At 36.0% G+C, this 72,089-nt stretch overlaps 1 non-coding gene and 1 pseudogene across 1 annotated transcript; both read left to right on the top strand.

Annotated features, from left to right (window-relative positions):
- The first annotated feature begins 14,584 nt into the window (after positions 1 to 14,584).
- LOC141677972 (caffeic acid 3-O-methyltransferase-like) lies at positions 14,585 to 45,923 on the top strand (annotated as a pseudogene).
- On the top strand, positions 33,470 to 33,576 carry LOC141681560 (small nucleolar RNA R71). Its single transcript, XR_012558989.1, has one exon. It is a non-coding gene; the product is annotated as a small nucleolar RNA R71 (small nucleolar RNA).
- Positions 45,924 to 72,089: the final 26,166 nt, after the last annotated feature.

Consider the following 72,089-nt stretch of genomic DNA (forward strand, 5'->3'; position numbering starts at 1 on the left):
AAGAAGCAGCCGCCTCTGAAATATTCCATTTCTCATCTGCAACTTCAAGATCAATTTCTAGATTGCAAAGTTAAATCCAATCAACTAGAAATCTTTATCTTGTTCTTGTGTAACAATCTAGCGGATCAAAATCCCTAGAACTTAATCTCAAATTGCGTTTAGCATTTGAATCTTTTTATTACAAAAATAGAAAAAGTTCATGTCGAATTTATTCTAGATTTGTGATAATTAATTTGAGATTAATTCCTTGTAATCGATACAGTTGTTGTAACACCCTTCAAGTTTAATAATATTTTTATTTAACTTGAATTTTGTTTCACATTTTTTATTCCGCATTTAATTCGATTATTCGGTACTGTTTGTATTCAACCCCCCCTTCTACAAACACATTGGGACCTAACAGTTTCTTTGACATGAGTCTTGGTACTTTGGTTTTCCATGAGATTTTCTTCAGCCTTGGAAGATTGAATTAAATCTACATTCTTCTTTTCATTATCCTTATGTGCAATTTCTTGCTTGATAATCAGTTCTTCTTCACTAAAGTTTACCTCACAAGTCTTAAATACTGGTGACCCCACATTTTTCAGCATTACTGGAACATTTTCACTCTTTGTTGCTTTTCCTCTATCACCAGTGTTTTTCTTCTTGTTGTTTAAGGTATAATAATCAAGACCAATGGAAATATTTGCACATGGTTTGTTTTTCTCATGGTACTGACCAACCAATTCAGATGCATTCTTGAAGGACTTCAACTTTACTTCACTTTTTTTCCAGTTTTTCTTTTAGCAGACCCTCAATCTCATTTTCACACTTGAACTTGTTTTTCAGATAGCCATTTTCTTGTTTCAGGGCTTCAATCTCCACTATCAACAATTCAGCTTCTTGTTTTTCACTTTCAAGCTTTTCATTTGACTTTGTTAATCTGCTAACTTCTTAATTAGCAGCAACCATGCTTGCATGAATGTGAAACATTTATGTGCTCATTTTTCCAACAGTTTCCTTATATTGATTCTCATTTAAATCAGTGGAGGTAAGGGTTGGTACCTGTGATTTAGATGAGGATGATTCTCCTTGCTCCAAGCCCATGAGTGCATAGTTTCCAAGTTCTTCATCTTCATCATTTTCAGAATCATCCTAATTTTTACCTTCTACAATATAAGCTTTGCTTTGCTATTTCTTCAAAAGAGTTTCATACTGTGCTTCAAGTTCAAGATAAGCCTTATCTTTCTTTGCCTTCTTGGGTTTCCTGAATTATGTAGCAAAGTGACCTAGTTTATCACAACTAAAGCACCTTATATTAGATCTGTCAACAGATCTTGTTTTGTAACCACTTTTGCTATCATAATTGTGCTTCCCTTTCTCTTTCCAGATGCTGTCTTTGTTAAAAGACTGTCCTTTACTTTTAAAGTATATTGGCTTCCTTATTCTAATGTTAGAGAATTTTCTATCCAGATAGGCCATTGACTGATCTAGCTCATCCAGTCCTTCAAGAGTGTAGAACTCATCCTTTTCCAATTCTAGTATGACTTGCTCATGTGAATCAATTTTTCTCTGCTCACTTGTTGAGGCAACTGATGTATGAGATCCGGGTTCATCATTGGATGTTTGGCCTTCATTTACTATTAAAGTACTTGAACCATCTATAACATGTCCTTGTCCAGATCTCAATGATTGCCTTTGAATCATCTCTAGTTCATAGGTTTTGAGAATTCCATATAGAACTTCCAGAGTTATCCTGCTCAAGTCTCTCCCTTCCCTGATTGCTGAGATTTTCTGTTCCAAATGATCAGGAAGAGTAAGCAAGAACTTTAGATTCACCTCTTCAGCTTCATAGTACTTTTCATGAAGCTGCAAGTCATTTATCAGCTTATTAAATCTTTCAAACACTTCAGTAATGCTTTCCTTAGGCTTAGCCATAAAACTCTCATACTGTGAAATCAGTATTCTTCTTTGATTAGATCTAACTTCCTCAGTTCCTTCGGAGAGTATTTCAATATTCTCACATATTTGCTTAGCAGTGTCACAGTTGACAATGTTATTGTACATCACATTGTCAAGTGACTCAATCAATATCAATTGTAAGCTGCTGTCCAGGGAGACTTTCTCCTTTTTAGGGTCAGAATACTCAGCTGGATTTTTAGGAGCATAATGAGCTGGTATGACCATGTCTCTATCTGTAGATTCCTCAACTCTTATCATAGGAATGAAGGGTCCATTCTTGAGAATCTAAACATAGAGTGGATTGGCCATCTTGATAAACAGCATCATTTCCTTTTTCCAAAGAGTGTAGTTAGCTTTGTCAAAGGTAGGGATTTTGATGCTACTGATTTTCTGTGTATTCATTCTTCCAAGTTCTTGAATCTGTTTTCTTTCAAATTTTGCTCTAATACCACTTACTAGGTATTGAATCACACACAGAGGAGGGGGTGAATGTGTTTTTCTGATTTTAGACTTTTCTTGAAAGATAATGGTTGAACAAAGTAAATTAAATCTTGTATAGAAAAGTGTTCATGCAAAAATTAAACTTGCACAAAATAAAGAACACAGATCTTCAAAACTCACTTAATTTTTGTACTAAAAATTAAGATGTCTGCTACAAAATTTCTAAGCTCTTCGAAGTTAAAGAGATCAGCTTCTTCTCGAGAGTGTTACAAGAATTTTGATCTAAATTGTTACTTCTAACTAGAGGACTAGTGATAACTTTATAGCTCAGTTAACTGCTGGTTTACATAGTGGACAATAAATATGCTATTAGCTTTTTTAAACTGTCACTTATCATTTTTATTTATAGAAAAACAAATCTTCCATTTCTGGCTTAGCATATCTTTAGTATCCCGTGTTTACTTTAATCTTCCTCTGTCAGCTAATCTTTGCCATTGATCTTGTACACACTTCAAGCTGCTTTTTGTAGACTTATCAATCCAGCTGTTGGATTGTTTGTTGATTATTTATCTTGGATATTAAACTGGTCTGCAATTCTGTACTTTGAGACTGTACTTCGAGATCTCCAGTTTGATTCATTTGAACACTTGATATCTCGATAAGTACAAAGGCTTATCGAGATCTCTAGTACTCCATAATGAGTTTGGCTTGTAGAGGTGTTCAGCTCATCGAGATCTCTAGTTTTCATAACTTCACTTGACTTGTAGATATCTCTGAGTTCTCGAATGGATATAGACTTGTCGATAACTCTGAGTTCTCTAGTGAAAGAATGACTTGTCGATATCTTTTTGAGTTCTCGAGTAGCTTTCCTGACTTCTCTACTCCCGGTGGATATTGTTTATCTGTTGAGTAGATATTGCTCATTCGTCGAGTAGATGTATAGCTTATCCATCGAGTAGATATTGCTCATCCGTCGACTAGATGGTATTCATCCATCGAGTGGATATATAGCTCATCCGTCGAGTAGATATTGCTTATCCGTTGGTACTCTCTGGAGTTTGAATGACTTCTCGATAAGTCATTCTGGAGTTCTCGAATGATTGCTCTATAACATTAAATCTGTAACTTGTAGAGATCTTGACTTAGAACATTTTTCTCCAAACAGATTTATTCAACTCCAAGCTTCTTCAAAATTCTTCTGAGGCATGATTTTCTTGATCTTCTTCCAGATAGAATCCTTAGGCTTGATACTATTTTAGGAAAAAGACTCCAGTCTGCTCCTTTGCATTTTTACAGACTTTAAGTGTTACAAGTACAGAATACAAATTTAGATAACAATACAACTAAGTTAGGGTTGGCCCCAAGCATAACTGATTACTGAAAATAACTATTCATTAATCTTCCACTCAGATCATAGATGCTAATGACATTATTAGCTCCAGTAATCTTTGATAACATCTATTATATATTACAATATTTATATTGATATCTCGAAGATATGTATGTTAATGTTGTCGTGACTCCCCAATCTAAACTCCGGATTAGGAGGGCGTCACATGAATGATAGGATGTATATAGTTCTTATATTAAATAATAATAATAATAATAATAATTAATATCCAAACTACATGAACATTCTCTCTTTATTAATATTCCAACCCTTTTAATGTGGCTAATTATGAAGTATTATAGGAGATCCCTCAAGTGAATTTCTCCTATACCACTTATATTTATGGGCCTATTAGGCCTTATCCCATTTCAAGTATTTATGGACCAAGTCCCTTCCTTTTAAGAGCTTCTCTTTTAAGAGACTAAAACGAAAGTTGGAGCTTCATAGATAAATTAAACGCCTTCAGCTTGAACTTCAACAAGCTTCAATTTCCAACCAAGTTAACGATGAGGACTATGAAGACGACGATAATGATTTTGAATATAAGTTGTCCTCCGAGTCAACCTACTTCAAGCATCGTAATCAATGACAATACTCTGGGCTCTAAAAACACCTCCCAATATACAGAACTAACAGGATTCATACCACTAGAAGAGTTTATTAAGATGCAGGAGGATTTGGCTCTACTCAGATATTACGTGCACACACGAACATGAAAGAAAATTTCCCATAAGAGCACGTTAACACGTGCTCTAGAATGAGAACACATAGATAAAGATCTCAAGACTCCATTGTTGGACCACTTCGACGGATCCTCGGACCCTTTTGGTTTCCTCAACACTTTCGATGTCCAAATAAGTTTTTATGTCTATTATGAGATAACTAATGCCAATTTTTCTCCACATGCCTATAAGGGACGGGGCCACAATGATATAATAATCTACCACCACAAGCCATTGACTCGTGGACTACTCTGAAAAGAAAATTTCAAACGTGTTTCTCTAGCAATCTCAAAGGAGGAAAATCATTACCTCGCTAATAATAATACATCAGCGCTTCAGTGAATCTCTCCGCGATTTCTTGTTTCGTTTTTGAGAAGGTATGGCTAAGGTCACGAATTTATATAAACCCCTAGTTTTTAATTACCTAGCGGAAGGGATTGACATGTATAGACATGGAGTATTACTCGAGGAATTATTGGAAGAAATCAAAAGTCGCTACAAACGGCATTCCAGATGGTAGAATATCGAATGACCCTGCAAGAGGCAGTGGGGAGCATACAGTCGCCAATACACGCGTCTCAATGTTATGAAAGGAGTTCTCAGTCTCAAGAAGTTCCAAATGATCCAAATTCATAATTTGATCATCATTAACATCTTCATATACACACTTACCAAGATCTTTAACTGATTGGGTACGAGAGGATCAAAAAGGGAATAAACATGGCTCCCAAATAAAACTAGAATCAAGCACAAAATAAATTAAAGTTAGGATTAAAAAGTAGAGAGATAATTTACAAAAAAAATATTCTTCAATAATTAACAAGTCAGTAATGCGCCTCTCCAGAAAAGTGCTCATATGTTCCCATTAAGAGAAAATGAACAGACGGGGTTTTACTCCCAAAAATTCAAATGAGAAGTTAAAAGGGTCAAACCGTTTTATCTGATCACAACCTATTATGTTTCCCAAAAAAATCAACCAACGCTTCCTCACACCATCTTCTACTTGATCTGGAAATTCCAAGTCGGAATTGTGTTTTGAATAATTTGAAAAGAGTTGTATATTATTTATTATCCTAGTTGGTAGTTGTAATCTTGTCTCATACTTTATCCTGTATCGATCCTTGTAACTGTTCGGGATTTATTTTATTAATATTAGTGTACTTTAGTTATTATAAAGGTGACGTGGGTCCTCATTCCTAACTCCGAGTTTGAGGGTGTCACAAGTTGGTTAAGATGATCAGATACAGACCCCATAAAAAATAATACCAACATATATAACAATACTAACAATAAAATAGTGTGAAGAAAATATTTTTTCTAGATTTAATTTTATTGGTTATTTTTTTAACTATTATCGTGATTATCCTCTAACCAATTTTCAGGAACACCAATCAACTCAAATCTAAAGATGTTGACACAAAGATGAGGACCAAATATTGGACCTAACGAACGTCTTCGTCGGAACAATCAGCATTTCCTAAATCTGCCTCGCGCTCAACTTATTTTTTTTGACCTTATCGAGATGGAGTCTTATGTCATAGGATAGTACATATTGTCCCTTCGAAGTGGGAATTTTCTTTCTTGTGTTAATCACGTGCTTTCACTTTTGACCTGAACTTCTCTTGATGGTGGTCGTTTAGATCAATCGACTTCATGCTCTTCAGCAAAAGGAAATAATTATTTCAACTGCAGCACTGGTGTTTCTTGGGCCTCGCGAGGTCGTCAAATTGTTGGAATTTATGCTGTGTCAATTCCACCTAACTCCAAAACAATTTCTTCAATCTTCACAATTCATTTGGATGAAATAAAAATTAGAGAATCTCCTACTAGCGCCAAATGATAAGTTGTATATAGTTCTAATATAATAATGGAAATAACAATGATAACTGATACCCAAATCTATATGAAGGTTCACTCTTTATTAATATTCCAACCCTTTTAGTGTGGGTGGTTAAAAAGTATTCATAGGGGAGCCCTCAAGTTGGTCTCCTCTACCTATTACATTTATGGGCCTATTTGGCCTTTAGGGATGGACACGGGGGGCAGTTCGGGGGCAGGGAGTGTTATCTCCGTCCCCGATCCCCAAATTTGATACTGATCCCCTAACTCGCCCTAAACTCTGAACGGGGATTATTTTCCTCCCTGATCTCCGCTACGAACAGGGAATGAGAATCCCACGGAAATTCGGGAAATTTGCTTTTTAATTAAAAATATAATAATGTAATATTATATTTTACATTTATTAATAATAAATAATACATTAATTCGTAATATATAAATATACCAGTGTTACAGAAATCGACCGAAATTCTGATAAATCGGCTGAAATATCGGTCAAAACCATTTTCTCGATATAATTAAGGGAAATCGCTGAGTAAAACATTTTTACATTATCATATCAAAAATCGGGTCAAAATCGGGTTACTGATTCGTCTTCACCAATTTCATAGAATAAAATGATAAGAATATAGATTAAATATGAGGCTTAATCAGTTATAAGAAATGTGATTTATAAAAGATGATGAAACTTGTTAGTTATTGTTGATGATGGAATAAGAGAAAGATAACTGAGAGAGGAGATAAATGAGGACATGAGGTAGAGGAGGGTCCAACTCTATTATAGCATATTTTATTAAAGTTCACTTATTCTTAATATGCAAATGTCAACGTCTATCATTGAAATAATAATTTATAATTACACAAAATTTGATTAAATTTTTAATTTTGAACCTATTTTTGTATATTAATAATCTAACTTAATATATACTTTATATAAATGAAATTGAAATATATCCGATTTTGTTCCGATTAGCATCTTGATAAATCCCCGATTTTCGATAAATCGCAAATTGGTATGTTAACCGATTTTATCCGAGTTCCGATTTCTACAACCATGATATATATTGATATTACCTCCTATATTTTTAACATCAAATAATATTAAAAATTATTTTATATTATAAATAAATGACAAATTTTAAATTATAAAAATATATTATATTGTATTTTAGTGCAAAAGATTGATCAATAAATTATATAATATTTTAAATTCTAATAGTATCATAAAAGCTATCTATTTTTAATAATTAATTTAGGATAATACATATAAATATTTTATTATTTATATAAACACACAATTACAGTTGGGGATCGGATGGGGAGACACTAATCTCTGACCCCGACTCAATCCCTGAAATATTTATAAAATTTTCCCTGATTGGTGCTCTATCTTTAAAAATATTTCGAATAAATTTCAAATTCCCGACCCGAACAGAACGAGGTTGGGCGAGGAGGATGCCGTCTCTGTTGGCCTTCTCGTGTCACAAGTATTTATGGACAGGCTCTCTTACTTTTAATGGGTTTCTCTTCTCCTTAATATAGGTCTAAGCAGGGAGAATTATAACAATAAAGTTTCATGGAGTCACACACTTTCATGAAGATAATTATACACTACTTAGAGATAAGATAATTGAGTTGATTTTAGAGGAAAGCAGTAGGTAAAGGTTCACTTGAAGCGCATTGCATAAGGTTACTCTTTATATCGATGTTGTTGGTATTGAATTTGGAAGCAGAATTGTTGAATGTCACATAATAACTTCATATATGCTCAATCAGATATTCAAATTTATTAAATAAACTACATTAAAATGTGGTAATCATATTTGTATATAATTAACATAGTGAACACTTAATTCGACATATATTAATAGTAGGACGCTTAACAATAATAATAGTCCGGGGATTAAAAAGTAGAAAATGCAGATAAAATGAACCTGACTAAGAGAAAAATACCATATTGCCATTGAATCTAATAACAAAATTCATGGTCAAAATATCAGAATACTTATAATTATTTATTTTCCAAAATGTTGTTAGATCAATCAGATAATTTAGTGGATATCAGTGAATTGATTATCATTTCACCGGAATTCATTCTTACTTTGCCCATGTTTTCCGTTCCTTTTTTCTAGACTACCCATGTTTCTGTTTAACTTCCTAAAACACCCTACTTTTTCATTCTCTCTCTTACATGTAACATTTCTCCACCCCAAACCAGCAACTCACGTGACTTTTTTTCTACTTTTATTTTTTATTTTTTATTCAATAAACTAGTATTCATTCTCTTTATACCTTTCATTGATTTTAGTCAAACTTTAAATTATTTAATTTATATAAAAAATATTATTATGAATTGTAAAATGATTTTAAAAAATTACATTTAAATTTCTAAATTTTGAATTATTATTATTACAGCAACTTGTAGTGAATTGTCAAATCTAACTTTTTCATGAGTTGTTAACTCCAACTTCAGTGAGTTGTTTTAAAACTTTGCAGTGTGTTGTCACTTTCAACTTCTTAATAAATTATTTTCAGCTTTTTAGTGTATTGTCACTTCAATTATTATTATTTTTATGAATTTATTCTATAAATAACTTCGAGCAGGCTGGCAAAATAAAACAAACTCATCATGTTAGTTTTTCAATTTTTTATTGTTATGAGTTTTATGTGTGTTTCTCGCTAACAAATATTTTTTTACAGATGGACAATTCTCTTCTTCTCAATGAAATGGCAAGATCAAATGCAATATATAATTTAAGTGGTGTTGATGATGATCAAGATTATCATAATGAGTCGGAAATGGATAAATCTGAAGACTATGAAATAGACAATGACGAGTAAGATGATTCAGATCATAATGTCGGCAACGATAATGAACATATTTCAACTGCCCTATGGTTTACAACCGAAGAAATTAATGTCTCATCATGTAACTATTCGAACGTTAATCCACTTGATAATGATTTATTTGAAGGTCAAAATTTTGTAGATAAGCAAACTGCGATAAGTGCTGTAAAAGCAAATCATATAATTTATTTTAGGAATTACCATGTTACAAAAAGTGATACAACACGGTATAAGGCAAAATGTATTGTGGAAGATTGTCCATGGAGAATTAGGGTATGAGGCAAAATGTGTTGTGGAATCATTGAAACCATGAAAAGGGAGGAAAATGGCTATGCCGGTGAGTGGGGCATACATCGATTTTATTTGTTTCATGTACGTAGTAACTTCTGTTCAACTTTTACAGGTGCACATTTAAAGATGTTGTGTTGGGTGGCTAGTAACACATCTCAGTTATGAAAATTTGAGGTAGCAATGACACAAATTAAAGAGCTTAATTATGATGCAGAAAGATGGTTGCGAAAGATTCCATTAGAATTGTGGACTATGTCTCATGACAGAGGTTTTCGTTATAGCCAAACAACGACAAACATGATTGAGAGTTTTAACGAACTTCTACGTTCTGCTCGATTTCTACCAGTTACAGCAATGGTGAAGTACATAAATGATCAATATGTAAAGTTAGTTGCGCAGAGAAGAACTCAAACTTTAGATGATCTTCAAAATGGTCATATTGATTGTAAAAAATCAAGGAAGCTGTTTGAAATTGTTGAGCAAAAAAACATCTACGCATAGAGTTATTCCCTATAATGAACAAAGGGGTGTCTTCAAAATCATTACTACGCAATACGAATTCAAGAATGGATCTTGGAAAGGTGGTAACAAAAATAATGTGGACATAATGTGAACCCGTGTAGAGGCTTTTATTCCTGCGAAAAATGGAGCCGATATCATTTTCCATGTTCACATATTGTAGTAGGTTGTTTGACTTGCAACTTGGATTGGAAGCACTACATTGAATCATATCATAATATTTCAGTGTTTTGTGAAATGTGAAAGTATGAATTTAACCCAATCCTTAATCAAGCATAATGTACATTTTCACTAACAAATAATTGGGAGATGTACGGGGTCCTTATTTCTGATGAAGCCACTAAGATTGGATTCTGCGACCCCAAAAAATCCCAAGAAATCGTTACTAAAGGCCAAAAAAGTGTTGCTAAAGGCCAAAAAAAGGCTATTGCGACTCTTTTTCGGGGTTACAATTTTAGGCGTTGCAATAGAGTTTTTTGCAACCCCGGGGACACCTTATTGCAACCTTTGGTTATCCGTTACAGAAACATGCTATTGCAACACCAATGGGGTTGCAATAGGACTTGAAAAGTGTTACAACAAGGTTTGGGCTATTAGTACAATATTTGTGGGCCCCATATATGGTGGGGCCCCACCAGTGGGCCCACTGGTGGGCCCACATATGGGGATATTGATGCAACCTTTTTACAATACTTTTTATTTTTTGAAACGTTTTTTAGTGTTTTTTGCAACATTTTACACTGATTATTAGCAACACTATAAAGACCTATTGCAACACTTTTACAAAAAAAATGATGGGAACTATTTGTAAATTAGCATGCCCATAAATAAGACCATTGTCTTAAAACCAACACAATCCACAAACCATAACAACAATCCACCAACCATAACATCAGTTACCCCATACTACCACTACCTTCACCATCACCATATTACCATCCTTATACCACCAATTGTCTACCAACCATAAAACAAAAGTGAAAGTTTTAACAAGTTAAAGTTACAGTTCAAAATCTAAACATAGTAGTACTGAGAAAAATAAAGTAGAACGACAATGCTACTAGAACGCTTCTGACTAGGTAGAACCACCTCTAGTAATAGGAGTGACCATGGTAACAGGAGTGCCATCATCATGGTCACTTGAAATTGTGGCACATAGCTCTGCCATATTGACATTGAGGCTAGGGTTTGCTTCACCTAGTTTTCTCAGCACCCAAATAAAGTTCTCCTGCATCATGTTCATCTTTGCGTCAACTTCTTCTTTTTGCTGCTTCATCTTTTCTTCAATTTCTGCAGTAACTTCTTCCCTAATCTTTTCTGTCAAGTCATTGATTTGCGACTTCGTCGGGCTAGAACCTTTGACAGGCTTGACAAATCTCCCTACAATCCAAGAAGGATCATGTCCTTTTACATCCAACAAAAGCTCATTCACACCATCAGTAAGTCCTGATATATCATTTTTCAAGACATTTTCAATTTTTTCCTACCAAATAAAGCCAGAAACAAGTCAATCCAAATATTTGTAATCCATAATTAAGACTAGCAGGTGATGAACAAAATTAAGAATACTTACAATTATGAAGTTAGTTACTCTTCCATCAGTTTTATACTCGCGACCGGGTTTTCTTTTTCGAGTCTTAATAAAAACTGTTGCGTCTGAATCCTTGGCCTAGATGCAAATTTAAATCCACTAAAGTTACTCAAACCAATTTTGACTTTTTAAAGAAAGAAATGAAATAAAAAACATTTATCTAAAAAACCTTTATCTAAATTTCTTTAGATAAAGAAATATAGAAATGAAAATTGTAGACTAAAATTTCAACACTGTATTTCAACACCTGTATTTAGATAAAGAGTATGACCAGCCATGAAGAAATAGGGGGAGAAGTTGTGAAGAGGGAATTATATACTAGAAGGAAAATATGGCAAAATACACATCCCTTATTCCATAATATTCATCTACATACAGGTGCATTTGGATAGACTAACGCATAGTGATTCAAGTAAAGAAATTTAATATTAAATTTAGTGGAAATCTAGTGTCTTGTATGTGATTATAATACATTGATTTTTATATCGATATTCAATAATGTGCATCAATAACGTGCAATACTTCAAGACATTTACCAAGTTATATTTCACGGATTACAGGTTATTAAAGGCCCCCAGGTCGTATAAAGATAAAATGTGATTGTGTGATTATTACAAGAGTATTTACTAAAAACGTAGGCTCAGATCTCACTGTAATATTCGAGAATTATTTCACATACACGCAAACTACTACAAATGCAGACATTTATACAGAAAGAGGGGAAGGAGAGACAGAGAGAGGGAGAGAGGGGGGAGGAAGGAGAGACAGAGTGAGGGAGAGAGAGGGGGAGAGAAAGGAGAGAGAAAGACTGATGGAGAGAGAGAGAGAGAGAGAGAGAGATGAGCATGCATACTTCAATACACATAACATACACAGAAACATACTTGAATACACACACTTCTGCTTCAATAAACACAATTCGAAACCCTAATTTGAAATAAAAATAAAAGCTCAATTTATGAATAATACCTGAAGAAATAAGAATGCAGTAGTTCAAATCGATCGAAACCCCCAAACTTCAACTCCAATTGTAGAATCCCCAAACTGGAACCCTAGTAATCAAACCCCGAAAAAGCCCAAATCCACGCCGTAATCGAACTCCAATTGAAGCCAGAGATGAACGAAGTGTAAGATTTATGAAATTTATGAGAGAGTGCGAGATTTGTGAGAGAGTGTAATTTGTGAGAGATGAAGTGAAGTGTGTTTATTTTGCTGAGTGAAGTATGTTTCTATTTTGTGAAATTTGTCTGAAAACCGGCAATAACCAATTTCAACTCCCCGTTTGTCCAAAAATTAAACTCCCGCCCATAATTTTAATCCCAGCCCACCTCATTTCACCATCAGCCCAGCCCCATTTCACTATTCATAAAAACACAGCCCAGCCCAATTTGCTTTTTCTCAAATTTAAATTATTAATTACTCTTTATTTTAATAAATATTATTTCAAATATTTAATTACGAGATTATTAAATATATATATATATATATATTAAAATGATATATAATATACATATATATAATAATTTGTTAAGTTTTATAAATCACGTAGCTAATATTATTAACTTCTAAAAATAAATGAAATATATATTTCAATTATTATATCATTTCTATGTAATAATTATTAATTAGTTAAATTAAAAAAATCATCTTTAATCATCTATGTCATTTTGATAACACATTTGACTGTACCGCAACATCAAAAAATAGGGGTTGCGATAAACATGGGTTTAGAATGCTATTATTACATTTTTGTTTGCAACCCCGGTGTGAACGGTTGCAGAATCCAATTTATGGCGTAGTGAGAGGAAAAAAAAAATAAGCATGGACAGAGGGGGCAAAATTCACGAATTCGTACTGAAATGAAATGGATAACACTCAAAAAGTGATTGTTTGTGGAAGATGCGGATAAGGACATACAAGACATAGTTCACGATGTCCTCACTTTCGTCGTTAGTATTCGATGCCTATTAATTATTTGTATTTTAATTTGTTTTGCGATGTATTTTATATTCTAAGTAATTTCCTTTATTTTAATGTTTGTGTGATGTATTTTTTTTAATGTTTAGTTAACATAATTTTTAAATATCTTATGCATATATTTATTTAAATATATTATGTTTAAATTTTACTTTTATTATAATTAAATTTTAAATTATTTAATTTATAAATTAAAAAAATAGTTAAATACTAGTTTATTGAATAGAAAATAAAAAATAAAAGTAGAAAAAAAGTCACGTTGCATTATGATTTGAGGCCGGAAAATGTCAAATATAAGAGAGAGAACTAAAAAGGTAGATATTTTAGGAAGTTAAAAAATGTTGAAAAAAGAACCAAAAACATGGGTAAAGTAAGAATGGATTCCATTTCACCAACTACAAATTAGGTGACAGATGATATGTCAATCTCCTGCCTGACCTGTCTGCATCCTCGTTTACCATATACTACAGACTTCCTCTTTTTTTTGAGGAATTATTAGTAGCTATATGTTTAAATTCTAAACAAATTGCAAAAACTGTGAAAGTATATATTTATTGAAGTAGTTTGGATGCATGGTAAAGATAGATGATGGAGTAAATTGTTGTTGGTAAGGAATGTAGATGCAGCCCATTTGTGTTGACCAGAATCTTATATACATAAATATACAATATATATTTTCAATGCAAATACATTAACAGTGCATAACAAGTTAAGTTAGTTAAGAGTGCATAAGTGTAAAAATATCATGGAATTAACATTTTTTAATATACTTAATTTTTTGGAAAGAGTCTTATAATGTGGGAGGAAATAAAAACAGGAAGTAAAGTATTTTAAAAAATTATTAGGTGCTAACGTGAGGGGGGTTGGCTAAAGGGTGTGTAACCCGAGTAGGTGAACCAAAAAAGCACTGAAAAATACACACCTCACTTCCCCCCGCTATCCCCAAGCACTAGCCTGCCTTTCTTTCTCTCACATCATTATTATTATTATTATTATTATTCACTACAAACATACAATTCTCCAAATATGAATTCCATCCCACCAACATTCCAAGTAAATGACGATGAAGAGGAGGAAGCTTGTATTGAAATTCGAAGGCACAATCGATTTACAGTTAAAGTATGACTGTTCACAAATGGGACAGTCTCTATTACAAATGAGACAGACTGAATCTAAATGAGACAGACCCTATTGACAGCAGAATGTAATTTGCAGAAACTGAAACGTGCAATGCTGGAAATAAAATAATGCAAGAACACCAAGAGTTTTTCACTTGGTTCGGCCCCTATACCTAGTCTATGGCCTACATCCAAGTCCCCATGCCAACTAGCATAGAGAATGTATTATATCCACTTAAAATAAAGTACTTACAAACTTTCCTTGATTACAATCTTGGCCCAAATGAAAGAACTTTTTCCCTAGCACACAGCTACCTAGCACACAGCTACTTGGCCTTGATCTTGTAATCAAACTTCCCACAACCCGGGACAAGTGATACAATACACCTTTCTTCCAAATACAAAGATTATGATATGAAAGATTACAACTCGACTATAACTCTCAATTAACTGGATAAACAATGTATGTAATCAAGAGAGTGTTTTTCTCAGAAAAGAATAAGATTGAAAGTGCAGAGAGTTGTGTTTCTGGAAAACATCAAGTCGGTTATATATAGAAACCATGTAACAGATAGATTGTATTTCAAACTCTTTTGAAGATAATAAAAGATAAGATTAGGTTTGAAATATTTGAATGATTATAAACCAGTAATCCGTTAGTTTGTTTCTTGAAAGAGATAAACCTGATAAAGATTGGACATTTGAAATAGATTATGTTTATCCAAAATAGAGTTTGTTTTGAAAAGATAAGACAAAGGTTATCCAGTTAACTAAGTTAACATTAAACAAAACTCTAACTAACAATCTGATTTGCTGTGGACTTCTTCAATGCATCATCAGAAATCTCGGATTAACATTCTCCCCCTTTTATGATGATGCCAAGGGTAAAGAAGTGTTATGCTCCCCCTATCAAAAACACTTTAATCACCTGTTGCAATATGTTAGATAAAAACAGTGTATATATACAACAATCAGTTGATAATCATGTGAATATGCAAATGAGCAAATGAAACATATGACTTATCAAATGAGACAGATAAATAAATGGGACAGCAAATAAGATTAAAAACCAAGCACCCAACAGTACTTAAAGTTATAAAACCTTAAATTTTTAATCTAGCACATAAACCAGTGCTAGCCAAACCAAGATAAGAAACAAGTCTTAACCAACAAAAACCAAAAGCCAAATAGAAATAGAAGCAATCGTCTTAAACAATCATAACACATAGATTTTCTCCCCCTCAACATCATAAAAGGCGGGTAAAGAAACTAGTCAGAATCATCAACTTCGACAGGAGCAGAATCTCGAGTCTTTCTCTTTCCCTTGTTGTGGTAGGCTGGCGGAACACCATACTCAGAGAAGAGCTTGTCCAACTGGCCTTCATCTGGAGCTTTCCCATCCCTCTTGCGAAGTCATTCTAAGATATATGAATGATATTCAGCACGAGTCATCCCAAAAGCGTCAGGTGGAGGGACTGCAGGCAGGGGCAAAGGGGAAGTAATCTCGGCCAGAGTCATATCACCAAGCCAGTCCTTTTTCTGGTGCCATAGCATGCTTCGAGTAGAGACCTGCTGAGATATGTACATGGTTTATGTACCAAGTTGATAGAAAAGCTTGACAAATTCTTCCTCCCATGCCTTGGCAGTGGTAACCATTCCCTCATGTAGCGCACCAAACTCAAAATCTATAGCCCTACTCACCTTCTTATCATGGACATGTAAAATCTCCAACTTTGCATTTATTGACTCAAGAGAAGCAGTGACAGATTTATTAAACATCTCATAAGAAGCACTCATCATACTGACTTGCGAAGTCAGGGATGCCAAAGACTCAATAGAAGCAAACTGGGTTTTAAGAGACTCCAAAAGTTTGTTATTTTCAGAAACTTTTGACAACAACGATTTCAATAAAACAGAGTCCTCTTGATCAGGATCAGATATATAGTGAGGAGACTCAGGAAACGAACCAAACGACTTATGACCCTCACCAAAAATAAGAACACCAGACTCAAAAATCTCAATATTATTAGCAGACAAGACAGACATAACAAACATGTTAGACACTGGCTCAGTGTCATCATCATTAGAAACAATAGAAAAATGTCTAAAGATCTTTGTCAACAAAGCAGGAAAGGACAAGTTCATAGACTCATGAGACGCACAATGACTCATGTATTTGATAATCAACGAAGCAATATCACAGGGGGTTTTAGTCATGAAAACCGAAATTAAAACAACATCCTGATAAGTGACACGGTCACGATCACTTTTACGAGGCAAAAGATTTGTATGAAACAATTTAAAAAGCAATAAAGCAAATGGAGTAAGATCATGTACCATGGGCTTAAGAGAGGTACCGACAAAGTTTTTACCAAGAATCACTTTCAGCTGTTCTTCATACTGTAGTCCTGGAAACTCCATGAAAGCTGCATGCGTGGTATACGGACAGATACCGGAGCACGAAATCCCACAAACTCGAGACAACAAATTAGCATTGAACACAATCGGAACACCTTGAACCTCGGAATAAACTATATTCTCCTTCATCATTGTGAAATTAGAATAAAATTCCCGGACCAGAGAAGGGTAAATAACATCCGGTAAAGACAAAAGAGATTTACAATACAGAGCAGAAAACAAATCAACAACCCCAACTTGTTGAAGCAAAACAAGGTCACAAAGTTGTTCTTTAAGAATGGGTTTTAACACGGTTTTAGGCTGAGAAGATTTCTCGGGTGACATTGGAGTAGAGGTATCGGGATTAGTTCTTTGGCGTTTCGAACTAGAGGAGGATGGGTTAGGGTTTTTAGGATGTTTAGATTTAGAACGGGTGTTAGGGGTCGACATTGTTGAGGAGGAAGAGAAACGTTTGGAAAGAGGAAAAGAAAAAGAAGTTGAGATTAAATAGAACAAGAGAAGAATATGAAGAGTTAGAAGTGAGATAGAAGTAGAAAAGTGGAGTGTATCTCGAAAAACGAAGAGACGGCACAGAGATTGAGAAGAAATAGACAGAGTAGTCAAATCAAGTTGAAAGACTTGAAGGAAAATGCATGCAACTCGGTTCAGTTCCAAAGTTCAAGAGTCCCATCAAATAAATACATATAAATTATATATTTAGACTGAAATACGTAAACTAATAATACCAAACACGGAAATTAATTCACAAAAATCCATCAATAAATTCTATAGACCAATTAGCATTTAAATTAAGCAAATAATTAAACACTCAATCATGCAATTTCAGTCACAAAGGTGAATTATGCAAATAATTGACATAAATAAACTAAATAATATGCATGCACAGATGTAAAAATATGATAACTTAAGGAGAGATAGTGCACATACCAAGTTCACGTATCATAAGACAAAAATAGTCTTCACCTAAAGGTTTGGTGAAAATATCTGCTCTTTTCTTATCAGTTGAGATATAAATTAACTCAATATTACCTTTTGAGACATTATCTCGCAGAAAATGGTGACGAACATCAATATGCTTAGTACGAGAATGCATAACAGGATATTTAGAAATATTAATAGCAGAGGTATTATCACAATAAATTGGAATATTTGTATAAAAAATACCAAAATCCTGCAATGTTTGTTGCATCCAGAGAATTTGAGCACAGCAACTACTAGCTGCAATGTATTCTCCTTCAGCAGTAGAAAGAGCTACAGATGTTTGCTTTTTACTGTGCCATGCAACCAAACAATCACCTAAATATTCACACGCACCACTTGTACTTTTTCTATCAACCTGTGACCCTGCATAGTCAGCATCTGAAAAACCAATTAATTTAAAAGAAGTAGAACTAGGATAAAATATTCCAAGATCTCTAGTTCCCTTAAGATACTTGAAAATCCATTTAACTGCATTCAGATGAGATTCTTTAGGTTGAGATTGAAAACGAGCACATAGACAAATGCTATACATAATATCAGGACGAGAAGCAGTTAAATATAATAACGAGCCAATCATACCTCGATATTTAGTAATGTCTACAGGTGTACCTTGTTCATCCTTAGTGAGCTTGACAGTTGTACTCATCGGTGTAGCTTTAGCAGAAATATTTTCTAACGCAAATCTCTTAAGCAAATCATTAACATACTTACTTTGATGTGTGAAAATACCTGCAGCAGATTGGTTAATTTGCAAGCCTAGAAAATATTGCAATTCACCCATTAAACTCATATCAAATTCTTTATGCATGCAGTTAGAAAACCACTTACACAAAGATTCATCAGTTGATCCAAACACAATATCATCTACATAAACTTGTACTAATAGAAAATGATTACATTTATGAAAAATAAAGAGAGTTGGATCGAGTGTACCACGAGTGAAACCATTCTTTAGCAAAAACTGACTGAGACGCTCATACCAACATCGAGGGGACTGTCTCAATCATTAGAAAGACTTTTTGAGCTTGTAGACATAATGTGGATATTTTTCATGAATGAAACCCGGGGGCTGCTTTAAGTAAACTTCTTCCTTGAGATAGCCATTCAAAAATGCGCTTTTAACATCCATTTGGTAAAGCTTGAATCCTTTGTGAGCTGCAAATGCCATTAGAATCCGAATAGCTTCGAGACGAGCTACAGGGGCATATGTCTCGTCGAAATCAATTCCTTCTTGTTGGTTGTATCCCTGAGCCACTAAACGAGCTTTATTCCGAATAATGTTACCATCTTCATCCTTCTTATTCTTGAAAACCCAACGAGTACCAATGACTTTGGCATTAGAAGGAGGAGAGACAAGTTCCCATACTTGATATCGTTCGAACTGGTTCAATTCTTCTTGCATGGCTACTGACCAACATTCATTTGCAACAGCTTCTTGAGCATTTTTCGGTTCAAATTCAGCAACAAAGGCACAGAATGCACATAAGTTATGAAGTCTGCTTCGCGTAGAGATTCCTTGATCCAAATCTGTAAGAAGGTTATCTGGTGGATGATTCTTAACTGTTCTGGAAGACTTTGGCAGTTGGATAGTACTCATTTCCTCTTCATTAGAATTATCTGCTTGATAAGGAATACGAGTTGTCTCTTTTGATTGAGACTGAGACTTGGAATGAGACTGTCTCATTTCTTCTTGAGTAGAGTTTCCTTGCTGAGAAGTGAAAGAATTATTTGACCATTGATCAGAAGTCTGAGGAGAGTCTTGAGAATTTCCCGAAGAGTTAGATGAATCAAGAGTTCTCGGACAGTCTGATTTTTCCTGAGAGACTTGACCCTTTTGAGAATGAGACTGTCTCATTTGAGAAAGAGACGGCTGATCAGCAACATCTTGTTCAATTTGAGATATCTTCAAGGCAGATTCATTGAATGCAATGTTGATAGATTCTTCAACTTTGTGCTTGATAGAATTATAAACTCTATAAGCCTTGCTTGTAGTAGAATATCCCAAGAAAATTCCTTCCGAAGACTTAGCATCAAATTTTTCTCCAGTGTTCTGTGTATCTAAGATAAAACATTTTGAACCAAATACTCGAAAATAACTGATGTTAGGCATTTTATTCTTAAGCAATTCATAAGGAGTTTTAAGCAAAATAGGACGAATAAGCACTCTATTTAACACATAATACGAAGTGTTTACCGCTTCTGCCCAGAATTTACGTGGTAGATTACTTTCATGAAGAAGAGTACGAGCAGTTTCCTGTAGAGTTCTGTTCTTGCATTCAACAACTCCGTTTTGTTGAGGAGTACGTGGGGCAGGGAATTCATGAGTAATGCCTCTAGATTTGCAGAAAGTTACAAAATTTTTCTCGAATTCTCCTCCATGATCACTACGAATAGTCTTGAGCTTTAAAGAATACTTAGTCTCAAGGTTAGTAATAAGATCTTTGAATTCACTAAAAGCTTCATCTTTAGTACGCAAGAATAACACCCAAGTAAAACGAGAGTAATCATCTACTATAACGAAAGCATAATTTTTACCTCCCAAACTTACATATCTTTCTGGACCAAAGAGATCTAGATGTAACAACTATAAAGGAACAGAAGTTGATACTTTATTCTTTATGGTAAAGGAAGTTTTCACCTGTTTTCCAAGCTGGCAAGCTGAACATGGTTCTGTCTTCTTGTATTTCAGCTTTGGTAAGCCTCGAACTAACTCATATGAAGATATCTTTCGAAGTAGATCCATATGAACATGACCAAGACGCCTATGCCACAGATTCTGTTGTTCTTGAACAGTAGCTAAGCAGATTTCTTCTTGCTGCTCATCGAAATCTAACACAAAGATGTTTCCCTTTCTTTTGGCTACTAAAGCAAACTCGTTAGCTTTATTACCAATATAACAAACATCTTTATCAAACTTAACACTATGACCAACATCAGTTAACTGACTGACACTAATAAGATTATACTTTAGACCATCAACTAAATGAACATTATTAATAGAAAACTTGTCGTTACCTATGGTACCTTTACCTACAATACGTACAGTATTGGAATCTCCAAGAGTAACTAAGCCTCCCTCTTTAGCGATTAATGAGAGAAACTTTGATTTATCTCCAGTCATGTGACGAGAGCAGCCGTTATCAATAATCCACTTGTTTCGAGGAACATGGACTTTAAAGCATACCTGCAAAAGATCCTTTATCTCTTAGGTACCCACATGACTTTGGGTCCTTGAATGTTAGTATCATAAATCTTATACAAATGCATGTCAGATTTCTTAATCCATATTTGAACAATATTAACAGATTTCTGTACAGATTTAGATCTAGTTGCTGATTTAGGATCGTGGCCCTTAATACCACATAACCGAGATGCAGAATTAGTGTGACCAGATGCCACAGTCTTGACATTTTTCATAAGGCATCTTGTATTTCATTTGAGTTCTTTTGTAGCCACTTTGAAAGACTTTCTTCTTGGCTGATCCGTACCCCAAACTCTCTTTGTCAAGAGAAGATTTCTGTTTGGCAAGTAAAGCATTCAAGATTCCTTCTCCATGGAAACATTTGGCTAGATCAGTTTCCAGCTGGGCAACCTTTTGCTCGAGTTCAGGAACTTTAGAATTAGAAGATGCATTTGATTCGGTAGAAAAAGTTTCCTTCTTTAATGCATCAAGACATGCATCTTTCATCTCGATCTCATTCTTGAGGTAGTTGAATTCTTCTTTCAGCTTAGAGACCTTCTCAGATAATAGCTTGTTTTCTTCTACTAAGGATTCATCTTTGATGGAATTATCAACCTCATTAAGAACCTCACTCAATGCTTGTTTAAGATAAGCATTCTTTTCTCATAACTTTCTATTTTGAGCCTACAAGGTTAGTACATCCTGAGATATATATGAATTTTTATTAATTTGAACAGTATGTACTTCATCATTGTCACTAGAGTCAGATTCAAGTCCAGCAAAACATAGTTGAGCTAATTCATCATCTGAGTCAATTTCTACTTCGGAATCATCATCACTCCATGTGAGTAAAGCTTTCTTTTTGGCTTTGAGCTTGTAGCAGTCTTTCTTGAAGTGACCTTTCTTTCCACACTCAAAGCATGCATCCTTGTTTTGATTATTTTTGCTTTCCTTGCTTGAACTAGGTCTGAATTCTTTCTTTAGAAATGAAGACTTCATGGGTCGTTTAGATGCATTCTTTTTTTACCAGAAATTTGTGGAACTTCTTAGTGATAAGTACAATCTCCTCATCAGAATCTTTAGAAGAATCACCTGCATCTGCATTAAGAGCTAGAGTCTTTTTCCTGGGGGCTTCATCTTCTTCATCATATCTACGTAGCTGGTTCTCGAATTCCTCTAATTCACTGAATAGAGTGAGAGTTTCCATAGTTGATATGGATGGAGAATCCTGAAGGATGGTGACCTTTGAGGAGAACTTCTTAGGCATAGCTCTGAGGATTTTTCTGTTGATTTCAGCTTGAGGAATGATCTTGTCGAGTAGTGAGATAGAATTCATCAAGGTCAAAAACCTTCCTTGAGCATTTTTGACACTTTCATCTCGTTCCAACCTGAAAGATTCATAATCACTTATTAGCATACTAAGTTTCACTTCACGTACCTTAGACATTCCTTCGTGGCTAACTTGGATAGTATCCCAGATTTGTTTAGCCGTAGTACATGCAGAAACTTTGCGTAGTTCTGTTGCAGCCATTCCACTTAGAAGGGCATTCATGGCTTTAGCATTGTAGTTCAAAGCATTGACTTCTTCAGGAGACAGATCCTTTAGAGGCTTTGGCTTTCCCTCTTTCATAGGAATAGTTATGCCATTCTCAACAGCATCCCATTCATAAGCATCCCGCTGAAGAAAGATCTTCATTCGAAATTTCCAGTCATTATAATTTTCAGCTCCAATTAAGAGAGGAGGGATATTGATTGACACGCGTTCTGATTGCGCCATGGATCGCTAGCAAAACAGTCACTAAAAGACAGGTTAAATGCACCTGCTCTGATACCAAATGAAATTCGAAGGCACAATCGATATACAGTTAAAGTACGACTGTTCACAAATGAGATAGTCTCTATTGCAAATGAGATAGACTGAATCTAAAAGAGACAGACCCTATTGACAGCAGAATGTAATTTGCAGAAACTGAAACGTGCAATGCTGGAAATAAAATAATGCAAGAACACCAAGAGTTTTTCACTTGGTTCGGCCCCTATACCTAGTCTATGGCCTACATCCAAGTCCCCATGCCAACTAGCATAGAGAATGTATTATATCCACTTAAAATAAAGTACTTACAAACTTTCCTTGATTACAATCTTGGCCCAAATGAAAGAACCCTTTCCCTAACACACGGCTACCTAGCACACAGTTACTTGCCCTTGATCTTGTAATCAAACTTCCCACAACCCGGGACAAGTGATACAATACACCTTTCTTCCAAATACAAAGATTATGATATGAAAGATTACAACTCGACTATAACTCTCAATTAACTGGATAAACAATGTATGTAATCAAGAGAGTGTTTTTCTCAGAAAAGAATAAGATTGAAAGTGCAGAGAGTTGTGTTTCTGGAAAACATCAAGTCGGTTATATATAGAAACCATGTAACGGATAGATTGTATTTCAAACTCTTTTGAAGATAATAAAAGATAAGATTAGGTTTGAAATATTTGAATAATTATAAACTAGTAATCCGTTAGTTTGTTTCTTGAAAGAGATAAATCTGATAAAGATTGGATATTTGAAATAGATTAGGTTTATCCAAAATAGAGTTTGTTTTGAAAAGATAAGACAAAGGTTATCCAGTTAACTAAGTTAACATTAAACAAAACTCTAACTAACAATCTGATTTTGAATCAGAAATCTCGGATTAACATGCATGTTTTCCATGCAACTAGCAAGCGCTTCTGTTTTGCCCATGGTTCTCAAATCAGCCATAGAGCTTAATCTTCTTGAGTCCATAGCTAATGCTGGTCCCGGTGCTTATGTCTCGCCTTCTCAGCTTGCGTCTGCCCTTCCTTCCACCCAACCCGACACGCCTGTCATGCTTGACCGCATCCTCCGACTCCTTGCCACCTACTCTGTGCTCAACTGCAAACTTCGTCATTTACCTGACGGCCGGGTTGAGCGCGCCTTTATGGATTGGCTCCTGTCTGCAACTTCTTCACTAAAAACTCTGATGGTGTGTCTATGGCCCCGCTTTTGCTCATGAACCAAGACAAAATCCTTATGGAGAGCTGGTATTTATGGCCCCTTTTTTTTATTACCATGTGTATTGTTATTCACATTTTTATTCCATTTTTGTATAGACATCTAATAATTGCATGCAAGTGATTAATTATGTATACTATAGATATCACTTGAAATATGTTGTTCTTGATGGTGGAATCCCTTTTAACAAGGCATATGGAATGACAGCTGTTAGGGCGAAAACACGCACTAATATTCACGCAAGTATACGCGTTCGCAAGTAATATAGAATACTTTCTAGTTCGTTCCCTCAGAGACTCAGACTAAATTATTGTCTAATTAAACTCACTCACCAATGTATGATTACTTCTCAATGTTAAGATAATAACACTTAAAATTATTGATCAAATATTAACTATAATTAACTACTTAATTAACCACTTAACTAACACTTCAAATTATCAATAATAAAATACTCATGAGATCACAACTTCATTATTACTTCCTTCTATAGCCATTGTTATTACCTTTAGCATGTCACAGTGATGACATTAATCGAATAATACGAAACTGATAAAAGCCAACTTTCATTGTACTAATACCATTCTACCAAACATCCACAATTAAGATAGAAGTTGAATAGTCATCAATTATGTTGAGTTCCTATATGTCTACAGAAATTGACAACACAACGATTTAAGCACAAGTTATTCCTTTTGATTACATAGGGCAAATAAAACTGTTAGAGTTACCCACTAATCATGCACAACGTACATGAACCTATGCTAGCATGGCAAGTTCTAAATCTCAAGATCCACCGTCGCTTCACAAGAGATTAACACCCTATCTTATATGTTCGCGACGCACATAAGACGAATACGCGCAACCAATACTAGATATCATGCAATCATCACACACTAAAGTATTAAACAATTAACTAAAGAATTCCATAATAAATCCGTTGTAACCCCATGATCACGATTAGCCCATAATAGAACTCATCGCCATCATGGGTTCATATGAAATCATGATAAACAAACACAAGAAAATAATAACTAAACTAATTATATTAAAACAGAGTACGTCACAAGAGTAAATAAATCAAAGTAAGAAAACTAGCATCCAACGTTACAACGAAACAAGAATCACAAGAATATATGCTTCCTCTTCGTTGCGGTGTGCTAAATCGGTCTTCTTCCTTATCTCCTTCGCTTCTTGCGTAAAACACAATCTAAAACATAATCTCCTTCATTATCTCTATGAAAACATCTCAAATCTACCTATATAATAGTCCCATAAAACTCAGATTACATAGAAGTTGGAAGCCACACAGAAGTAGAAGTCTAAAATAATTCAGCTTTTTCCCCGACCTTGCGCGGCCGCTCAGCATTTCTGCGTGGGCGCGCAGGCTGCTGCGCGGCCGCTCAGCATTGCTGCGCGGGCGCGCAGGACCCTACTAGAAAAATTCCAAGCTTGCTCCGTTTCTTCGCCGTAATCTGCCCATTCCTTTCCTCTCGCAATGGTGAACACATGCCAAGGCTTATTCTTGATGATTCCTCCCCCGAAATGCAACTAATACCCTGAAATGCATAAACACTAGAAAAACGTATTAAATACACAAAATACTTGATTTCAAGACACCAATTTAAGCCATTTTAAGACGTTCTAAGTGGTATAAAATGCCACTTATCACACCCCCAAACTTAAATCGATGCTTGTCCTCAAGCGTCACAGACTCAAAACAAATAAAAATATGCATGAATGCAATCTATATGAAAATGCAACGATCCCCCTTACTACAATTAACCAACCAAATTGTCACATCTCAACGAATGCAGTTAGACATCTAAAGATCAATAAACTCATGCAACCGGACAAACAGCCAGAAACGTGGTGTGTGCAAATGCTTAACAGATATGCTTCGGAACTAGACCAATTACTATGACTAGACTATCCTCAAAGCAATCCTACGATTATACAAAGAATAAAAATTCTAGGCACAAAGTGATATACAACACTACAAGAACTCTGGAGCTTACTACGGAATTGTGCTTTTTATTTACAACTCAAATGCTTATTTGACCGTGCAATGAGTGAGGTCCACAAAAGACTTATACAATGGTATCCATGTAACGAGCGTTAGGTTAGCGGATCCCAGACTCTAAAAGCCTTAGGTCACTAGGCACAAAGTCCCCTAAGAACTTAATAACTCGAATACCAAAGAGCCCACTCTTGATCAATTATGCAGAAATTTTTTTTTTTTTCATAACTTCTGAGCAAGTGCGTTTCGCTCCATCTTACTCAACCCTAGACTACTCGCAACATAAGCGAGCCGGCTACTAGCCATTTGACGCCTAGCCACAACTAGCAACAACTTCCATATTTTTTTTCTCCAAAACAATTTTCTTTTTCATGTTTTTATCACTAAGAACCTATAATCGAATTCTAAGCATAATAAATAGATTGACCTTGAAAACAACCAAATCATAACAACAATCTAGCCCTTACGCATTCTTTAAGACTCAGTGGACTTACAATTGTTTCTAGCATGCATATCAACCTACACAACTTAATATCACTTTAATGCTATCACTACACTCGCATCAATATCACAATTCAGTCGATAAATCATTGCAAAAGGGATCATAGTAAATGCATGAGTTCATGACATTCATAAAAAAAAACTATATGGCATAAATTATGCAACTATATGAACTAACTATCATGAATATGCAACTAAATGACACACACACAATATTCTTTTAACTACCACCCCCAAACTAAAAATCTTCACTGTCCTCAGTGAAAGTAGTAGAAAGGAACACAGGGTATACCTACTCGGAGTCATCATCATCATCACCCTCAGCGGGTGGAGTATCAGGCGGCGGGTATGCAGAGTCCTCACCAAAAACTGGCCACTGGATATCAGCTCCAAGGCCTCAAAAAGCAGTCCCTAACGCAAGGGTGAGCTCCTGAGCAAACCTGCTCTGCGTCTCATATATGGCATCCATCCGTCGTGAAAGCCTCCTATACTGGGCATCACCCATCCCAGCACCCTCCTGAACTCTCGACGAACCAGCCTCACCACGCCCTGGCCTAGCCATAGTAGCACCTCGTGCTGGACGCCCTCCTGGAAGACGATAACCCAGCCCATGCTCCTCAGGCTCACCACCGGTCCACTCCTGCATCCCATTCAGAGTGCCAGAATCTATCGGAGCTGCTGGCAACTGCAACTGCTCATGAGCCGGCCAGTTCACTCCCACTGCTCGGCATAGCTTCGTAACCGTGGATGCATAAGGGATGCTCATATGCTTTGCTCCCCTCAAAAACTTCAGAATTCCATGGTAGATAAACTCACCAAGGTCCACATAGTATTCCTCATTCAGAATTTCCCACAACAGCTGTGCTCTCTCAACTGTGACCTCGTGTGCATGTGAAGAAGGCAAAATATTAGCACATATAAATGCATTCCATGCACGGGCATACCTGTTCATGGCGATCGCCGGAAAGTGACGATACTCATTATTGGCTGGACTGTGGTTCCAAACTGTGCCCGGTCGACAGAGAGTCGCACAAATCAAATCCAAGTCAAAATCCTCAGCAGTCTTTTCATTCCAGTTCTCCTCCTCGGGCTTCCTCTCTCGCTGTCCAATCACACGGCGAATCGCCGCAGGATGATAATCAACCGTCAGCCCACGGACTACAGAAAACCCATTCTTCTCAGCCTTCGCATTCGCGTAAAACTCGCGAACAACGCTCATCGGTACTGCTTCGGGTGACTCACAAAAAGCTATCCACCCCTTCTCTGCAATCATGGGCAACAACTCACCATCCCTCCCTGATGGTAAAAACCCCCTCTCCTTCAGAATCGACTTCCCCAACAGCCTAGTGTACTCCTCCTCCGCAGCTCTGTCAGTTAACCGAGGCCTTGCAGCAGTGCCCCTTGATGAATCAGCAGTAGGAACTGTGCTGCTGCTGTCAATAGTGCGTGCTCTCTTGGGTGCCATTGATTCGTGAATAGAAGTGTGTAAGAACTGATTTTTGATGTTTGTGAGAGGGTTTAAGTGTAGGAAGTTTTGTGGGAGATATGTAGGATAGGTGTATGTATATATAGGGTGTGGATTAGATTAGGGTTTGGGAATTAAGGGATAAAATCATGGGGTAGTGGGAACAATTCGTGGGTTTATGGGCTAAAACTATTTTTGTGTTTCTATTTGTTTTTTTTTTTCTGAACTGTAAAAATTTTCTGGAACTCGACCCCTGCGCGGCCGCTCAGCATTTCTGCGCGGGCGCGCAGCAAGCTGCGCGGCCGCTCAGCATAGCTGCGCGGGCGCGCAGAGGGTCTCTGGAAAAAAAAATTTTAGCCCCTATTTTCTGATTTTTTTATGTTTTTGGATAGGTTATTAACTTATAAGGGTTCCTGTAACAACAATTCATGGGTTGCCTCCCACGCAGCGCTTCTTTTTCGTCATTAGCTTGACGTTCCGTACCTTTCTCAAGTAGTCAACAAAATGGCACTAACCACCTCTCGGTGTGCCATGTCCCCATAGTAGTGCTTCAACCGCTGACCGTTAACCTTGAATGCTTGGTCCGAATCATTCTCAAAAATTTCCACCGCTCCATGTGGAAACACAGTTTTGACAATAAAAGGTCCAGACCACCTTGATTTCAACTTCCCAGGAAAAAGTCAGAGCCGAGAGTTGAATAAAAGAACTTGTTGTCCTGGCACAAATAACTTAGGATGTAGCTTCCTATCGTGCCACCTCTTGACCTTTTCCTTATACATTTTATTATTCTCGTACGCTTGAAGTCGAAATTCATCAAGTTCATTAAGCTGAAGCATTCTTTTCTTACCAGCTGCATCTAAATCCAGGTTCAATTTCTTCAATGCCCAGTAGGCCTTATGCTCAAGCTCCGCTGGTAGATGACATCCCTTACCGTACACCAACTGAAACGGTGACATCCCTAGTGGAGTTTTGTATGCTGTTCTGTAAGCCCAAACAGCTTCATCGAGCTTTAAAGACCAATCCTTCCTTGACGGACAAACAACCTTCTCTAGAATGCGCTTTATCTCTCTGTTAGACACTTCCGCTTGACCATTTGTTTGCGGATGATAGGCAGTAGCTACTCGATGATTCACATTATAACGCTGCATCATAGAAGTGAACTTACGGTTGCAAAAATGTGATCCTTCATCACTTATGATTACCCGAGGCGTTCCAAACCTTGTGAAAATTTGCTTATGAAGAAAATTTAGTACTACCTTTGCATCATTTGTCGGTAAAGCTTTAACTTCGACCCATTTTGAGACATAATCGACTGCCAGCAAGATGTACTGATTATTGCAAGACGAGATAAAAGGCCCCATGAAATCGATTCCCCACACATCAAAGACCTCGACTTCAAGCATCACATTTAATGGCATCTCATCCTTCCTTGACAAATTTCCCACTCTTTGGCAACGATCACACCTTAAAACAAACTGATGAGCATCCTTGAACAAAGTAGGCCAGAAAAAACCTGCTTGCAGAATACGAGCTACCGTCTTCTCTCCTCCATAGTGTCCACCATAAACCGTGGAATGGCAGTCTCGTAATATCCCCTCCGTCTCACAGAACGGGATACATCTCCTGATGATCTGGTCAGCTCCCTGTCTAAACAAATATGGTTCATCCCACATATACCACTTCACCTCATGCAGAAACTTCTTCTTTTGCGCGGATGTCAAATTAAGAGGCATTATATTGCTGACAAGATAGTTTACAATATCTGCAAACCATGGTTCTTCCTCCTGAATTGCAAACAACTGCTCATCCGGAAAAGATTCATTGATTAACGTCCTATCTTGTGAAGTAGAATTGGGATTCTCCAACCTAGAGAGATGGTCAGCTACTTGATTCTCGGTACCTTTTCTATCTTTGATCTCTAACTCAAATTCCTGAAGTAAAAGCACCCAACGAATGAGTCTCGGCTTCGAATCCTTCTTAGAAACCAGATAGTGAATAACTGCATGATCAGTGAATACTGTTACTTTCGTACCGAGCAGATAAGATCGAAATTTCTCAAAGCCAAAGACTATAGCCAAAAGCTCCTTCTCAGTAGTGGTGTAGTTCAATTGGGCACCATTTAAAGTCTTACTCGCATAGTAGACCACATGGAAGAGATTTTTCTTGCGCTGTCCCAGAACTGCACCTACCGCATAATCACTCGCATCACACATCATCTCAAACGGTTCTGTCCAATCTGGTGCTGTAATAACTGGTGCAGTGATCAAACTCTTCTTGAGAGTCTCGAATGCTTCCAAACATTCATCATCAAATTTGAAAGGCACATCTTTCTCAAGCAAATTGCACAACGGCTTAGATATCTTTGAAAAGTCCTTGATGAATCGCCGATAAAAACCCGCATGACCAAGAAAACTACGGATTCCTTTCACAGAATTGGGTGGGGGAAGATTTTCAATGACTCCCACCTTGGCCTTGTCCACCTTCAGACCCTTGCTAGAGACCTTATGCCCAAGGATAATGCCTTCACGCACCATAAAATGATATTTCTCCCAATTAAGCACCAAATTAGTTTCCACGCATCTTTTGAGTATGGCGCACAGATTATTCAAACATTCATCATATGAGTGTCCAAAGACGGAGAAGTCATCCATGAACACTTCGACGTTATTTCCAATCATGTCAGAGAATATAGCCATCATACATCTCTGAAAGGTGGCCGGGGCGCCACATAACCCAAACGAAACTCTACGAAAAGCAAATGTGCCAAATGGACAAGTGAAGGTAGTCTTTTCCTGATCCTCTGGTGCAATACAAATCTGATTATACCCGAAATAACCATCCAGAAGACAAAAATACTCATGTCCCGCCAATATGTCAAGCATTTGATCAATGAATGGAAGAGGAAAGTGATCCTTCCTTGTGGCTTTGTTCAATTTCCTATAATCCATGCACACTCTCCATCCTGTAACTGTTCGAGTAGGGATGAGCTCATTCTTTTCATTTGCGACCACAGTGATACCTCCTTTCTTAGGTACACATTGTACGGGGCTCACCCACGAGCTGTCAGAAATAGGATAAATGATGCCTGCATCTAGCCATTTCAGAATTTCTTTCTTCACCACCTCCTTCATGATGGGATTCAGTCTTCGTTGATGTTCCACAGTTGGCTTACTACCTTCCTCTAGCAGAATTTTATGCATACAATATGAAGGACTTATCCCCTTGATGTCTGCTATGGTCCATCCTATAGCCGATTTGAATTCTCTCAAAATCCTTAAGAGCTTGTCTTCCTCACTACCTGAAAGGTCAGCTGAAATAATAACAGGTAACGTAGATGAATCACCTAAAAAAGCATACCTCAAGTGTTCAGGTAGTGGTTTGAGCTCCAAGGTAGGTGCTTCCTCTATCGATGGTTTGAGCTTCCCTTCAGCATTCTTAAGGTCAGAAGTACCAAGAGATTCAAATGGTATGTCCAGCTTTCGCTTCCAGGGAGAAGCGTTCAGATATTGTAATTGCTCGTTGCTATCTTCATCATCACTGTCAAATTCCCCCACTAAGGCTTTTTCCAATGCATCAGACATTAGCATGTGTTCGAGTTCCGAAGTAACCGCGGAATCAATCACATCCACTTTTAAGCACTCCTCATCTTCTGTAGGGAATTTCATTGCCTTGAATACGTTGAAGGTCACATCCTGATCTTGGACCCGCATAGTAAGTTCCCCTTTTTGCAAATCTATCAAAGTACGGCCAGTAGCCAAGAAAGGTCTCCCCAAGATTATGGGAATCTTCTTATCTTCCTCAAAATCCAGAATAACAAAATCTGCTGGAAAGAAGAGCTTATCCACCTTGACGAGCACATCCTCAACTATGCCCCTTGGGTAAGTAATGGAATGGTCCGCCAATTGTAGCGACATGTATGTGGGTTTTGGATCAGGCAGATCCAGCTTTTTAAAGATTGACAAGGGCATCATATTAATACTTGCTCCCAAATCACAAAGGCACTTGTCAAAAGTTAGATTGCCAATGGTGCAAGGAATGGTGAAGCTTCCTGGATCTTTCAGTTTTGGTGGTAACTTTTGTTGCAGAACCGCGTTGCATTCTTCCGTGAGAGTAACGGTTTCAAGGTCATCCAGTTTTACCTTCCTTGTAAGAATAGTCTTCATAAACTTCGCATAACTAGGCATTTGTTCCAGAGCCTCAGCGAAAGGTATATTGATGTGAAGTTTCTTGAACACTTCCAGAAATTGTGGAGGAAAAGGCAATGGAGGATAGAGCTGTTTCTCCCCTGTATTAACCTCAGGCAGAGTGTGTTCAACAGTAGTCTTCCTTGGTTCCTCCGCTTTCTCCTTTTGCTTAGATTCTTCATCTCTAACTTCAGCTTCGACTTCTTTTGCCTTTTCAGCATCAGCTACTTTTCCAGACCTTAAGGTAATAGCCTTGACTTGCTCTTTAGCTTCCTTCCTGCCTGGTACTTCCGTGTCACTGGGAAGAGTGCCAGGTTGACGATTGAGCACTGCATTGGCTAATTGACCGATTTGATTTTCCAAGGTCTTGATAGAAACCGCCTGACTCTTGCACAACAGCTTAAGTTCCTCAAAATCAGCACTAGTAGGTGTAGCTGCACTTCCCTGTTGAGGATATGATTGCCTTGTAGCAAACTGCTGTGGTTGCTGGAATCCAGGTGGGTTAAACTGTTTACTCATTCCTTGCTGATATGGTGGCTGAATAGCATTCTGATTATTCCCCCAGCTGAAATTTGGATGATTTCTGTTATTAGGATGATAGGTCGCTGGCACAGGCTGCTGTTGTCGCTGATAATTATTCACATACTGAACAGATTCGTTGATGAGAGAACACTGATCCGTAGCATGAGAACCTGCACAAAGCTCACAAACCATAGCTATTTGATTAACTCCATACGTAGCCAGAGAATCAACCTTTATTGATAGCGCTTGGAGCTGGGCTGCAATAGCGGTGGCTGCATCAACTTCCAGAATACCTGCTACCTTGCCTGACGTCATCCTCTGAGTTGGGTTTTGATGCTCATTTGCAGCCATCGTCTCTATAAGATTATACGCCTCAGTATAGCTTTTAGCCCATAAGGCGCCTCCAGCTGCTGCATCGAGCATGGGCCGAGATTGGGCCCCCAAACCATTATAAAAACCAGTGATCACCATCCAATCCGGCATTCCATGATGTGGACATTTTCTCAACATTTCCTTGTAGCGTTCCCAAGCCTCGCACATAGATTCTGTAGGTTGCTGCGCAAACTGAGTAAGAGCACTCCTCATAGCAGCAGTCTTTGCCATTGGATAAAACTTCACCCGAAACTTTTGCGCAAGATCTTGCCACGTAGTGATGGACCCAGCTGGTTCAGAATGTAACCAGTCTTTAGCCTTATCCCTCAGTGAGAATGGGAAAAGCCTCAACTTGATAGCCTCATCAGTCACGCCATTATACTTAAAAGTGCTGCAGATCTCAAAAAAATTTCTTATGTGCATGTTGGGGTCTTCAGTTGCCGCTCCTCCAAAAGAAACAGAATTCTGCACCATCTGAATAGTGCCCGGCTTGATTACAAAGGTGTTAGCTTGAATAGCCGGATGAAGGATGCTTGACTGAATATCATCGATTTTAGGCCGAGAAAAATCCATAAGAGCTGGATCAGCTTGAACAATACGATCTCCCATGTTTACTGGTTCTTTCTGCTCAGTTCCTGAATCCGAATCCTCAAAATCTAACTTCTCCGGAATATCAAGAACTTCGTTTGTCTCCTCAGTTGTATCTAAAGTCCTCTTGCGAGCACGAGAATGAGTTTGCATAAACGCTTGCTAAAGTACCTGAAACACAACCGAAAAGAGTAAGTAACTACTACGTCCTAATCACTGAGTCCTAATGACCAATGATGGTAAGTACATAAACTAAACAAATACGCCGAGTCCCCGGCAGCGGTGCCAAAAACTTGTTAGGGCGAAAACACGCACTAATATTCACGCAAGTATACGCGTTCGCAAGTAATATAGAATACTTTCTAGTTCGTTCCCTCAGAGACTCAGACTAAATTATTGTCTAATTAAACTCACTCACCAATGTATGATTACTTCTCAATGTTAAGATAATAACACTTAAAATTGTTGATCAAATATTAACTATAATTAACTACTTAATTAACCACTTAACTAACACTTCAAATTATCAATAATAAAACACTCATGAGATCACAACTTCATTATTACTTCCTTCTATAGCCATTGTTATTACCTTTAGCATGTCACAGTGATGACATTAATCGAATAATACGAAACTGATAAAAGCCAACTTTCATTGTACTAATACCATTCTACCAAACATCCACAATTAAGATAGAAGTTGAATAGTCATCAATTATGTTGAGTTCCTATATGTCTACAGAAATTGACAACACAACGATTTAAGCACAAGTTATTCATTTTGATTACATAGGGCAAATAAAACTGTTAGAGTTACCCACTAATCATGCACAACGTACATGAACCTATGCTAGCATGGCAAGTTCTAAATCTCAAGATCCACCGTCGCTTCACAAGAGATTAACACCCTATCTTATATGTTCGCGACGCACATAAGACGAATACGCGCAACCAATACTAGATATCATGCAATCATCACACACTAAAGTATTAAACAATTAATTAAAGAATTCCATAATAAATCCGTTGTAACCCCATGATCACGATTAGCCCATAATAGAACTCATCGCCATCATGGGTTCATATGAAATCATGATAAACAAACACAAGAAAATAATAACTAAACTAATTATATTAAAACAGAGTACGTCACAAGAGTAAATAAATCAAAGCAAGAAAACTAGCATCCAACGTTACAACGAAACAAGAATCACAAGAATATATGCTTCCTCTTCGTTGCGGTGTGCTAAATCGGTCTTCTTCCTTATCTCCTTCGCTTCTTGCGTAAAACACAATCTAAAACATAATCCCCTTCATTATCTCTATGAAAACGTCTCAAATCTACCTATATAATAGTCCCATAAAACTCAGATTACATAGAAGTTGGAAGCCACACAGAAGTAGAAGTCTAAAATAATTCAGCTTTTTCCCCGACCTTGCGCGGCCGCTCAGCATTTCTGCGCGGGCGCGCAGGCTGCTGCGCGGCCGCTCAGCATTGCTGCGCGGGCGCGCAGGACCCTACTGGAAAAATTCCAAGCTTGCTCCGTTTCTTCGCCGTAATCTGCCCATTCCTTTCCTCTCGCAATGGTGAACACATGCCAAGGCTTATTCTTGATGATTCCTCCCCCGAAATGCAACTAATACCCTGAAATGCATAAACACTAGAAAAACGCATTAAATACACAAAATACTTGATTTCAAGACACCAATTTAAGCCATTTTAAGACGTTCTAAGTGGTATAAAATGCCACTTATCAACAGCATTTGAGTACCATGGCAAAGACCCCAGATTTAACAAAGTCTTCAACCAGGGAATGTTTAATCATTCTACTATAACTATGAAGAAAATCCTCCAAACATACCATGGTTTTGCCGGTCTTAAAACTCTCGTGGATGTTGGCGGAGGCACCGGAGCCACACTTAATATGATTATTTCTAAATACCCTAATGCCCCGTTTGGATACATGGATTTCATTTCAAATCCTGGATTTGATCAAATCTGCTAGAATTTGGAATTGGATTTTGTTCAAATACAACCCAATTACACAACAAGTTTAAAATTTTGAATTTGAAATACTTGCAAAATACATGTCATTTTAAATTAAATTTTTTTACTGAAATTTCTTTTAAGATTTTTTTTTGCAGATAAATTTCCGAGAATTTTTTTCAGAAAACTTTTCTCTGAGAAATTTTCTCCGAAAATTATTTCTCGAGAATTTTTTTATAAACTTTTATCCGAGAATTTTTTTCTGAGAATTTTTTCTCGGGAATTTTTTCCCGAGAACCTTTTCTCGGAAATTTTTTTCCCGAGAATTATTTCTCGGGATTTTTTTACCGAGAACTTTTTCTCGGAAATTTTTTCCCCAGAATTTTCTCGGAAATTTTTTTCGGAGAACATTTTCTCGCAAATATTTTTTCCGGCATTTTTTTTCGAGAACTTTTTCTCGGGATGTTTTTCCTGAGAACATTTTCTCGGGAATCTTTCTCCCGGGAATTTTTTTCGAGAGACTCTTCTCGGAAAATTTTCCCAAGAATATTTTTCGGTATTGTTTTTTGGGGAATTGTTTCCCGAGAACTTTTTCTCGAGAATTTTTTTCGAGAGACTTTTCTCGGAAAATTTTCCCGAGAATATTTCTCGGTATTATTTTTTTGGTAATTGTTTCCCGAGAACTTTTTCTCCGAAATTTTTTTCCCGAGAATTATTTCTCGGGAATTTTTTACCGAGAACTTTTCCTCGGGAATTTTTTTCCGAAAACTTTTTCTCGGAAATTTTTTCCCGAGAATTTTCTCGGGAATTTTTTCTGGAGAACATTTTCTCGGGAATATTTTTCCCGGGATTTTTTTTCGAGAAACATTTCTCGGAAAATATTCCCGAGAACTTTTTCTCAAGAAGTTTTTTCGAAGAACATTTTCTCGGGAATCTTTCTCTCGAGAATTTTTTTCGAGAGACTTTTCTCGGAAAATTTTCCCGAGAATATTTCTCGGTATTGTTTTTTCGGGAATTGTTTCCCTATAATTTTTTCTCAAGAACTTTTTCCCGTGAATTTTTTTCACGGAAATTTTTTCGAGAAGCTTTTCCCGGATAATTTTCCCGAGAATTTTTTCCCGAAAATTTTTTTCGAGAAACTTTTCTCGGAAAATTTTACTGAGAAAATTTCTCGGCAATTTTTTCCCGAGCAACTTGTTTCGCGAAATTTTCTCGAGAACTTTTTCCCGAGAAACATATCTCGGAAATATTTTTCCCGAAAATCAATTCTCGGGATTTTTTCTCGGAATTTTTTTTAGTAATTTTTTTCCCGAAAACTTCGAAATTTTTTTCCGAGAAATTTTTCTGAATGAAAATGTTTATTCGGAAAATTTTCTAGAACGAAAAAATTTCTAGGAAATGTTTAATGGGATCCTTTTCATCAAGAAGTTTTTTCGAAATTTTCTTTTGGGAATTTTATCTCGAAATTTATCTTGAAATAAATAAAATAAAACAAATATTTCAATTTTCCGAGAAAATTAAAAAAATTCAAGTTTTAAAAAAAAATTTAAAACAAAATTTTGAAATTCAATTTCTTGAATTTCAATATCTTGAATATCCAAACAAAAGATTTGGAATTGAAATTCTGGATTTCAAATTCTAGAATTGAAATCTCGGATTTGAAATGAAATCAATGTTTTCAAACGCTACCTAATCTTAAAGGGATTAACTTTGATCTCCCTGGCGTCGTTGAAGAGCTCCCTCTTATCCTGGTAACCACATTTTTAACATTGTTATGCACATTTGGTGCCTGGTCATCCTCATTGTTAGAAAATTAGGATTTTAGAGCTTAATTTAATTATGTTCTTGATGTTAATCCTAAAATCTAATGATTGGAAATTGTTCAATGATATTTGAACTTAAATTTTCATGTATGGTTTTAAGAATTTTCTTAATGAAATCCATATGAAATGAGAGTTGAAAGTAGCTTGGAAAAGTTTGGAAAATTTGAGAATGTTTGTCCCACATTGAAATAAATAAAGGGGGTTGTATGCTTTATATGGTATTACCCACATGAGTAGTATACAACTACTAAGGTGTGTGATGGTCCATTGTGTTGTTGTGTGCTTCACGCGCACACACACACACGCGCGCCCGCCCCGCCACGCACCGGACCGGGTCGAAGGGCGATTTGGGCGAATGTCTCGGCGTCTCGCGTACGCGAGGCGACCTGGGCGAGGATTTTATTTATTTGAGAATTATTTTAATTCGAATTTATTTATCGGTGATTGGATTATTGGGCTGGGTTCTGAAATAGGCTAAGTAGTCTAAATATATTGAACCTGCAAATAATCTGATCTGTAACAAGTTCTGATATTAGAATCAGAACTTAAGAACTGATGAATAAAATCAGAACTTAACAAGTTCTGATATCAGAATCAGAACTTAAGTACTGATGAGTCGAATCAGAACTTAAGTACTGATGATAATAATGTGGGTGTTAATGTGAAAAGCTGTTACAAATAATTTAAATTCAAAAGCTGATCAGTTTTGATTTTTTCATTAATGAATTCAAAATCTGATCAGTTTTTATTTTTTATTAATGAAGCAGTTTAATTCAGACATTAAGTGTGTTGACAGTTTCATTTTTCCTCTCCTATAAATAGAGGCTAAACTGAATGAATAAAATATACAACACACTACATTCTCATCTCTTCTCTTCAATCTCTCTGCATTTCTCTCCCACAAGAACTGAAGTGCTGATATTTTCCGGCGACTGAGGTGCTGGTCGAAGTGGAGGTTTTGTTGCTGCTGTTAACATAAACTCCGAGCTGTTTTATCCTGGTGGAGATATTGCGCACATCCCAAACGCAGCAGGTAGGGGGCAATAATCTCTTCAAGAGCAGCCAGGACTTCAAGCAAGGCCTGGTGACTCAGCTGTAATCATTTTCTTGGCGTTTTGTATCTGTAAACCTTTATTTCAGTCACTGTTGAAAGGTATGGTTTCGGGTACATCTTTCTTTCTCTCTACGTTATTTCAGTTACTGATTTTGTTTACCTGCATGTTTTGTTTTGTTAACTGTGGTCTTGGCCTAAACTTGTTAAATTCTTTATACACTTGCCTCTATGTTGCTATACTTGTTAGTGAGATTCTCAACATTCTTGAAGAGATTATTAGTTATATAGAATTTAGCATAATGGTTAACGAAAGTGAGGTTATCATTGGTGGTGGTAGCAGTTCGGGTGCAACTGCTGGGGCCATTGATTGGACCACCTATAGTTTCCCACAAGCTGTTGAACTAACCGGTTTACCGGAGAAATTCAACGGTGGCATTGGCTTTTCTCGCTGGCAGAAAAGGATGAAGTTGTGGTTGACTATAAAGGGTCTGTGGCCGGTTTTGGAATATGAGAAACCAGTAGTGGATCAAGAGAAGGCTGACACAGTTAAGGCTTTTGCGAAGTGGGCTGAGAAGGATGGAGTGGCTAGAGCGGCCATTCTTGCGGCACTAACAAACACTTTGTTTGATGTCTATTCTTCTGATGCCTACTCTGCAAAACTCTTATGGGAGAAGCTGGACCAGACACATAATACTGACTCACAAGGTCTAGAAAAGTATTCTGTGGAAAGGTTCCTCGAGTTCAAGCTGGTGGACAATAAGTCCATGACTGAGCAGGTGCATGAGTTCGAGATGATAGTGCATGCTTTGAAGGAGTCTGGAATGAATCTCCCGGAGAAGTTCAAGGTGATGAGTGTGATTGAAAAACTCCCGAAGTCTTGGGAAGAGTTCTCTCTCTCCCTGAAAAGACAGAAAGGAGAGATCACCTGGACCAACCTTATGCTGGACATCTCGGTACAAGAACAACACAAGTCCAAACAGGGACATGTGATGCCAACTGAACACGGTACCTCGAAGGTAAACATAGCAACTGTAGGACAAAAGAGGAAGGCTTTTGCTAAGAAAGCTAATAGTAATAAACCTAAGAGTGACAAGGACAAGGCCAAGAAACCCAAGGCAAACAAACCATGCTGGTCTTGTGGGCAGGTTGGGCACTGGAGTAAGGACTGCCCTACAAAGAAAGCGAAGAAAACCGAGGTAGCACAAGCAAATGTTGTGCTTGGAACCGCAAGTGGGCCTGTAGTGAACATGGTTGTTGGTGAGGCTACGGCTTCTGAAACCAACGTTGACCGGTATGTATCCTACAACCCTGTGATATTTTCTACCTATCTGTCAAATGAATGGTTGATAGATACTGGAGCTAATGTACATATTTGTGCTGATATTAGTTTATTTGTATCTTATCAACAGAGTCATAGCCTGACTGTGAAGATGGGGAATGCTAGTGCTGCTCAAGTACATGGAGTTGGAAACGTGGATCTGAAGTTCCCTTCAGGACGTATTCTATCTCTGACGAGAGTGCATCATGTTCCCGACATGCGTAGAAATATAATAAGTGGAAGCTGTTTAGTTTCTAGTGGTTTTGAAATTTCGTTCAAATGTAATAAAGTAGTTCTTATTCACACTGGTACATTCTTTGGCAAGGGTTACTTGTCAAATGGTTTATTTGTTATTAATGCGGATCCCGTTTTGGGAAGTTTGAATAATAATGTTATTCCTACTGTTAATTGTATTGAATCCTCAAATATATGGCATGCTAGACTAGGTCATTTAAACTTTGGTGCTCTTAAGAACATGATGAACTTAGAGTTGATTCCAAAATATACCATAGAAAAGAATTCTAAATGTCAAGTATGTGTGTCTGCTAAACAGATAAGGAAACCTTTTCATAACGTTGTTAGGGATTCAGACTTGTTAGATTTAGTACACACTGATATTTGTGAATTTGGTGGTGTGTTGACCAAGGACCAGTTTAGATACTTCATTACTTTTATAGATGATAGTAGTAGATATTGTTATGTTTATTTACTTAGACATAAGGATGAAGCACTTAGTAAATTCATTATATATAAAACTGAAGTAGAAAAACAAACTAGTAAGTTACTTAAAAGATTGAGATCTGATAGAGGTGGTGAGTATACGAGTAATGCTTTTAATGAATTTTGTAATGATATAGTTCATGAAGTTACTCCACCATACACACCTGAGTCTAATGGGGTTGCTGAGCGAAAGAACAGAACATTTAAAGATATGATTAATAGTATGCTTATTAACTCTGGGTTGCCTAAATACATGTGGGGAGAGGCTCTAAATACGGCTTGCCATATTTTGAATAGAGTCCCTCTGAAACACATGGATAAAACACCCTTGGAGTTATGGAAAGGCAGGATGACTAGTCTTAAGTATCTTCGTGTGTGGGGGTGCCTTGCTAAGGTGCTTGTTCCTGAACACAAGAGAAAGAAACTAGGTCCAAAGACTGTTGACTGTATCTTTCTGGGCTATCTTGAAACCACTACAGCTATGAGATTTTTAATGTTAAAATCTGACATAGATGGTATAGTGGCAAACACGATAGTTGAATTTCGAGATGCGACATTCTTTGAGGATGTCTACCCTATGAAGACTGGAATACCTGAAACGACTTCTGAGGAAGATCCTACTCACACATCAAGTTCTATTCCTGATCATGTGGAAAAGATGACAAATGTGGGGGCGGAACCTAGTAGTAGCTCTATTCCTAAGGAATTAGAGGAACCAAGGAGAAGTAAGCGTGCAAAAATAGTCAAGGATTTTGGAGGTGATTTCATCACTTACAATATCGAGGACGAACCTTTAACTTTCCGGCAAGCTATGGATTCTTCCGAGTCAAGGCACTGGAAGGGCGCTGTCAAGAGTGAAATTGACTCTATTGTTTTCAATGGAACATGGGAGTTGGTTGATCTCCCTCCTGGGTGTTCTACTATTGGGTGCAAATGGGTCTTTAAAAGGAAGTTGAACCCTGACGGCTCAATAGATAAGTACAAAGCTAGACTGGTAGCTAAGGGTTTTAAGCAAAAGGATGGAATTGATTATTTTGATACATACTCACCAGTTGCAAGAATGGTAACAATCCGAATGCTTATAGCATTGGCTTCAGTCCATGGTCTTATCATCCATCAGATGGATGTAAAGACGGCTTTTCTTCATGGTGAACTTGAGGAAGAGATTTATATGGATCAGCTTGATGGATTTGTTGCATCAGGCAATGAAAGGAAAGTATGTAAGTTGATCAAGTCCATCTATGGCTTGAAACAAGCTCCCAGAGATTGGCATAAAAAGTTTGATGAAACTATATTGCCTTTCAGTTATTAGATTAATGAAAGTGATAAGTGTGTCTACACTAAAGTTAAAGGTAATGAGTGTGTTATCTTGTGCCTATATGTGGATGATATTTTATTGTTTGGAACCAATATTGAGATTATTAACGAGACTAAAGAATTCTTGAAAAGGCATTTTGAAATGAAGGATATGGGTGAGGCAAGTGTGATTCTTGGAATCAAATTGATTCAGTCCACTGAAGGAATAACCTTGACTCAATCTCATTATATAGAGAAATCTATACTTGAGAAATATGGTTATTCACAGTGTAGAATCGCTAGTACACCTTATGATTCGAAAGTTGCCCTTGTCAAGAATACTTCAGGAGTGCCTGTGTCTCAGTTAAGGTATTCTCAGATTATTGGGAGCTTGCAGTATCTTGCTAACTGTACTAGACCAGATATTTCATATTCTGTGTCTAAATTGGCGAGATATACAAGCTGTCCAAACAGAACTCATTGGGATGCTCTTGATAGAGTACTTAGATATCTAAAAGGCACAATGTACCTTAGTTTACACTACAGGAGATTTCCTGGTGTGCTTGAAGGGTACAGTGATGCAAGTTGGATAGCTAAGAAGTCTGGTTCCAATGGAGTGACTGGATACGTGTTCACCTTGGCTGGTGGAGCAATATCCTGGAAGTCAAGCAGACAGACTATTGTTACTCGGTCTACTTTTGAGGCTGAGTTGTGTGCACTTGATGCCACAGGGACGGAGGCTGAATGGTTACACGGACTTATGTCTGCAATACCTGTAGTAAGCAGACCGCTCCCTGCTATTGCTATTCACTGTGATAGTCGAACAACTATCGACAAGATTAGCAGTAAAAAGCATAATGCTAAAACTAAGAGACACATCCAAGTTAGACTCAAGTCTATAAGGGGTTTAGTGACTGATAGGATCATAGCTATAGAGTTCATAGGAACTCAGAATAATATAGCTGATCCTCTTACTAAAGGACTGGAACCTGCAGTGGTCCTTAAGTCAAGGTTGGGGATGGGATTGTCAACCCATCATAATTCATCAACAGTGGGAACCCAATACACATGAGAGGAGATCCCTCGAAGTGTATTCAATGGGTAATAACAAGCTGTAAGGATGAGTTGGTAGTACCTTTGCTACATAGATGATACTATAGTATCTGAGTCTATCCCCTGTAAACCTAGAAGGTACTGACACTGCCAGAAAAGCAAGAGTGTTAAAACTCTGAATGGGATCAAGTCATTTGACGAGATAGAGGCAGTATATCTCTGGAGATGCCCAGCTAAGCGAATGTAATTGTGTGGTCGCAATTAGAGGATAGGGTTAATCCTTGAAGCATTCGACGAACAGGATCGAGACATGACCATTAATGTCTCAAAGCCGTAGATTGGCACCATAACCTTTGACTTGTCGTCGTCTATGGAATATGGTTATACTAAACGGATTAAGATTCAAGGTGAAACATTCCATCTGAGTCCGATAGCCATTGAAGTAGAGGAATTAGGAGGGTTCAAACCCGGAAGGGTACCGACTCTGAAAAACAAGTCATGATGGGAAATTGATCACATTTCTGTATGGATTTGTGGGGGATTGTTAGAAAATTAGGATTTTAGAGCTTAATTTAATTATGTTCTTGATGTTAATCCTAAAATCTAATGATTGGAAATTGTTCAATGATATTTGAACTTAAATTTTCATGTATGGTTTTAAGAATTTTCTTAATGAAATCCATATGAAATGAGAGTTGAAAGTAGCTTGGAAAAGCTTGGAAAATTTGAGAATGTTTGTCCCACATTGAAATAAATAAAGGGGGTTGTGTGCTTTATATGGTATTACCCACATGAGTAGTATACAACTACTAAGGTGTGTGATGGTCCATTGTGTTATTGTGTGCTTCACGCGCACACACACACACACGCGCGCGCCCGCCCCGCCACGCACCGCACCGGACCGGACCGGACCGGACCGGACCGGGTCGAAGGGCGAATGTCTCGGCGTCTCGCGTACGCGAGGCGACCTGGGCGAGGATTTTATTTATTTGAGAATTATTTTAATTCGAATTTATTTATCGGTGATTGGATTATTGGGCTGGGTTCTGAAATAGGCTAAGTAGTCTAAATATATTGAACCTGCAAATAATCTGATCTGTAACAAGTTCTGATATTAGAATCAGAACTTAAGAACTGATGAATAAAATCAGAACTTAACAAGTTCTGATATCAGAATCAGAACTTAAGTACTGATGAGTCGAATCAGAACTTAAGTACTGATGATAATAATGTGGGTGTTAATGTGAAAAGCTGTTACAAATAATTTAAATTCAAAAGCTGATCAGTTTTGATTTTTTCATTAATGAATTCAAAATCTGATCAGTTTTTATTTTTTATTAATGAAGCAGTTTAATTCAGACATTAAGTGTGTTGACAGTTTCATTTTTCCTCTCCTATAAATAGAGGCTAAACTGAATGAATAAAATATACAACACACTACATTCTCATCTCTTCTCTTCAATCTCTCTGCATTTCTCTCCCACAAGAACTGAAGTGCTGATATTTTCCGGCGACTGAGGTGCTGGTCGAAGTGGAGGTTTTGTTGCTGCTGTTAACATAAACTCCGAGTTGTTTTATCCTGGTGGAGATATTGCGCACATCCCAAACGCAGCAGGTAGGGGGCAATAATCTCTTCAAGAGCAGCCAGGACTTCAAGCAAGGCCTGGTGACTCAGCTGTAATCATTTTCTTGGCGTTTTGTATCTGTAAACCTTTATTTCAGTCACTGTTGAAAGCTATGGTTTCAGGTACATCTTTCTTTCTCTCTACGTTATTTCAGTTACTGATTTTGTTTACCTGCATGTTTTGTTTTGTTAACTGTGGTCTTGGCCTAAACTTGTTAAATTCTTTATACACTTGCCTCTATGTTGCTATACTTGTTACTGAGATTCTCAACACTCATACCTCAAATTATTAAGATTTTGAAATTTAACTATGTGTCGATTTAGTTTTGCCGTAGATAGTATCTTACCAGGGGAATAGTTGAAGAACCTCAAGCTTTCAACTTTCAAAGTAGATTTACTATAATATTTTGTAACATATCTTTGTTTTTAAGTTGTCTGATTAACTTTAGTTTTTCTATGTAGGTTTGGAGCATGTTGGAGGTGACATGTTTGTTAGTGTGCCAAAAGGGGATGCTATTTTCATGAAGGTCTTTCTGATTTTTTTGATTTTCTTTAAGCCTACTACACATATTGAATTAATATTATTTGGCCAGGGTCCTCTGGAAAGGACTCTTTACAAATTACATTTTAAGAAATCACGTTTTTGGAGTTTATACTTTACATGCAGTACGTAGCCTTGAACGAGGTTAGCTGTTAACTCTATCGAATTTTATAATGTGCAGTGGATATGTCACGATTGGAGCGACGCACATTGTCTTGCATTCTTGAAGAACTGCTATAAGGCACTCCCAAAGGATGGAAAGGTGATACTAGCGGAATGCATTCTTCCAGAGGCTCCGGACTCCAAACTTACAACCATGAATGTCATCCATATAGATGTTATTATGCTTGCACATAATCCTGGCGGAAAAGAGAGAACTGAGAAAGAATTTGAGGCCTTGGGAAAAGAGGCTGGTTTCAGAGCCTTTAACAAAGCCTGCTGTGCTTATAATACTTGGGTTATTGAATATTATAAATAGATGATGATAACTCCTTGGGAGCTTAGGAATATGTGTAACATTTGTATTTCTTGTCACAAGTAAGGATATATGTGAAGTAAAGTTTCCATGGAATTTAGCAAGTAATGTAGTGGTGCTGATGTTGTGGTATTTTGTTTGTTCCTCTTTTCAAACACCAGGCTGCAACGATTTATCATTCTACTGTTTACGGGTTCAATCTTAAATTCACCTGAGAAAATCCTGAACAGACTTTAGTCGTAATTCATCAATTTGTTTGTTATCTGTCTATGTTCATACCTCAAGGTAATTGATAATTCAAAAGTTGGCCTACAATGTTAATACTATATATGTTATTACTGAATGGTGGCTACTACACCCGGTACTGATGTTTGATAATATGAGTTTTTCAAGGAGTTGGCACCCAGACTCGGGCTGGTGCATTAGGTGCATGACAAGAAAAAAAAAGGTTAAACAAAGGTTCTCGCAGAATAGAAACTTAAGTAAAGAGGTCCAGATCGAAAATAGAAGTAAGTTGCTTGAATGATCCAATGCTAAAAGCACCCAACGCATTAGCACTAAAAAAAGTTGAAATTCAAGAGTTTTCTAAGGTTTATATAATATCTTAGAAGGATCAGGCTCTTCTTATGCTGATGAATCAATAATCTCCAATACTCTTAGATTTCTTAGGTATCGAGGGAGGGGAGCAAGGATTCAGAGCTTAATGGTTAGAAGTCTTTCCCCGGCAATGGTGCCTTAATTGAACTATGCACTTGACTAGCAAAATGTACTAGTACAAAGTTTCTTTACATTTTGTGTAAGCAAATGGAACTGGTCCTGATTGACGACAACAACGGAGACAGGAATAACTCTTCACTCTTTAGGAAGGATCAGAAGAAAAAATTTCGTATAACTTAATAAGACTATAGACCTTTGATTAGATTACAAATATCAAGGTGGACTATGCCACTACGTGTATGCAAGTTGTGTTAGGCATGCTCTGTTTCATATTGCCAAAAAATAATTTATTAACTTGTTTCTTTCTGCAATCACAGCAGTTAGAAAAAATTATTTCTGGCAACTAATGCTGAAATATATACTGTATGGATTTCTTGATTCTGAGTCTATCTGTTTGTTAGAGGAGCCACTGTCATACATTATCATGTTTTCGTATAGTTCAATCAACTTTAAGGTGTAAGTTTCAAACGCATATAAAATTTGCCCATACATGTATAAGTTGTGAAGTTCATTTGTGGTTGCCCCTCTTTTCTACAACATGTAATAGTGTAATACATTTGTTTTCTTTTTGACAAAATAGTGTCAAATATTTGTTGAATAGGTAAAGTTGTCATAGTCTAATCTGGCTAATACAAGGAGGGTGGGAGGATTCGAATCTGAGTCTCTCCCTAACCTAAATCAAGCTCTGATACCATGTTAAGTAACCAGTCCATCTAAAATTTTAAGGTGATAGAGGAAGGCCAAATAGAATCCAGTAACAATAGTAATTTGAAAAAGAATTGGGCCTCTCCATATATGATTAGGGTCATAGGGACGTTCTCTATAAACCAACTGTAGTGCAACGGATGATTGTACATGGCTGTGTTATAACAAGCTCCAATAGTTATATTTGTAACAAAAGTTAAGGGTGTTAGTGCCTTTCGAATCTTTACCAAGGCTAAACAAACCGTAAGTTTCCAACTAACTGGCTGAGGATATGTTGATGTCAATGTCTTTATAGTACTCTATTGCTTGATGCCTATTTGCAGCTGACGAACAAACTGCCCTTTCACTCGGGGGCGCTGCTCTGCAAGTTTTTTCCGGCTTTCATACCTCACCTGATTAACAATTTACAAGTCTAGATTAGTATACTGGATGAACCTGATTACATATATATGCAATTGCAATATATTAATAAGCTTTAATTTATTGTAAGCAGTGTATACCTTCTTATCAAAGCATCTATCCTTACGTTTCATGCGGAATTTAGTTAGAGCAGCTTCTCTTAGCAAAGAACGATCACAACTTCCCTCCTGAACAAGCGTAGCTTCACTTACAGACTCCGGACCCAACTTCATGTTTGGAACTGAATTAAGATTGCCAATGTTTCTGCTGTTAATGTTATTTAATCATTTCAATATATCGGTTTTTCCGTTGTACTGCATTCACAACAACCACACCAATCAAAATACACCAAAATTATAAATTTTAGTGCGTAGCATATATGGAAATTAAACCAATTATGAAAAGGAAAAATTGGGAATCTCTTTATGATGGGATCATGATTGTTTTAAAATTAATAAAACCCTAAAATTAATATTAAGTTGATCAGATGTCTTTCAATAAGTCCAATGCGTTAACCCCTAGATCGATAGGGAGTGGGTTCGCCAAAGCGAAGTACTCCCATCTATCGTGGGAGATGTGTTGAAGTATATTAATTTTTTTTTACTATTGGATTTGACTTAATTAAGTTACCACAATAGGATTTTGAACTTAGAAACATAGAGTTTGGCAAGATTTATTAGATAAATATGAACATATGTTGTTCCACCAAGCTATCCAAGATTTATATATTTGATATAATTGACAAATTTTGTCTACCTAAATAATCATATTTTAGGATAAATGTAATAACCCCAATTTTTGGAAAATTTTTGAAACCCTTATGAATAGTGTTTTTGCTGAATGAGAAAACTTTTCATGCCACGCTATGTAGTGGTTCTGTTATTGATCTTCTGGGATATTATTAGCACTCTATATGACATATAAGTGTATGTAAAGATCGTCAGAATCCAATTCCGAACACTTTGATTTTTCCCGGAAATCCACTAGATAGGAAAGAATTGAGTATAAGGTAACAGGATAAAAAGGATTTAAATTAAAGGATTATAAGAGAGGATCATAAAAGGAATACAATATATTGAGAAAGGTTAAGGGAACCTAAGTAATAAGATCCCGGGTATGATCCCTCAAACGAGAAACGAGAACGAAAGTTAAGCGAACCGTATAACAGATCAGCGGTCATTAGGCAAACAATTAGAAGCTAATCAAAGGGATTAGTGGGGATGATGTCATCCAACCAATAGAAAGAGGACAAAGGAGGGGTGATGACATCACAAAGTGATGCAAGCATGACATAAGAGGGAAGGAAATGTGGTGGAATATTAACCACACAAAATCAAGGGTAAATGGGTAATTGACCTAAAACAAAACAAAAACAACCAACCAAAAATCAAATCAAAGCAAAAACACAAAAATCTCTCTTTCTTCTTCATCTTGCTCTCGGCTTTTTGAAGAAAAACAAGGAGGAGTTTTTCAAAAACTCAAGCTACACACCTTCAAAAATTATAAGGTTTGTTTCTTTAGCTTCCATAATTCATAACTTAGTTATGCTATAAGTTTGGATCCAAGAATCCAAGGTTTACCTAGTTAAATCAATTCCTAAAAGTTTAGGGTGAATAGTAACTTTCAAGAACAATTTTTTGATTCTTGATTTTATTTGTAAGGACAAGGTAGCTTAAGCATAGATCAAGGCTTCCATGGGCATTCCAAGGATCTTTCATTGATTAAAAGCTTCAAGAAGGTATAAAACTTCAAACCCTAGCTTTACTTTTGAGTATTAGGAATGGTTTTGATTGTTATAGTTCATGAGGAGCATGATCCTTGTATACTTAGAGTGTGGTTGGATTTGTAATGAGTTTGAAGTTGTAAATCTTGATTATTGGTTAATGAACTTAAGTATAGCTTTTAGTTCATGTTTGAGGGTAGTATAAAGTTGATAATATTGAGTTTTGGGGGCTGTTAGGATGTGATATGGATGGACTTTGATTGTATGAAGGGATTGGGGTTGTTTGGTGATGGAATTGAATGATACAAAATTGGGAAATCGCGTAAACATAGCCGTCGTAATGTCCGATTTACTTTAGACTGCTTTTGTTCCTATCATTAGGACCCGAGAACCCCCTGCTAGATGTTGACCATTGCCATGTTTAGATAGTTCATGTTACGAGCTTCGTTTTGATATGTAGTTCGTTTGGTTCCGATGTACGGTTTAGGAGAAACGGCCGTTTTAAGTAACGGCGTTTCGCGAACGAAACATTATCCCTCGCCTTACTTTGAAACCTAGGTTAAAGACCTTAAAGGACTAATTGAAGTATGAAACATTTATGTAAGGTGTAATAGGCAGTTGGTAAGACACTTGCGAAAGAATCGCCTTAAAACTCATAATGGTTAATTTATTAAAAATGGTGGAGCCGAGGGTACTCGAGTGACTTAAGAGAATCAGTAAGCGCAAAACGAGCGTTATAGTCTGAGTTGGTTAGAGTATAGATTTACAAGTGACTTTGTGTTAGGTCCCAATTTGTTTGTAGAAGGGGGGGTTGAATGCAAACAATACCGTTTAGTCGAATAAAATGCGGAATAAAATTGTGAAATAAAATTCAAGTTAAATAAAAATTTTATTAAACTTGAAAGGTGTTACAACTACGGTATCGGTTACAAGGGATTAATCTCAAATCAATTATTACAAATCTAGAATAAATTCGACATGAACTTTTTCTATTTTTGTAATTAAAAGATCAAATGCTAAATGCGATTTGAGATTAAGTTCTAGGGATTTTAATCCGCTAGATAGATACACAAGAACAAGATAAGTATTTCTAGTTGATTGGCTTTAACTTTACAATCTAGAAATTAATCTTGAAGTTGCAGATGAGATGTAATATTTGTCTGCTGCTTTTTCTTTTTGTTCTTGTATATTGTGATCTGTTTGATTGATGATGAATGAACTTATCTTCTGCTTCTTTTTAAACAACACACCCGAAAAATGAATTGGAATGACAATCATTTAAGTTAGTGAGACTTTCGGTAGGACAATGTTTACAACTAGCAAGACAATTAAAAATGATCTAACAAGACTTTCGGTATGACTATTGATTGTCATACCGATTGTCATAGTAGTACAAATGAAATTGTCTTACTGAATTAATAAGTGATTTTAATCTAAATAATAATTCTATCAAGACAATCAACTGAATTAGCATGACTTTCGGTATGACTATCAATTGTCATACCGATTGTCATACTAGTACAATCAGTTGTCTTTTTAGAATTAAAACAGATTTTAATCAATTAAAATTATGTAAATCCTTAATATTAATTCTAAATTAATTAATCAATTTAATTCAATTAATCAATAAATTAATCTTTGCAGATATAATTTATTTTCTTAATTAAATTATATGACTTAATTAATTAATAGAGAATTAATACTAACGCTGAGCAGCATCCATTCTTCTGACAATCTTCTGAAAGTCACTGAGACTTATGAATCAATTCCGCCACTTCAATGCTGACACTCGATGTACTGTCTGGTTCATGAGTGACTAACTTCCGTGACGTTTCTTCATGTCTTGACTTTGATATTCTGATTGAATCCTTGTAATAAATTGATACCTTGACGAGATCTCTGTCACTTGATTAAATCCACGATCTTGATTTACATCACTGAGGCATGATCAAATTCTTGAACTTCTTCCAGTGAATCTTCAAGTCTGCAGATGAACAATGTTTCTTTGATCTTTGACATATGTTACTTTGTGAGATCTCTCTGATGATTGATCCACTATTTACTTATTACATTCTTATTTGAGTTGAGTTAAATACTCGAATAAACGAGTAGGCTATGACATATGCCTTTCAATCTCCCCCTATTTGCTTGTTAGACAATAACAACAAATACCTAGAGGATAACTCAACTAACAAATAAGAAAAAGATATAAACAGTAAGGTAAAGTAAATAGCAGAAAAGTTCTGGATTATATTTAACATTTTCCAGATTCCAAATGAAATTTACAAGTGAATACAAGATAGATGTTCCTCTAGCCTGAACATATAACTACATTAGACTATCTTGATTCATAACGCTCTAATCATATTACATTGAGTTTTGAGTTAATTGACTTCAGTTGTCTTCTCTTCTGACTTCACCTTCTTCTAAATCTTGAAGCAATTCCTTGTCAAAGACACGATCCTTTTCTGAAGTGAAGCTTGCTGGTCTGACTGGTTGAACTCCAACTGACTTCAGCTTATTCTTGAGTTGATTGTACCTTTTAACATTCTTTTCACAATAAGCTTGAATCAAGTCAGCAGCTTGAGTCTTCAACATGGATGAATATCCAGCAGTTCTCAAATGATGTTCCATCCAGACCAGATGCTTAGCTGAGTAGTCTTTAAGAGATTGTACATCTAGCTGACAGATTTGAAGACAATCAGACTTAAAGAATCTCACCTGATGAGGATTGTTGACCACTTGAGGACTAGCCCTGCTGGCAAACTCTTTAAGCCTTTCTTGAAGAACTTCATTCAATTCTGAGCTTCTTTTGACTTTGTTTAAAAGAACTCAAATCTCTGACAAAGAACGATTCTCAAATAGATGAAGTGACACCTTGAATGATCCTTCACTCTGACAATATACAAAAATGCTCATCTCATTTAGGGATCTATCAAAAGCAGCTGTGATCCTTGAGACTTCAGTCTTGATAGCATTCATGTACATGTCATTGTTAGGATTTGAGATTTCCAGCTTGTCAAGAAGATGTAAGAACTGCCTATCATTGTTAGTGCTCAGCTGAGGCATATCGAGTACTCTCCTAGCTTCATCCCATTTTTCACCAATCTTTAGTCTGACATCTCTTCTCCTTTCTAGAGCCTTAATGTCATGAAGACGTTGCTTTTGAAGAGTTTCTGTTCTTTGTATGTCTTTCCTCCTGTCAATGATCTGAGAGACCTTCTTAAGTTCAGCTTCTTTTCTTAGCATCTCTGACTGCTCTTTCTGAAATTCTTTCTCAAACATAGGATCCACTGTATCTTCCTCTTCCCAATCTTCAAAATCACTTTCCTCTTCAGCTTCAAATAACCCATCTTTATCTTCCTGAACTGGTTCAGTGGGAATGTCAAAAATGTCAAAGTCATCCTGTTCTCCACTGTAGTAGACATCATCAGCCTTTCCTTTATTTCCAGCAGAGGTATCTTTTCCCTTCCCTTTGGCACTACTCCCTTTCTTCTCCCCCTTAGTTGAGGGATCCTCTAATGACTTTCCTTTGTAACCTCCATCACCTCCAGAGCCTGATCCTCCACCAGACGGTCCTTCAAAATAAGCTCTTTGTTCTTCATTAGGGCAATGAGAATTCTTGATCATGTAGTATAGGTGCTTCATCCCTTCATTGAGATGTTCCATGCCCGTCTCTATCTTTAGAAATCTTGAGGAGTCCAGTGAATGATTCATCTCAACGAGGTCTTCAAGAGAAGTCATTCTTGTATGTAGAGAGCAGAAGTTGGATATGTCATCAGCTGATAAATTTGGAGTGTCCTGAATAGAATTGAGCTTTGGTATTACAGTGGTCTTTAGATCTGAGATGTCATTCCTTATGATTGCAAGCTGATTGTTGACAGAGGTGGAAGAAGAAGACCGTTCAACCACTTGTGCTTTGAATGCTTGAGCTTCAGCTTGGCTTTTAGCAAGTTCTTCTTTTAGGGCAGCAATCTGAGCTAACAGGTTTACAGTATCAGTGTCTGTGTGTGCTCTCACCTGAATTTCACTCGTGTTTGGTTCACTCATCTCACGTGCATGTGTTTCTCTCAATATAATTGCTCGTGAGGAGTCTTCCAGTTGCTGTTCTTCTGTACCTGCATTAAAAATCACCCTAGCCTCTTCAAGAGAGGTCAGTGGTGGTGCAATGGGAATTCGCGAGTCCCGATCCTCAGTCAAACCTATCAAATCTTTTGGAATAGATGTCTGAATTGCTTCAGGGATAGATTGACCGAGTTGCCCTCCACTTTCTCCAGATAAATCTGCGAGTGGAGAATCCCATAAGGGAGCCAGAGGTGTTGGATCTGGGAGGGGAGAAAATGACTCTATTAAAGATGGCGGAGAGTCAGATTTTCCCTCTGAAGCATGTGACTGCTCTTCTGCCATAACTATGGCAGGCACTGTAACCGACTCTACGTGCACTCCTCGCTGTGTGTCCTGAGTATGATCTGGGGAAGTGTATGGTTCCATTGTGAGTAATGGAATTGTGCTTGACTCAGTACAAGATGCCATGGCCCTATGGCGAATTTCAATAGATGCATCCTGTTGAGAGAATGCCTCTAGTAACTGTTCATTGGCCATTTCAAAGTCCATGTCCTGTTGAGAGGACAAGGATGGGCTTTCAGATGCCTCAGAATATGTTCTTCTTTTCTTAGGAGGAGGCAGAGCTGAGGGTTCACTCATATTTAACAATGTACTACTTCCTAGTAATCTCCTGGGTAACATTTTAGACAGTGGGGGAGAGGTTGAGATAGAATGAGACGCTGTGTTTGGCTCTATGACCTGGGATTGAAGCTGTGGTTCTACAACTTCATGGTCAGCCCTATCAACCACTGGGGGTCTGTCAACAGAAGTAGGAAGAGAGTGAGAGTGAGGAATTACTACCTGTAATGGAAGAGCCTGGGTGGCTTGTACCACTGGAGGTTGAGGTTGCTGTTCATGGCCGGGAAGATTGAAAATAGGTAAGGGAATATAATTGGCCATGAAAGCAGATACAAGTACTGGAACTTGCATAAATTTGAAGGTTGTGTCTTGGCGAGTGTAAATCTTTTTGCTAACTGGAGGGGGTTCGGTTACCGCAGAGTTAGCAAAAAGGGCTTTGTGTTCAGGGGTGAGTAGATGATCTGCTATAAGCATGAGAAAACGAGCATAGTAACATGATACCCTACGATTTGTAGAATGATCACGTAAAGCAGAAGTTAGACGTCTCAAGAGAATGGGAAAAAGTAGTTTGCCAAAATTGATCCTTTGATTGAAAACAACCGCAAGACCAATATACTGCAGAGTGGAAGTTATGTTATGAAAATTGGATTTTGTGCAGTTGGCAAACACTTTGGAAAGTGTATCGAAGAAAATATCCCATTCAGACACCAAATTTGATTTAGAAAGTTTGGTTAAATTGATCACCCCTTGATAGTGAATAGCATTGAAAAAATTTGTGATATCATTTTCAGAGGGTAAATTACAGAAATTGTCTAGTGGAAAATTTAGCGCACGATTGACGACTGTTTCATCAACTACATACTGTGTGTTTGCCACGGTGAATGAAAAAGATTTTGAATCATCCGCCACAGTAGAGGTTGTGCAAATCAGTCTAAGAAGATCGATATTTAAAATCACATTTGATTTAATAGCAGAGCTAACAATCGAATGGTCATTTAAAAATCTAATCCAAGGCTTAAATTTTTCAACATCACATTTTTCCGGATTAAAATAACCAACCTGATTATGCGCGACAATTTGGAAATTGAGAGCCATTTAAAATAATAATAAGACACACGCTTTTCAGAATTTTAAGAATAATATTAAGAAAATTCGAATTAATTAAATTAATTTAATAATTCGAATTAAATTAATTATAATCGAAAAATTTAGACAGAAATGTATCTCGTTAGAATTCTTAACTCACAAACGCAGTTTTGACAAACCAAAAGACACAAATCAGAAATTGAAATAAAAATAAAAAGTTCAAAATCAACAAACACAAATTGAATTTGAAGGGGCAAACTGATTTTTTATTTGTTTTTGTTTTTATTTAATAAAAATCCAACAGCATCTCTTTATATATATACTTGTATGTATATATCACAAAGTGATGATTTTGTGTGCTGAGTAAAAACTCGAGCAAGGAAGAAACAAAACAGATTTGAGTTCGAAGAGAGAGAAGAGAGAAAACTGAAGAAACTGTTCGAATTTTTGAAAGAAAAGATGAACTGCTGAAAATGGTTTTAAAAACACACAAACACACGTCTTTATATTACAGCTGGTATGACAATCCGGGATTGTCATACCGATTGTCATACCAGGCAAAAAGAAGGAAAAGAAATAACAGAATAAATATTAAAATTATAACTGGTATGACAATCTGATAGTCATACCGATTGTCATACCAGTATAATAATAAAATGAAAATAATTATCTATATGGTTTATAACTGGCAAGACAATCCAATAGTCATACCGATTGTCTTGCCAGTATAAAACTATACTGAAGAACATAATTAACATAATTTACACTGAAATGACTTTCAGCAAGACAATTTCAATTGTCTTGCCGATTGTCATACCAGCAATAAACACAGAAACACACACATTTATAAATTTAAAAAGACTTATTTAACTTAGTAAAAATATTAGAAAATATTTACAAAATAGTAAAACTGAAATACAGACTTATAATATTTATAGAAACAAAGACAATATATCAGAATTTATTATTTTTATTCCAAAAATAGATTTCTCTTGAATTTTAGCAAATAAAATTCATAGAAAAATATTTTTAGAGGAAATAAAATATTCTGAGATATTTTAAATTAACAAGAAGGGAAAATAAAAATAGATAAGATAATATATATTACATAGAAATAAGCAAGAGATATGATAAAAATGATAAAATAAATTTGCAAATGAATTTTTCATTTATGATAAATTCATTTGTAAATTCATTCAAGAACAGATTCCAGATATTAACTAAATTAATCACTAAAACTATTCAACATGCCCAATTTACCAACTAATCTGGTAAATGTGGATTCGTCAAGTGGTTTAGTGAAAATATCTACTATTTGTTCTTCTGTTGGAACAAAAAATAGTTCAACAGTACCATTCATGACGTGCTCTCTAATAAAATGATACCTGATATCAATGTGCTTTGTCCTCGAGTGCTGCACAGGGTTGTTGGTGATGGCTATTGCACTTGTGTTGTCACATAAAATAGGAATCTTGTTCAATACAGAGCCATAGTCTCGTAGTTGGTTCCTAATCCACAAGATCTGAGCACAGCAACTTCCAGCAGCAATATATTCAGCCTCGGCCGTTGAGTTGGAAACTGTTTGCTGTTTCTTGCTGTACCATGAGACTAGCCTGCTTCCTAGGAATTGACAACTTCCTGAGGTGCTTTTCCTATCAACAACACTTCCTGCATAATCTGAATCTGTATATCCAACAAGGTTAAAACCAGATTCTTTAGGGTACCAAATACCTAGATTTGGTGTTCCCTTAAGATATCTTAAGATTCGTTTAACAGCAACGAGATGAATATCTCTAGGATCCGCTTGGAACCTTGCACATAAGCATGTAGCATACATAATATCTGGTCTACTTGCAGTAAGATAGAGTAACGAGCCAATCATACCTCTGTAGCTTGTGACATCTACCTTAATGGAGTTTTCACATGGTCCTAGCTTGACAGTTGTAGTTGATGGAGTCCTTGCTGATGCAGAATCCTCTAGATTGTACTTTTTGAGGAGTTCTTTGAGATACTTGGATTGACAAATAAATGTTCCATCTAACCTTTGATTTACTTGTAATCCAAGAAAGAACTTCAGCACTCCCATCATGCTCATTTCAAACTTGTTGTGCATTAACTTAGCAAATCTCTTACAGAGATTATCATTAGTAGACCCAAATATTATATCATCCACATAGACTTGGACTAATATAGTATCATTCTTATGTTTTTTAGAAAAGAGAGTTTTGTCTATGACACCTCTAATAAAGCTATTTTCAATAAGAAATTCAGAGAGAGTGTCATACCATTTTCTTGGAGACTGTTTTAGCCCATAGATAGCTTTGAAAAGAAAGAAGACAAAATCCAAATGATCTGGATCTTCAAAACCAGGAGGTTGCTCTACATATACCTCTTCATCCAGCTTTCCATTCAGAAAGGCGCTCTTGACATCCATTTGATAAACTTTAAAGTTTGAAAATGCTGCGAATGCCAGAAATATTCTGATGGCCTCAAGTCTAGCCACTGGAGCATAGGTTTCATCATAATCAATGCCTTCAGCTTGAGAATACCCTTTAGCTACCATTCTTGCCTTGTTTCTTGTAACCACACCATCTTCATCTAGTTTATTCCTGAATACCCACCTAGTACCAATAGCTTTCTTGTGTACAGGCCTAGGTACCAGTTTCCAGACTTGTTGACTTTCAAACTGATTGAGTTCATCTTGCATAACAATCACCCAATCTGGATCAGACAGTGCTTCTTCAATTTTCTTAGGTTCCATCTCAGAAAGAAATCCTGAGAACAGACACTCATTTTGAGTAGCACGTCTAGTTCTGACTCCAACATCTGGATCACCAATAATCAACTCAAAAGGGTGAGCTTTATTCCAGACTGTCTGTCTTGGAAGATGTGATCTTGATGATTCGCCTTGAAATTCATTGTGATGTTGTGTCCTACTAGATGATCCTTCAGCATCTCCCCCTGAGTTGTTGCCATGTTGACTTGAAGATTCTCCGTCAGTAGCAGTGGTATCTCCATTGTTGCCAAAGTTTCCATCACTATTACCTTGAGTATCATCAGGATTAACAGGTTCTTCACCAGCAACAACCTCAGGTTCTTGACCATGTTCTGATTCTGAATCTGACGTATCATCAAACTTCAGTTTCTCAGAAGGATCTTCAGTTTGGATACTAGGGAGTTTAGTGTCATCAAATGTAACATTGACACTTTCAGTTACTTTGTGTTGATCAATGATATACACTCTATATGATCTTCTTCCATATCCAACAAAAATACCCTCATATGCCTTTGCCTCGAACTTACCACGACGATCATCTCCATCCTTGAGCACGAAGCATCTGGCACCAAATACATGAAAGTATTTGATAGAAGGTTTCTGTTCATTCAAAATCTCATAAGGAGTTTTCATGAAGTCTTTGTTGATTAGAGTTCGATTCTGAGTATAACATGCAGTATTGACAGCTTCAGCCCAAAAGTACATTGGAAGACCTGATTCATTTAACATCGTTCTTGCAGCTTCAATCAATGTACGATTCTTCCTTTCTACCACTCCATTTTGCTGAGGGGTTCTAGGAGCTGAAAATTGTCTGGTAATCCCTTTGTCTGTACAGAATCCATTGAGAAGTGTATTCTTGAATTCTGTCCCATTATCTGACCTTATTGCTCTAACAGGGACGTTAGAATCTAACTCAATCATCTTGATATGATCAATCACAACTTGTGGTGTTTCATCCTTAGAGTGAAGAAATAAAACCCACGTATACTTGGAATAGTCATCAACTATCACAAGACAGTAACACTTCTTTGACATAGAAAGGATATTAACTGGACCAAATAAATCCATGTGCAATAATTGCAGAACACCAGTTATGGAAGATGTGTCAGTGCCTTTGTGACTTGCTTTCTTTGACTTTCCTTTCTGGCAAGCCTCACATAGTCCTTCTGGAGAGAATTCCAGCTGAGGCAGACCTCTTACCAATTCTCTTTTGACAAGAGAATTCATTGTTTTGAAATTGAGATGGGAAAGTCTCTTGTGCCATAGACAACTCTCATCTGACGATGCCTTTGCATAGAAACAATTGACTTCAAGATTGCTTCCAGAGTTCATGTCAGCTACGAACAGATTTCCTTTCCGGATTCCCATTAAGGAGGGTTTTTCACTTTTCTTGTGCAGAATCTGACACTTCAGCTTGTCGAATAAAACATTATAGCCGTTGTCACAGAACTGACTAATGCTAAGCAGATTGTGTTCAAGTCCTTGCACAACATATACATTTTCAATGATAACATTTCCAGCTTGCAAACAGCCATATCCCTCCGTTAAACCTTTGCTGTTATCTCCAAAGGTAACCACTGGGCCAGCTTTCTCAACCACATTTGATAGCAGGGCTCTATCTCCGGTCATATGTCTTGACGATCCGCTGTCAAGAATCCACACTACCGGTTGTACCTGTTTAATGCCCTGCAATACAAATGGATTAGAACTTCTTCGGAACCCAAGCTTGGCTGGGTCCGGCATACTTGTAAAATTGGCCTTTATCAGGCAAAACAACATTCTTAATTTCACTATTCTCAACATTCTCAATGACTGAACATTTGACCTTTAAAACAGCCTTATCAAATTTCTGTTTAGGCTTAGGCACAAATGTCTCCTTTCTAGCTTTAGGAGGACTAGCAGTCTTAGACCTATCATGCTTTCTATTATTCACATGCTGACGAGGAGTAGTCTTATCATTAGAAACATGCTTACCATTAAAATAAGCAAACAACAGATTAAAAGCACAAGACATACAATCAGGAACACCACATGCTTTATGAGAAGGATTAACAATAGGCAACTTATGCATGGTAGACATGGCATCTGTTCTATCCAACTCATGTGTGTCTGAGTTAGTCTCAGTTGCTTTCACAACCTTGACTGGAACTTTTGACACACTTGACTTGGAGACAGCTTTCTCATAAGCATTATCTTCAGCACGGATTTCTTCTTGAATAATAAAAGAGGTCTCATCAAATGGTTCAGCAATTGATTCTTTATAGAGGGGTTCATCAACACCCTTAAGCACATGTGGTACTTCCCTGCCTTTAGCACATACATGAGGAGGGGAGTTTATGCCTAATTTTCCAATAGCAGCATTGTAATCATAACCTATTCCATGTGTTTGATTAACAGCTTGCTTATTGTGAAACTCTTTGGATTTCGAACAAGAATTAAAGTAAGCTTTAACCTTAGCCTCAAGACCTGTGATCTTGTCTTTGAGAATAGTTTCGAGTTGTCTATAACAGTCAACTCTATTCTCTAGAAAAGATACTTGTTCTTTTAGTTTATCTTGATTAATGTGCACAAGTCTTAATTCATTGACCTCTTTCTCAAGGTCTTTGATTTGTTGATTTAACAATTCATTATCACGACGAGCACAATCTAAGTTACCTCTTAGATGATAAACCATTTCAGCATCAGAAAGTTTTACCTCTTTTCTTGACGATGAGGTGCTTGCATTACTAGCCATGAGAGCAAGATTCCCAACTTCTTCATCTTCACTGTCAGTATCATCCCAGCTTCTTCCCTTTGCCAGGTACGCCCTTTCAGATTTACTCTTCTGATTAGAATCGTAAGAGTTCTTCCTAGCTTATTTTGGCTTCCTGCATTCTGTGGCAAAGTGTCCCAACTCATTACAGTTGAAGCATCGAATGGTGCTTCGATCAACCATCCCTGTTTTATACCCACCACTGCTGGTGTTAGAGGATGAAGATCCACCTTTCTGGAATCTGTTGTAGTTGGACTTGTACTTGAACTTGGGATTCCTTTTGAATCTGACATTTGAGAATCTCTTGACAATCAGGGCCATTGACTCATCCTCCAATTGCTCCAGTTCTTCCAAGGAATAATAATCATCTCCTGATTGATTTGTAGTAGGAGAATCAAATTCTGCTACTATCACATTATCTTCAACCTTGGAAGACTGTACCATTCTTTCTGACTGTTGAGATTGTTGTTGATATTGTGGTTGTTGTTGTTGTTCATCAGCTACTAGAGCAGTAGACGTGCTGACCACTCTTCCTTTCCCGTAAACTTCCTTCTGCTGAATCTGCTCCAACTCATAAGTCTTTAACACACCATAGAGCCTTTCCAAAGAAATCTCACTCAGATCTCTTGCTTCTCTTATGGCAGTGATTCTATGTTCGAGATGAGTTGGCAGTGTTAAAAGGAACTTTTTGTTGACCTCCCTGATGGAATAGTATTTACCATTAATGTTCAGGTTGTTGATCAATGCATTGTACCTCTCAAACACTTCAGTGATTCCTTCTCCTGGATTTGATTCGAAATATTCATATTCAGAGGTTAGGATTTCTAGTTTGTTTTCCCTAACTTCCTATGTGCCTTCATTAATAATCTCAATAGTTTCCCAGATATGTTTGGAATCTTTACAATTCATCACATGTCTATTCATCAGGGGATTAAGGGAATCTACTAAGATTAATTGAAGGCTAGCATCCAGGGAAGCTTCTTCTATTTCAGCAGGAGAGAAGTCCTCAGGATCCTTCACATAAGTTCTCGCTTTGGTGATCACCACATCATTTTCTATTACCTCTGGTTCCATAACCATAGGAATTTTTGGACCCTTCTTCAACACTTGCAAATATTTGGGATTAGCAACCTGTAAAAACAGTAGCATCTTCTTCTTCCACATAACATAATTTTCTTTATCGAAAAGTGGAATTTTAACGGTTCCAACTTTTTGTGTAGTCATTATGAATTTTTTGAGTGAATAAAAAATTCAAGAAGTGAAAGAAACACAAAAGTCTAGGATCTAGATTTGTACGTTAATCAGAAGGCTCTAATACCAATTGTTAGGTCCCAATTTGTTTGTAGAAGGGGGGGTTGAATGCAAACAATACCGTTTAGTCGAATAAAATGCGGAATAAAATTGTGAAACAAAATTCAAGTTAAATAAAACTTTTATTAAACTTGAAAGGTGTTACAACTACGGTATCGGTTACAAGGGATTAATCTCAAATCAATTATTACAAATCTAGAATAAATTCGACATGAACTTTTTCTATTTTTATAATTAAAAGATCAAATGCTAAATGCGATTTGAGATTAAGTTCTAGGGATTTTAATCCGCTAGATAGATACACAAGAACAAGATAAGTATTTCTAGTTGATTGGCTTTAACTTTACAATCTAGAAATTAATCTTGAAGTTGCAGATGAGATGTAATATTTGTCTGCTGCTTTTTCTTTTTGTTCTTGTATATTGTGATATGTTTGATTGATGATGAATGAACTTGTCTTCTGCTTCTTTTTAAACAACACACCCGAAAAATGAATTGGAATGACAATCATTTAAGCTAGTGAGACTTTCGGTAGGACAATGTTTACAACTAGCTAGACAATTAAAAATGATCTAGCAAGACTTTCGGTATGACTATTGATTGTCATACCGATTGTCATAGTAGTACAAATGAAATTGTCTTACTGAATTAATAAGTGATTTTAATCTAAATAATAATTCTATCAAGATAATCAACTGAATTAGCATGACTTTCGGTATGACTATCAATTGTCATACCGATTGTCATACTAGTACAATCAGTTGTCTTTTTAGAATTAAAACAGATTTTAATCAATTAAAATTCTGTAAATCCTTAATATTAATTCTAAATTAATTAATCAATTTAATTCAATTAATCAATAAATTAATCTTTGCAGATATAATTTATTTTCTTAATTAAATTATATGACTTAATTAATTAATAGAGAATTAATACTAACGCTGAGCAGCATCCATTCTTCTGACAATCTTCTGAAAGTCACTGAGACTTATGAATCAATTCCGCCACTTCAATGCTGACACTCGATGTACTGTCTGGTTCATGAGTGACTAACTTCCGTGACGTTTCTTCATGTCTTGACTTTGATATTCTGATTGAATCCTTGTAATAAATTGATACCTTGACGAGATCTCTGTCACTTGATTAAATCCACGATCTTGATTTACATCACTGAGGCATGATCAAATTCTTGAACTTCTTCCAGTGAATCTTCAAGTCTGCAGATGAACAATGTTTCTTTGATCTTTGACATATGTTACTTTGTGAGATCTCTCTGATGATTGATCCACTATTTACTTATTACATTCTTATTTGAGTTGAGTTAAATACTCGAATAAACGAGTAGGCTATGACATATGCCTTTCACTTTGGTTTAATTCCAACTTACTTGTTGCTTATAGGTTACCAGACTCGTCCCGAGCCATTCGTAACCCCCAGTCGCTCAGGCAAGTTTTCTACCCGTTATACTGTTGTTGTGATGTATATATGTATATGCATGATCTTGCGATAAATGCATATTTGTTATAGCAAATTCTTGCGATATATTGTAGCATGTTATATGGTACATATGCATGCCTGTTTCGTATTCTTGCCATATATATCTATTGGTTCAGTTGATAATACCTATGCTAGAGAATAGCGGTAATTTGCATATACCCTTAGTATAGGGACCCAAAGGTGAAAACATTTTCTAAAACCGGGAGTCGAGGATCCCGAGTATATTTTGTATATATATATATATATATATGGTTAGAGTTTTCAAAACTATTAATCGAATAAGGTTTATTCGATAACTTTATTTTATTATTGAATATTATTTCGAATATTCATCCGAGGACTTATGACTCCTTTATTTTATTATTGAATATTATTTCGAATATTCATCCGAGGACTTATGACTCCTTTATTTTATTATTGAATATTATTTCGAATATTCATCCGAGGACTTATGACTCCTTTATTTTATTATTGAATATTATTTTGAATATTCATTCGAGGGCTTATGACTCCGTTGATTTTATTTATTGAATATTATTTGAATATTCATTTGAGGATCTATGACTCCGATTATTTGCTGAGATATATTCTTTATTTTATTAAAGAATAATGTTTCGATAATCAAACTTATTTTCGATTATTCAAATAAAGATAGTACTTTTGTATAAGTATATATTTGATTATTTAATTTTCATTCAAGTAAGAGTTTTAAAACTTCTACTTCAATTATTTTTATAAAGATTATTCTTTATGGAAATATTATTTAAATAATAATATTCAGATATTTTCTAATATATCGGGACTGATTTATTTTAATAAATCAGCAGTACTCCAAACATTCTTAAAAATGTTTTCGAGTCTTCAAAATGATTTTTAAAGTTAGAGTGGACCCCAAAACTCATTTTTTTATATTTAAGATCTTCCTTTCAAAGGGGACTTAAATACTCGCTCAAAACCTGGGGGATCCAGCTCTGTGGTGCATTTTACATTCGCAACGTGGTTGCTGTTTTGAGAAAACAAATGAATTGATTACTTATCCAACGTTCGGGAAGTAAGCCCATCTAATTGAGTCGGCATAAGCGACAGGCCGGGGTACGGTCTATCAAAGTATAAGTGGCTGGGTGGCAGTCCATCAACGAGTAAGAGGCCGGGTGGCGGTCCAGTACAAGGTCCTTATGTGGCCAGGGTGATGACCGGTGGGGGATTCATCCATCTACTAGTAGAAAAGGTTACTTATTGGTATCTTTGTCTGATCAACAAGATATCAGGTTTATGCCAAAATTCTTTCCTTTCCAAATTTATTGGATATTGCAATTCTGTTCATACTTTACATGACAGAGGTTTTCAGGAAACGTATGTATATATATAGGTGTATATATATATCGGGACTTAGTGAAGTATATCATAACTTCATTTCCTTCAAAATATTTCAAAGATTGAATCTATTCAAGTCTTATCTTGTAGTCTCATCAGTGTGATGAACTTTTGAAACTAATTATAACTTGAACGGTGGTAGTTCAAGTAGTATTTGGAAAATATATAAGTATATTGGAGTATCTTGTAACTTCATCTTTTAAACTTATATCTAGTAAATGATTATCTTATGCATGACAAAGATTTTCAGAAAAACGTTGAGACAAGGTTAGATGTATGAGATCACCTTGCAACGATATTTTTATATAGTTATACACTGGAACTCTGTGTGTATTATGCATGGAAGAGGACTTCCCATATTTTGAAAAGTATATATGTATATATATATATATATACTGAATATTTTGCGACTTCATCGCATTAAGATATTAACTTGGTTCATTTCTTTTGACCAAGACTTTCATGAGTACTATGAGAAGGCTCATATATTGTTAATCATTATACATATTATTTTGGTGGGCTTGTTGCTCACCCTTGCTTTCTTCTTTCATCACACAACATCAGATAGACAAGATGAACAGGACCAAGCTCCCAATTCGCGAGCGGATAGGAAACGTTCCGCAGTTTCCTATAGGCGTTGATGTCGCTGTAACTGAGGTAGGAACTACCAATAGGCTAGGCTTTCAACTTTTGATGTACCAGATTATGTATATTTATGAATTGTAATAATGGCAAAGAAATGTAAATTTATTCAGAAACCTTTTTAAGGTGTATTGGCATATAATTGTGGAATAAAACGACTTGTGATTATTTTTGGATATTCATCTCTGAGACTATAACTTGTGGTGTGTGTGTTTATTGTGGGGTCACAGTACAGAGTAGTTGATAATTTATTAAGATTGGGTGTTATTAAGGGAAATGGAACTCGTGACAACCCGGATCCCCGACCCCGGATTTGGGGGTGTTACAATAAAAGCCAAACATGACCTAACATATGGTGAAATATTGATCTTGGCTCACTAGAAATGATATAGAAGATATTCTTTCCGAATTAATAGTTAGGGCTATTGTTTTGATAAAAATAGTGGAAGATATATAATGTGAATATATATGAATAATCACTTGAACATTATCTAATAATCATTTGTAAAAAAATTTATTTAATGCACTTTAATATTGTAGATATCAAATGACAAATATCACAAATAACTTTACTATGTAATAGTCCTTGAGAAGGACAAACTGACATGAAATAATTTTCTCGGCTGACATGGGAACTTGAGTATTGTCCTCAGGTAACAAAATGCTTACGAGAAGCAAATTGATTATGTAACTGATGTTTCATGTCTCATGCTTGCAATTATGAGTGCTGAGTTTTAGAAGCAACAAGAACATATTGATGCTTATGTTGTGATTGAGCACCTTCAAAGGATGTTTGAAGGATAGGCTCGTCAAGAATGATTTGATAATAATAAGACACTATAAATTTATATAAATAGGAGAATGAGATCCGGTTGGACCAAATGTTCTAAAGATGATAGGTATACGTACCTTGATATTTTGGGTTTTAAATTGGTCTAGAGACTCAGCTTAATTTGATCAAACAATCCTTAAACAACTTCTATTCTCAGTTTGTTATGAACAAAATGAATGAGATAGACAAAATACCCATTGAGTTGTGAGGCATGTTTAGAACTGCTGAAAACAACACGATAAAGGCATGAACTATGTCCATATTGATGGTACACATGGAATGCAAATGGAAAATTAAAGTGGAAAGGCAAAGTTAAGATTTGATTTTATTCAGTGCCAAACCATAGTCCAATCCCAATGGGGCTTTTGAAGCCTAATGGTGGTGTTGCTAAAGAAGACAATTGTCATTTCTATGGTAATAACCGGATGATTGAAAATTAAATTATTGAACTTATTTGGAAGATCTAAAGAAGAAGACCATCAATGGTCAATATTCATGTATCGGGTTAGAATTGGAGAAGAACTTGTTGCTCTAGTTGGAGTAATTCGGTACCTAATTTTTCCCATAAGGCGAAGTTGAAAACTTGGTAAATTGTTAATATGTGCCCTCCTTTAGCAGAGACATTATATCAATTTCTTGTCAAGACAAGAAAGGTTTTTCATTTTCTTTAAATAAACAACAATTGTTTATTCTATTTCAATAATAAGTCTTATAATGTTGCACAATTAGTTAACAATTTATATGTTCTAAGATGACTCAAATCAAACATTACTTCTAGCATTTTCGTTAAGTCATATTGTGAGAAACGCATTTCTGAGTTACATATAGATGGATACTTGAATAGGTTTAATTTGAATCATACGAAAGATGTGAACCTTGTCTCATTGGAAAAATGACTAAAGCTTCTTGTAACCGATAAGGTGAAAGGGCCACTGAACGATTATGACTTGTACATTGTGATGTACATGGTCGAATGTATACGATGGTAAGGGGTGGCTTATACTACTTCATATGGTTTACTGTTGACTGCAGTAGATATGGATATCAATGTCTTATGAAGAACAAATCTGATTCTTTTGAAGTGTTCAAATAATATAAGGCCGAAGTAGAAAAGCAAACAACAAAAAGTATAAAAGTTTTACAAATCAGATCGTGAAGGAGAATATTTAATCCTCAAATTCAAGGGTTCTTTGAAGGAGTGTGAAATTGTATCACAACTTATTCCTTCTAAAACACCTCAATGGAATAGAGATTCTAAGAGGACAAATCGTACCTTTTTGGATATGGTGCGCTCGATGATGAGTCAAATGGATCTTCCAATCAGTTTCTGAGGTTATGCTCTAGAAACAACTGCATATACACTTAACTTAATTTCGACTAAAGTGGTTCAAAGACTCCATATCAGATATGGACTGTGAAACATCATAGCATGTCATTTATGAAAATTTGGGGACGTGAAGCGAAACGTTTAGCCTCTGATAAGCTTGGACCAAAATTAGATAGATGTTATTTTGTGGGATACCCAAGTGAGACTAAAATGTATAGTATTTATAATCCTTCCGAGAATAAAATGTTTGTTGCTCGAACCATTATTTCTTGAGGGAGAACTACTTTCTAAGAAAACCAGTGGAAGGACAATATATCTCGATGAAGATCGAGAACCACATGACAACCTTGAACCAGAGTTGGAACAAGATCAAGATGTACATCAAAATGTTAAAAGTAATCATGTTTAGGACACACGGGTTGTTCATAAATCTAGTAGGATTCACGATGAGCCCGAGAGAAATTATGGATTTCTCTTGACTTAAGACTATGATGTGATGCTTATGGATAATAATGAGCCTCTCACCTATCAAAATGCAATAAATAGTCCATACTCCGAGAGATGTCTAGAGGCCATGAAATCTGAGATAGAATCCATGTATCAAAATAAAGTATTAACTTTAAATGATCCACCTGATGGATATTGAGTGCAACACAAAGCGGAGTGAATGTGTTTTCTTGATTTTTAGTCTTTTTAAAACTGATTTACAAAGGTGGTGAACAATGCAATTTAGTTGTAGAGATACTATGAAACTCACTAAATTTGTATTAAAATTAAGTATGCCTTGTTACAATTCCTGGGTTCTTAAGAATATAAGAACTCAGATTTTTCCTTGATAGAGTACAAGAAAATTTAGATCTATTTTTTTCACTTAAAAATAAAGGACCAGTGTTTACTTTATAGATTAGTAAACACAGGTTTACACAGCATGCAATAAGATGTACTAAACCCTAGTTTAAGTTATCTCTAAAGCTTTCCATTTTTGGCTTAATGAATCCTTGTAAATCTTGTAGGTCAGTGACATTTCTTTGTCAGTTAATCTTGGCCCTTGATCTTGCCCTCTTCAAGCTGCTTTTGTAGACTTTTTAATCTAAGTGATTAGATCATTTGTTGATTGATAATCTTGAATCTTTAACGTGTCTGCATTTTGTACTTGAGGTTCATATTGAGATCTCCAGTTTGTTCAATAGAGTACTGACATCTCGATAAGTATAATGGCTTATCGAGATCTCTGAGTTATCTATAAGTGTCTTTGACTTATCGAGGTCTCTGAGTTCTCTATAAGCAAACTTGGCTTGTCGAGGTCTTCAAAACTCTACATGTAGAAATAACATATCGATATCCCTGAGATCTCTATATGTATTTTAACTTGTCAATATCTCTGAGATCTCTAATGAGAAATTGACCTGTCGATATCTCCAATCTTCATATCTTCATTTTGACTCTCCAATCTTCATATCTTCATTTTGATTTGTCGATATCTCTGAGTTCTCTATATGCAGAAATGACTTGTCGATATTTTTGTGAGATCTCTATATAAATTTTGACTTGTAGATATTTCTGAGATCTCTAATGATAATTTGACTTATTGATATCTCCATTTTTCATATCTTCATTTGACTTGTCGATATCTCTGAGACTTCTCTATAAGTTATTTTGGACTTCACGATAAGTCATTCGGGAGTTCTCGAATGACTTCTCCGTATGACTTGATCTGTGACTTGTAGATATCTTGACTTAAAACATTTTTCTTAAAACAAATTTATTCGACTCTAAGCTTCTTCACCTTTTCTCTGAGGCATGATCTTGTTGATCTTCTTCCAGAGTTTATTCTTAGGTTTGAGATTGTTCACAGAAAAAATACTCCAGTCTGATCTTTAACATTTTTACAGACTCAAGTATTATAATACAAAATATAGATTTAGACTATCATACAACTAAATCTTAGGGTTGTCAATGTGACTTAGTCTTGTTATAATACAGGCATATCTTACACAACAATCTCCTCCAATTTATGAGAAGATTGCTTATCATAAATTCATGCATGGTAACAAGATTAACCCTAAGTTACAATGAAACAATAAAATGATTACATAAAACTGACAAAACAAAAAATACAGCTTTTATACACTTGAGTGATTACATAAGTTTAATAAGTACATCCATCACATGAAATTCTCATAGCCTGATTCTTTTCTAATGACGTCCTTTAAGTTTACAAGTAGTTAAAGTTCCTCTATGATTTTAGTCCCTCTTAGAGCTTCCACAAGCTTGATCCAATCATCCAATGAATATCCATTCAAGTAACCTCCTCTGAATCTAGAAAATCTTCCAACTTTTATGTTCCGAAAGTGTCCATCCTTAGGAATTCTGCTCATCCCCTTTGCCTTAAGCTCATTTGATCTTTGTTCAAACATGGCAATTTCTTCAGCATATTTCCTATCCCTTTCTTCCTTTTCAGCCCTTGTTTTTGGAAGAGATATGTCCTAAGTCCAATCATGTATGAGGATTTAGGAATAACTTTTATGTAATCTGTTTTGATTTCATTGATATTAATAAAAGACTTGTTTTGTTTTTATTACCGGCTCTATCTATTTTAAGTGTTTAAATAAGATATACCACAGTTTAGAGTAAAGTTTTTTATGGATTTTGATGAGATCATAATAATGATACCTAAAAGATGATAACTCTAAACTTAAATAGTTTCTGGTCGTAGGATTACTAACTGGTAATTAATAATCCGCAAAGATCAGTACATACTATGTTTGCTTCATTATGAAGGCTGTATGTTCTCATAGACATTTGTGTGGTGACACTAAAGCTAGTATGTAGGTGCTTATTATAGAATGAGTTCACTGAACATGACTCACACAGCTGAACAACTGATGGAGTTCACTCACGTGTCAGTAGTTGTTCACATAGTGATAGTTGTACAAGTATCCTTAGACTTGAGGTCATCATAGTCATCTTGTGTACACTGAACTATGCTTTGGTTTAGTTCTTAGTCTCCAGGGACAATTATAAGGGCTCTACTGGGTATAGGAATTTATACACAAATATAGTGTATGATCAATAAAGGATCTACCCCTTCCAGTGAAGGAAGATAATGTTCAATGCTGATCCACTTATGCTAGTTCAGGAATCTCTGGCCAGAGTGAATGAAATTAGAAAGGAGTTTCTAATTTACATTAAATAGAACTAAGCATAGTAAATGGGAAAACAAATGATTAAATAAGATAGGCTTGACACGAGTTCCATGCCTTATATTTAATCATGACATTACAGGGTAAAGGAATTAATTATACTGTAACTATTCACTGAATGAGTTCTTGGTATTCTAAGCAGTGAATTCGTATTATCCGGATAGTTGCGATATGCTGAGAAGTATCCCTCACGATGTAGAATAAATATGATAAATTAATTAATCATATATAATGAATTAGAGAATTTATATAAATAATGATAAAATAGTTTTATTATTATTTATTTCTACTACCGGCTTAATATTGAACCTACAGAGTCACACCATAAAAGAGAATGATTTAATGGTGGAGGAATTAATTAATAATGGCTGGTAATTATTTATTTATGAAATAAATAATTAATTAGCAAATTTAATAATTGATTAAATGGAATTTAATTAATTATAAATTAATTAAGAAAAGTTCTTAATATTATTAATTAAGAATTTAATTTTAGAAATTAAATAAAGTGAGAGAATTATTTCTAAAGTGTTTAGAAAAAGGATTAATAATTAAAAGGTATTTTAATTATTAGTTAATAGGTTGATAAAAACAAAGGGTTAATTATAATAATATTTTAGGGAAAATTTTCAGCTGAAAATTTTGCCTATAAATATACTATTATAAACCCTTATTTTGCCTTAACCTAAAAATTTACAAAACCCTAATTCTCTCCACCTCCTCCTCCATTACATCGATTTCTTGGTGGATACCGGTGGAGTGCTTCACACTTGAGGAGCAGCTGCTAAGAATCCCCGCTCGTGGTTCTTGGATCGCTTTTAAAGGTTAGTAACGATCCCTCGATTTAAATCATGATCTGTATGCATATTATATGGATTTTATATCAATAAAAATATTTTACCATGCTTCCGTGATAGATAAAATCCTACAATGGTATCAGAGCATAGGTTGTATGCATATAGATCTGTGATAAAAATTTCAGAATTTTATGTGCTTGTATGAATTAATTATGATTTTTACAAGTTATATCATGGATTAATTATGGCTGATTAGAAATTACTTCTCAGAATTATTTTGACTGTATATCTGGGTTCTACAAGTGTTGTAGATCGTCTGGGTATTTTTTTCATAATTTTATGATGAATGAATTAATTATTATGATTTTTTGAAGTTGTTTTAATTAAATTCGTAATTATATATATATATATAATCTGTTAGTATAT

Source organism: Apium graveolens, chromosome 8 (genome assembly GCF_009905375.1).
Source record: "Apium graveolens cultivar Ventura chromosome 8, ASM990537v1, whole genome shotgun sequence".
NCBI lineage: Eukaryota > Viridiplantae > Streptophyta > Magnoliopsida > Apiales > Apiaceae > Apium > Apium graveolens.